Source organism: Sorghum bicolor, chromosome 2, assembly GCF_000003195.3.
Source record: "Sorghum bicolor cultivar BTx623 chromosome 2, Sorghum_bicolor_NCBIv3, whole genome shotgun sequence".
Classification (NCBI taxonomy): domain Eukaryota; kingdom Viridiplantae; phylum Streptophyta; class Magnoliopsida; order Poales; family Poaceae; genus Sorghum; species Sorghum bicolor.
In genome coordinates this window covers 67007832-67074875 of record NC_012871.2, presented here as the reverse complement: position 1 = coordinate 67074875, position 67044 = coordinate 67007832, and the positions used below count along the sequence as shown (strand labels likewise).

Below are 67044 nucleotides of genomic sequence, written 5' to 3'. Positions count from 1 at the left end.
TAAAAAAAATATGATTTGTTGCTTTGCCTACTGCTTGACTTTGTTGTCCCTAACTAGCTCAGCCCTCTCTCTCACTGTCTCACACACACATGAACATATCCCATTTGGTAGAGCTCACTACCGGAGAGCCAGCCTTTGCCGTGTGTCCGCCCGTTTGCCGTGAGCAACACACGGCAAAGGTCGAGTTTGCCGTGTGTCTAATCCAAGCACACGGCAAACGCTAGGCACACGGTATATTTGTCCTTTACCGTGTGTTGCACACGGCAAACACCAGGCACACGGCGAACTCAAACTTTTGCCGTGAGCAACACATGGCAAAAACAGGGCACACCACAAAAGCTAACCCACGCTAACGCCCACCTCCAGCCGTCAACGTTTGCCGTGTGCGGCCGTTAGGCACACGGCAAAGCCTGGGTTTGCCGTGTGCTTGAGGCTGGCACACGGCAAACACAAACTTTGCCGTGTGCCACGGGTGCGACACACGACAAACAATTTATCTTTTTTTCAGTTTTTGTCCTCCAAATTTTTTCTTCTCTACACATTCACCATTTGTAACTCCATACTCAAATTTCATAAAATTTGAAACATGTTTGCTATATTTTTACAATTAATATTATTTATTTTTATTTTTCCGGTTACGTTCAAATTTGAACTACGAGTCAGTGAAATAGTTGGAAAAAATATCAAAAAAATAATATTCATGTTACCCAACCCTGTTTGAGAACACACATTCGAAACGGAAATGACTTTTGAATGCCGTGGTTAGGAGACACGACGCGGAACGTGTGTCGGTACATTTCAAAAATTCTAATAAATGCTATTTTATTCCGTAAATCCTGAAACTTATACATATGTCATGTTATCATACATAGAGGCCATAAAAAAAGTTTGGAAAGATTTTGAACAAGTTGTCATGTATGATGTATAGAAACCAGACAATCTTCGAATAAGTTCCATAGAGATATGAGTGAAGAAGCATGAGTTGGAGTAGATTTGACTTTTATATTTGAATTTGATTTTAAAACTTTTTCTATAGGCACTGCACCATATAGGTTGTGTCGTGTCCAAGTTTAGAAATTTTTCGGAATTGTTTACTATTTCTTAATTATTTTCAGCATTTTAATTGAAAATTTTAAATTTTAAATTTTTAAAATAACCTCGGATGGAAAAACTCTCTAAATAAACTTTGTAAATCTCAAAAAGTTATGAAACTTTGTAGTTGACAACTTTTTATTTTGGAATCATCTTGTCATGCAAAAACTACGTTTGAATTTCTCAAATTTGAAATTCAAATTTTGTAAACGACCTCGGATGAAGAAACTCCCTAAATGAAAATTGTAGATCCCAAAAAGTTATGAAACTTTGTAGTTGACAACTTTTTGATTTGAAATCATTTAGGACCTCAAATTATCAATTTACACATAATTTGATATAATATTTGAGCAACCGAAATGCAATATAAACAGAAGTCATAGTATGGTGCAGTGGCTAAGAGTGAAGAAACGCGAGAGGGAGGTCATGGGTTCGAATCCCATGGGCCGCAAAAAAGTTCAAGACTTTAAATTTTTTCGTTGGGGTTTGCCGTGTGCCCAACCCTGGCACACGGCAAACATTGAGACTTTGCCGTGTGTCCACATGGTGACACACGGCAAACCCTGCCGTTAGGCCGTCTCCCACCGTTCGTTATCTTTTCTTTGCCGTTTTTCGTTGGGGTTTGCCGTGTGCCCAACCCTGGCACACGGCAAACATTGAGACTTTGCCGTGTGTCCACATGGTGACACACGGCAAACCCTGCCGTTAGGCCGTCTCCCACCGTTCGTTATCTTTTCTTTGCCGTGTGTCAAGATTGACTCACGGCAAAGTTTCGCCGTGTGCCCATAATTTGGCCGTGAGTAAAAATAGGGTTCACCGTGAAAGAGTTCGCCGTGTGTTCTTTGCCGTGAGCAACACACGGCAAAGCCTTCGCCGTGTGTAATTTGGGCTTTGCCGTGTGCGTCAAACACACGGCAAACCCCTGCTGTCCGGTAGTGGCTCCGTCTTCATCCAAAACTGCTTCAACTATTTTGATCAAGCAGTTCTTTTTGGCTCCGGCTACTTTGGTTATAAAAAGGTTTCGCAAAACAACATCTCACAGTTTTGCAAATGGTGATGTCTGTAATAACCCTCTATTTTTTCTTACTTTCTTTTTGTCTCTTTGCAATGGCCTCGACCCACCTTCGCCCCTCCCACCAAGTGCCTCTGCAGTCCTGCACCTCACTTTGATGCATCTCCAAGGCCTGAGTGAAAACGGAATAGAAATATTTTAAACCGACCGGTTTCGTTTTCTATAATATAATATCATTTTCTATATTACAATATCATTTTCGAATTTTGTTAAACATAAAAATTTGTCAGTTTCAGTTAGTTTCACAACTATTTTCAACCATTTTTGTACTGTGTAATTGCAAAAATATAAAAATATCACGAATTGATTGTATTCGTTTTCTATATTGTAATTCAGTTTTTGAACATTTTTTACTCTTTTTATCATTACTCCAAGGCAAATCGAACTGATGCGCTAATCCGCCCCCACTCCGCAATGTTGATGTGCCCGCACTAATGCACACGCTAGGCCCATGGGAGCAAGAGGGAGCCGAGCATACCGAAGTCATGGAGCTACTCGTAGAGCTATACCAAACGTGGCATAACTATATAAGGGAAGGATTACGTGTACATGTGAGGCACAATCGATAGTTTTGCTAGGGAACATTCGGATAAATGCTACAGAACAAAGGGTGAAGGCTTGAAGGATATACTCCATATGAAATTAAGATGAGAATATTAATTGTCACATAACACCTTTCGCTACGGGTCATTTTTCACAATTTATGTTGCACACACACAAAATTGTAACACCATAGAAGGTTATATTTGTTTTTTTTAGTGTTTCGTGGACCAATCAGTAAATCTAGCGCGACGTCACTCAAGGAAATATATGGTGGCACTTGAGAATACTGGTTGGGGACAGAGCCCTACGTCCAGCTCATAGGGGTCCAACTTCGTGTTCCTTGGTTCAAGTGCTCTGAAGGCTTACAGCAGGGGCGCTCATAAGCATGGATGAGAGAGTGAGAGGAACCAGGATAGTTCAGATCCTATCTAGAGTAAGGGAAGAGTGCTCTTTCGACCCGAGTGGTCAAAAGCCTGAGGGGTGAGAGAGGTTGGCGAGCTTGGTCGGTGGGCCCTCTACGTCTTGTCCCTGCTTCTATTGCATGTCCGGGTATCATCATCGATTATTGTTCCCTACGTCAAGGTATGGCGTGCCATGGTGGCACAGTGCGGGTTGTGCTTCTTGTTCACCTACTGTCCTGTGCAACGTGGGCGCATAGTGCACGTCATGGCTTTTGCCCTTGCGCCCGTTATCCCAGGGGAGCATCGTGGCGCTAGTATGCGAATGGGGTGGGCATCCTCTACAAGCCACCCACCCTCTTGGCCGCGGTAGCGTTGTCTCAGACCATATGTGGTTGAGTTGAGGAATCTTCATTTTGGTTGGTTCTAGGGAAGTCGGCTCGCAGCCGTGAGGCCCATGCCCATCGTAAGCACGGCCCTACGCCTCCCCGTTGAGTCAAGCAGAGGTTAGGCGATCTAAAGCCATGATGTGATGTCACCCTATCATGGTGTAGTCCTTGACTCTGCGAGGGATTGGTTTGAGAGATGATGCTCCACCCTAGGACCTTGTGGTCCAAAGGGTGGTTGGTGCATGCCAAGGTCCTACGGTCTGTTGGATGATCGTCCTTCTTTGTCCTAGAGAAGTGTGCGTGGTGCATGCGCATCCTATCAGGGTAGGTGCATTTAATGCACCGACCACCCCTCGATCCTTTCTGTGCTCCTTTGGCCGAGGCCAGAGGTGGTCGAGGTGGCTGTGTGCTACGTGGTTGGGGGATGAAGTGTGGTCGAGGTGCGCTGTAAATGCTGGGCCACCTAAATTGTTTCGTAGGCCGTGTCGTGGGGTACCTTGGGTATCTACCCTCGAAACCTGTGATGCACTGATGCGCCCCACTCCATGCTTAGCTTATGTGAATGCTGAGCCCACAGGAGCGACCAAGTGACATGGAGCTAAGCAAACCTTCCTTTTTTGGCCCTGCTCCTTGTTCGTGCTCTTCTTAGTGCATTTATTTTCTAGAGCTTGAATTGTGCAACGGTTCAACAGGAGAACATTTCGTTACTGGAGTCGAGGAGCTTCTCATGGAGCGTTACCAAACCTAGCGTAACTATATAAGGAAAGGATTTGTCATGTACCTATGAGGCACATCGAAAGTTTTGCTAGGAAATATTTTGAGGTAGCTAAATGCTACAGAACAAAGGGTGAAGACTGAAGGATGATATAGTCCACGTGAAATTAATATGAGAATATTAATTTTATCGTCGAACACCTTAAAGTGTGCATCGTAAATTCTTAAATGTAACATAATTTTTAGTTTCTACAACTTAAATGTAACACCATAGAAGGCTATATTTGTTGTCTTGTGATGTGCTGATGTGCGCCCACTCTGTGCTTAGCTGATGCGCATGCTAAGTCCACGGGAGCGACCGAGCAACAAGGAGATAATCAAACCTTCCTTTTTTTGGCTTCAGCTCCCTGTTTGTGGTCCTCTTAGTGCTTTTATTTTTTGGACCTTTACTTGCATAATGGTTCAAAGGGAGAGCGTTTCGTTACCAGAGTCGTGGAGCTTCTTGTGGAGTGTTACGAAACATAGCATAACTATATAAGGGAAGGATTTGTCGTATACATAAGAGGCACATCAAAAGTTTTGCTAGGGATTAGGGAACATTTGGAGGAAGCTAAATTCTACAGAACAAAGGGGTGAAAACCTAAAGGATATAGTCCATGTGAAATTAAGATGAGAATATTAATTTTGTCTTAGAACACCTTAAACCCTACAGGGAACAATAGGAGATGATGAATGGGATCTTTGTCGTGTGTGCATCGTAAATTGTGAAACATGGCATAATTTTCAGTTTCCACGACTTAAATGTAATGCCATAAAAGGTTGTCTCTTGTCTGTGATGCCATGATGCGCCCCACTCCGTGATTAGCTGACGCGCACACTGAGCCCACGGGTGCGACCGAGCGACTGGGAGCTAAGCAAAGCTTTCTTTTTTGGCACCAGCTCCCTTTCCGTGCTCCTCGTAGTGCATTTATTTTCTAAAACTTTAGTTGCGCAACGGTTCAACAGGAGAGTGTTTCCTTACTGGAGTCGTGGAGAGCGTTACCAAACGTGGTGTAACTACATAAGGGGAGGATTTATCATATACATACGAGGCACTTCAAAAGTTTTGCTAGGAAACATTTGGGGTAGCTAGATGCTACGGAACAAATGGTGAATGCCTGATGGATATATTCCACGCGAAATTAAGACGAGAATATCAATTTTGTCGTAGAACACCTTTAGCTACGAGGAATAGGCAACAAATGGGATCTTTGTCATGTGTGTCGTAAATTGTGAAACATGGCATAATTTTCGGTTTCTATGACTTAAATGTAACACCATACAAAGCTATGTCCTATGATGTGCTGACGCGCCTCACTCCGTGCTTAGCTGATGCGCACGCTGACTCCACGGGAGCAACCGAGCAACGGTGAGCTAAGCAAACCTTCTTTTTTTTTTTGGCTCCTCCTCCCTGTTCGTGCTCCTCTTAGCGTGTTTATTTTCTAGAGCGCAACGGTTTAACGGGAGAGTGTTTCGTTACATGAGTCATGGAGCACTACCAAACACGGCGTAACTATATAAGGGAAAGAGGATCTATCATGTATACATGTGAGGCACGTCGAAAGTTTTGCTAGGGAACATTGGGAAGTAGCTAAATGCTACAGAACAAAGGGTGACGGTCTGAAGGGTAGTCCACGTGAAGAGAGAGAGAGAGAGGACCAGACCAGCCAGGCGGCCGGCGGCCTGGTGTTTGCTGCGTGCTCTGCTACTGTTACCCACGGGAAGTCAGGGGAAATGTTCGTAGGCGGTGCGTGCTGGTATGCATTGTACGCACGCCGTCGTCTCGTGGTCTCGGCCGGGGAGAATGAGAAACAGAACGGGCGCCCCCTGATCGGTCTACGCTTGCATCACCATCGGTGCGAGAGACCTGTGTGGGCTCCAGTGGCCCCCACGCGCCGCGTGGGCCGTGCGACCACTCCACCTGCCGGTCGCTCTCTCTCTCTCTCTCTCTCTCTCTCTCTCTCTCGTCTCGACCCGCCAGGCCCCCGGCCGTGCATATATTAGGGAGAGAAGCAGGCAGCGCTGCCGCTGCGCAACCACTCCCACACCACCACTACTATTGCTGCTGCGGTCGGGGGCCGCGGGAGATATCCTAGACTGGGAGGGCCGCGCGGAGGAGGAAAGCAACAAGCGGTAGGGCTCGCCTGTTCCTCCTGTTTGCTAGCTTGGTTTCGTTCGATTCTCGCGCAAATTCCTCGGCGTTTTCTCGGTGTTCATCATCTTGGTTGCGCTATTTTAATCGAATCCTGTCGGGTGCCCGATTATTCTCTCGTTGTTTTGGAGCGTTTGTTGCGGACGACGACGGAGAGCCCATCTGCTCCGATCCGATTCAACAAAGCGCTACTAGACTATTGCCTTTCCCCAATCTCTCTCTTTCTAGGTCTAGCTATTATCTGTATCGATAGTCTGTTGCTTTGCTCGTTTGAGCCATTTTCCTCTCCAGCCGCTTCTGATCTGAGCTTGTTGGCACGGCCGGGTTTGATTTCGTTCTTTGGTTTCTTGCGGGCGTGTGCGTGTGTGAGTGCAACCTGTTTGTCATCTCCCTTGCTTTGTTTGCTTGCACGGGGAAGGGATGGATATACGATGGGTGGTCTATTTGGTTCGGTGTGGCATGTTGTGGCGCACATACGCACAGATTTATCCACCCATCCGATCCATCCATCCTCTTGGCTTCCTTGCTTTGCTACACTGCTAAATCTTGGTCATCATATTTATTATCTCTTTGTTCTCACACGCTGTGTTCTCTTCTATGGTTTTCTTTTCTTGCTCTCCTCTTTGTCTCTTTAGATCACCAGGCCACCAGATCTCTCGCTCGCAAGACGCCGGAATCCAGGCAGATAGATACACGGCGCCGCCTGCCTGCCATGTCGTCGCCTCTCTCTGACTCGGACTGGTCGTCGGTCACCTGAGAGCTAGTAGAGTCCAACGACGGACGGAGGAAGCTGCCAGTCACGCAGCCGCCTCCGCCTGCTGTGATCGACCGAGTGCGCCAAAGGAGGAGCTAGCTGCGGCGGCCGGTCCGCGCGTGTTTTCTTTCCTTCCGAGAGATGGCGGCCGCCTCGTCCGCGCCCTTCTTTGGGCTCGCCGACACGCAGATGCAGCCACAGGCCGGTTCCTCCTCTCTGCAGCAAAACTCCACTGCCGCTCCCGATGTCGCGGCGCCGCCGCCCAAGAAGAAGAGGAACCAGCCAGGCAACCCAAGCAAGTCCTCCTGGCCCTAGCTAACTATATATATACCACTTGTGATTATTTGTGTGTTGAACGATCGATCTGATCGATCGACGAGATGATTAACTCTATTTCTTTTGTTTGTCTGATCGATCGATCGATCGATGATCGATCGTCGTGCGCATATATACATACATGTACAGATCCTGACGCGGAGGTGATCGCGCTGTCGCCGCGGACGCTGCTGGCGACGAACCGGTTCGTGTGCGAGGTGTGCAACAAGGGGTTCCAGCGGGAGCAGAACCTGCAGCTGCACCGGCGGGGCCACAACCTGCCGTGGAAGCTGAAGCAGAAGAACCCCAAGGACGTGCGGCGGCGGGTGTACCTGTGCCCGGAGCCGACGTGCGTGCACCACGACCCGTCCCGGGCGCTGGGCGACCTCACGGGGATCAAGAAGCACTACTGCCGCAAGCACGGCGAGAAGAAGTGGAAGTGCGACAAGTGCAACAAGCGCTACGCCGTGCAGTCCGACTGGAAGGCGCACTCCAAGACCTGCGGCACCCGCGAGTACCGCTGCGACTGCGGCACCCTCTTCTCCAGGTCCGTCCGATCCGGTTCCTCTTTATTCGTACGTTCTTTCCACCGGCCGGCCGCTCCGTTCCCGACCGCCGGCGTGCGGGGCCGGCCCGGCGCGCATGAGCTGCGTGCTTGCATTGGAATTGTGGATCGATTCTCTATAGCTTTTTGGTTGCCGTGTTTTTCTGTCCTCCATTTCTTTACGAATTCTTTTTTGCGTCCATGATTGTGTGATGATGAGTTGCGAGGCGGTCGATGATGTGATGCGTTAGGGTTTGGGCTGTCAGTAACAAAGATGCTGTGCTGGTGTGGTGTGTCCGTGTGTGTAGCTTGCGGGTTTAGGATTCCTTCGCTGGGGCTAGCTGCTGGGGAGAGAGAGAGAGAGAGAGAGACTGAGAGAGAGAGAGAGGGACTGAGAGAAAGCGAGGCTCAGGAGGACTGGAGGAGGAGGAGCTGCTCCCACGTGAGTTTCTCTTGTCGGGAGGGGACTGGAGATATGCGCGCAGCACTCTTCCTGACATGGTGGTCATTTGACGGCAGTTCCTCTTTTCACCTCGTAATCCACGCCCCGCGCGCGACTGCAAACTCACTGACTGTCTCTCTCTCTCTCTCTCTCTCTCTGTCTCTCTCTCTCTCTCCGCGCAAGTTTGCATTGCTTGCATCCCCACCTGTTCACGAGCTTGATGCATGCATGGCGAGACTTGCCAGAACTGGGCGCGCACGCGCTCTGCCGCGGTGCCGGCTGGCTGGCTTCGACCCGTCGTCTGGCGGCTCCGGTTAATTGTTTTTGTTTCGTTCCCTTGCCGCTCGTTTTACTAGTCACGTACAGGCCTGTATTTTCTGTACTACAGCTGGTGTGCATCTGTTGTACGTACGTACAGTACATGGACGTTTCTCTTGGTATGTGCTGTAGTGTAGTGCATATATATAGCTGCATTAAACTCACTTGTGGGCTGATTTCTCTGTCGTTTATCGGAGAAATATTGTGCTGATTTCTTGATTCTCGTTTCTGTGAAATTCAAGAATGATGTTGGTTTGCACGGCCAGTCAAATGTTGTGCTGGCAACGGTTTACGCTCATTCTAGTATTCTACCTGTACAACATTGCTCCAGTAATTATCACTCCATTCAGTACATTCAAGAATTGATAACATTTGACTCATCACTAATTAAATGAGCTAGCACACATCATTGTTAAAAAATTTCTGCTCCTTAAATAAGCTTCCTGTCACTTGAAGAATTGTCACTCCATAAATAAGTAGACTTCCTGCTAGAAAAAGGGGTAGTGATCGGCTACATATTACTGATTTAATATTAAATATCTTATTATTTTTGTATGAATCTTTAATTAGAAAAAAGGTTGTGCTGGTAAATTGCTGGTTACTATACTAACTCTGGTCAAAAATATCTGGCACACTTGACTTTACACTATCTTTAATGCTTATCTTTGACAGCTAATTTTTTCTAGAAAATATTTTTTAAAATCCTTCAAATTTAAGAGACTTTGCAAGTTTTTAAATATGAATATACATAATAGTTTACATGTTTCCAAACTAAATAATGTCATGTATAGATACTAGTGTTTGTATTTTTTTTCATTGTTCACTAAACCTTGTCCTAAAAGATATAAGTTTTTGTGAGGCCAGAGAGAGTATATACCACATACTATTCCTAATACTCTTTAGTCTAAAACTACCTCTGTCTTGAAATATAATGTACCTTAAGAATTCTAGGACATATTATGCGGAAAGCAAAGCAAATGATGCACGTAACGCCCCCTTAATCGGGAAGATCTTATGGTTGTCATATTTAGATTGGTGATAGATGATGCTAATGGTAGGTATGCATATGAATGTTGTTCTTTTGAATTGAGTTTTGGGTTGCTTGTACTTGTTATTTTAGCATCATGCATATGGAATTAAGAAAACGTTAATATCTTGTTCTTATTTTTGCATAATCTTCCCATATACTCGAATCTGTCTAAAATAAAGACATCCTAGAAAATTTAGGACATATTATGAGGTAAAGCAAATGGCCGGAATTAACCCTACCTTAACTGTGGAGAGATATTTGTGTTGGCGATAGCCATCAATGGTAGGTATGCATGTGAGTGATACCTTTTGAAACTGAGCTTGAGGGTTATTCATCCAGAACCCGTATAGTTCGACACAAATTTTCAATATATTAGCTTATATTTCAGAATGGAGGGAGTAAGTCATACCTACATATATATTGCCAATTACTTAAGCGAATGATATTAACATGGTCAAGTTTTTTTTTGGAACCACGTCCACGAAATGTTGGCAGGCACAATATATATATTGCCTACAGAAAAACAACATGTATATTTGCAAACCCAAATAAACAGCCTAAAACATCTAATTTTGATTTGGACGAGTGTCTATCTTGGCATTTAATTTTAAATCGGTTTTTATGTTCTATTATTTATTCATAAACGACTTGAATATTTTTATGAAATATAGCTAAGATATCATTGCAAAGTTTGGCAATTAAGCTAATGTTGTATGCCTGTATGTATGTACTCTACACTTCATTATATGTGTATATTCTTTAGATTTTAACTCTTCCGTCTTAGCTTTTTTTTAAAAAAAAATAACTCTTCCATGTGTGTGCAACTGTGCATGCGTGCAGGAGGGACAGCTTCATCACCCACCGCGCCTTCTGCGACGCGCTGGCTCGTGAGAGCGCGCAGATGCCGCCCCTGGGCGCCGGCCTCTACGCCGGCCCCGGCAGCATGAGCCTCGGGCTCTCCGGCACCGTCGCCCAGATGCATGGCTTTGCAGACCAAGCCGGCCAGTCCTCTTCAGCTGCAGCCGCGCAGTTTGACCACATCATGCCATCGTCCTCGGGCTCCAGCTCCATGTTCCGCTCTCAGGCGTCGGCCTCCTCGCCATCCTACTTCCTCGGCGGCGGCGCTCCTCCTGCCGCCCAGGATTTCTCCGAGGACGGCTCCCAAGGCAGCCAGGGCCCTCTGCTGCACGGCAAGGCGCCCTTCCATGGCCTAATGCAACTTCCCGAGCAGCACCACCAGCCGGGGCCGGGCAGCAGCAACGCCGCCGTCGCCAACGGTAACAACAGCCTCCTGAACCTTGGGTTCTTCTCAGCTGGCAACAATGGTGGCACGTCCGGCAGCCAGGACGCGCGCCTTGTCATCCAAGACCAGTTCAACGTCACCGGCGGCGGCGGTGGAAGCGCAGAGCATGGCAACAACTTGATGGCGTCCCTCGGAAGCCACCTCGGCGGAGGCTTCCCTTCCCTGTACAACAACTCATCGCCATCGGCCGGGCTGGCCCAGAACTCGGCCACGGCGCTCCTGATGAAGGCGGCTCAGATGGGCTCGACGTCGAGCACCGCCCACAACAACGGCACTACTAGCACGCTGTTCCGTGCTGTAAGCTTCAGCGCCGCCGCCGCCGCCGCCGCAAGTGGACAGGGGACAAGCAGGGCCGCAGGAGAAGGGACGACGACGTCTCACGAGGCACACTTCCATGAGCTCATCATGAACTCTCTGGCTGGCGGCGGCGGCGCCGCCGGCACCGGCGGCTTCTCCGGCGCTACTGCAGGGTTCGGGGGCGTGGACGACGGCAAGCTGAGCACAAGAGACTTCCTCGGCGTCGGCAGGGGCGCCATGGCGCCGCCCGGGCTCCACATCGGCGCCCTGGACCCGGCTCAGATGAAGTGATGGATCATGCATGGAATAATGAAGAGCAACAATGCAAGACAACAACAAGAAAATGCAAGAAGGTCAATAAACAGACGATGATCATCATGCACGTGAAGGCTAGCTTTCCCGCGCATGCATGGAACGGTAAGCTAGTGTGGGCCGATCTCAGGGAGATCGAGTAAAACTGTTAAACTAGTTTCGTTTTCGTTAATTTCCGTGTTCATATGCTGCTGGTGGCTGCATGCAACTTGTTGGTTTTCGTCATTTCCGTACATTTTTGTGGTGTTTTTCAAAGTGTTTAGACACTATTTTAAATTTGGCTGGCGATGGTGGTCTCTCCCCTGATGGCACAAGCTCATCATGTGGAGGCCGGGCCAGAGACCAGAATCTAAGCAGGATGCTTTGGACGTTTACTGCTTGTTGTCTCGTGCTCTTCTGGATATGCCTTTCTCGTTGCATGATGATAGATGTGGTGCAGTGGTTATATTTCATGTTGGTTTCTTCTCTGGGTCGCGCTGCTTTCAAAGTTGAAAGGGGCCAGCAGGGGGCCGACGCGGCCGAGCAGAATGCAGAAGCATAGGTCGATCAGGACAGCCAGCGCGGATGCAGGAAGAGCTAGGCCCTAGCAGATCCACCAAAGCACGCATCCCGATGCCAAGTATGCATGGTTATTGCTTGCCTAATACAGCTGCTTGATGACTTTCTTGTCCCTGCCGCCTGCGTACTACTACTGTAGTACGTATGAATAAGAGACTGTGTAGCAGGCACATACATCGAAAGTTTTGCTAGGGAACAATTGGAAGTAGCTAAATGCTACAGAACAAATGGTGAAGGCTGAAGGATTTGTCCACGTGAAGAGAGAGAGGGAGGGAGGCAGAGAAGAGCGAGGGAGATGCATGCAAAGTCCCTGCAGGTTCAGGACCGCGGCCAGTGTCCTGGGGTCTGCTCTTAGCAGCCAGGGTACGGGAACATGGGCACGTTCCCTGTTCCGGGAACTTCGTCCCGAAACGTGGAACGGGAACATCATGGAACATCGTTCCCAAATGCGGTAGAACACGAATCATATATAGGAGCAATCATAGGAACGTCAGTCCCAAACGACTATGGAACTTCGTGGTGTGTGTGCATACTGCGCCGTGCCCGTCCATGAGCGGTCGGCGAAAAATCTAGATGGTGATTGACTCATTGACCTAGACCTGCAATGAGCCTTAAGGTTGGAGTTGGACAGCCTAAATGAAACAAAAATACAATAGTAAATTATATCACACTAGGAATCAAACTCATTTGATTCAAAACAACACGTAAAACTACCTGAGCCAACCACTACGTCCCAAACACGTTCCTTTAGAAAGTGGAACGCGTTCCGCAACTTAAAGAAACGAGACGAAGCTATATACCCCTACGTTCCATAGTTTATGAGAATATCGTACCGCGTATCACGTTCCCGTACCACGTACCCTACGTTCCGGGAACTTGGCTGCTAAGGGTCTGCTGCGTGCTACTGTTACCGAATACCGAACAGGGAGTCAGGGAAATGTTTGTGCCGATCAATTGGGTATGAATGTACTGTATTCGTTCCTACAAAGAGCGTCTGCGCTTAGTACTCCGTACATTGTTCTGTGTAGTACAGGAAGCCACTATACGTACAGGTAATTTTCGGAAATTGAAGTGAGTTGTATGTAGTACCCTCCTACACCTGTACGTAAAGTTCGTAGCAAAGAATTAATTATATTCGTCCTGTTCTTTTCAGCAAGGGAATAGTATTTTCCTCTCGTAACATTTCAGTATTAGCATCAGCATAAGCTAAATTTCAGCAAAACAAATAAGTTTGTGAACATGGAACAAACAAAGAAAGCTACAGATACATGGTCTTTAAGCTTGTTAGTATTATGGGTTTAGCTAAGAATAACATTTGTTTAGTGCGGTCTTTTCTCCTTGATTCGTTTTCATCTTCTTCTTTTTTGCTGGCTGATTTTGTTTACTCCTTTTCAACAGAAAAACAACAATCAGTCCAGTTCAGTATTTACGTCACAACCAAAATGGTAGTATTCTCCTAGTGTTTTAAGTAGAAATAAAATAATACCACTAGTCATGGCACATGGGAATCTTACTAGGAGGCATTTAGTAGGGAAAATTATATTAAATTTTAAATGCCAAAACACTAGAAGAACCTTACCTCACTAGAAGAACTTTAATATTCTGATTGTGCGTATTCGATCGGGAAATATAATCAGCTAGATTCAAAGATAGACATTTGACATTGGTTTCTAAATATATAGTGCGATAATATAGAATTTTGAAATATGAATCGCATATATATATATATATATATATATATGCTAATGGTCCCATACAGAGTTTGAGTTTCTAAAAACATACCATGAGTAATTTAAGTATTATCTAGCTAGTGTTTCAACTCTGGCGAAGTTCTTCCCCAACTCCAGCACTGCCCACTAAATTTTATCCTAGTCCTTTCACAGAAAAAAATATTTGTGTGATTTATGATTTGTGATTTGTGCCAAGAAGGAAGATGAACAATAAGCGAAAGAGAGGAGGAAGATGAATAGTAGACGGGGAACAACACTCGGTTGTTGGATAGGCGTTCCCTATTAAGAAACAACTTGTGACTAAATATAGCTCATATAAAAGCACTAAGATAGAAAATTAGTAAAGCAACGCAACTATATATATAGGGGGTGTTTGGAACTGCTCTGCTCCAAGTTTTTCAGCTCCGCTCTATGTTTTTTAGCCAAACGGTTTCAGCTCCGCGCACTCAGTTCGAGAAAAAAGGGTGGAGTTGTGAGAGCACCGGTACTCCACAAAGTCCAGTTTTTTGTGGAGCTGCTCCATGATAAAGTTTGTGGAACAGTTCCAAACACCCCCATAGTACTGTAACTAACAGCGACACTCTCCTAAGGAGCAAAGATCGCCATGTAGCCCACAATCGCGAATTCAAGTTGGGTTGAGGAACGCAGTATAGTCACCTCCTCACGACCATGGCGCTTCGCAATCACTCGATGACACCCGACCTTGTCCAGGACCAGCAGCACGAGTTCTTGTACGTCTTGTAATCCTTCTTCTCTAACAAAATTAAAACCACGTCTGGGTGGTGGTGTGGGTGGCAGGAGAGGACATGCAAAATGGTTTTTAGGCCATTATCGATCTCTAGGCACTAATAAGGATGCTTTCAGATCCCATTTTGATCATAGTAATAATAACCACTTTGCATTTTTTTTTTGTCGTTCTAATAAATAGCAGGTTCAGCAAAGAATAGTACTCTGTAAACAAGCTTAATTTGGTCGAAGTTTTGCAAGTGATCATGAAAAGTAAAAATGACCCGTGTTTCCAAATAAATTTAGTGATGGCCTGAATTCGAGTCAGGTGATGAACTCAAATTCACAAGATCGAAGCGATTATCCTAATATATAACACACGTCAAAGGCCGTATCTCCTCTTCTCTGTCCGTTTCCGGAAACAGAATCCGGCGTGTCGTGTCTGCTGACAAACCGCAATGGCGTCGAGGACAAGTCGCTGAGCGGGTGAGCTGCGCTGGTGGCGCTTTCGGCGTACGTGACGTGCGTTCCCTAGCTTCTTCCCGAGCGCGATCGAGTGCGATACCGAGAAGCGACCTACCGCTTCGTCCTCTTGCCCAAGTTTCGACACGGCCCGCGCGCGTCCTTTTTCCCTGTGATGTGATGAGTAGTTTTCCCAAACTGTTGTTGTGTGTTCCGCGCCCGCCGCCCCGATCGGCCTCGTGGAAAGCCGAGCCAGAAGAGAAAGGCGTCGCCGTCGCCTGCCGCAAGCCTGGTGGATTGCCCGGTCGCCCGCAGGCTCGCATCGCAGCGACGATTCACACGGCGCTGCGGCCGCGGCAGTGGCGCTAGCCGACGCGTCGCGCTAGCTATAGCTTCTGCTTCTCCCCCCTTGTTTGGTAAAAAAAAGCAAAGCGTCCAGCGTCCAGCGATTCAGTGGCGCGCGGCAGCTTTACTTCGCCAGCACTGTTCCTGGATTCTCACAGTTTCACGACACACTGACCCGACACCGCTTGCATTGCTTGCTGCTCCATCTGCCGGCGTGTAGTAGGAATTCGCATTCGCTGCACGGTGTATGTGCTGGCTGGCTACCCATGCATGCATGGGGGCTCACTACACGAAATTAGGCCTGGCTTAGTTTGAGAAAAATTTTAGATTTCGCTACTGTAGTATTTTCGTTTGTTTGTGACAAATATTATCCAATCATAGACTAATTAGGATCAAAAGATTCGTCTCGCGATTTACAGGTAAACTGTGTAATTAGTTTTTGTTTTCGTCTACTCCCTCCATCCCAAAAAGAGTGTCGTTTTAGGTTTTTGTGCCACAAGTTTTACTCGATTTGTAGAAAATATATGCAATATTTATATTTCTAAATAAATTTGTTAAAAAACTAGACTTAAAGATCTTTCCAATGATACTAATTATGTACTATAAATACTAATATTTTTTACTATATATTTAGTTAAAGTTATTTCTCGGAAAGCGAAAACGACACTTATTTTGGGACGGAGGGAGTATATTTAATGCTTCATGTATGTGCCGCAAGATTCGATGTGACGGGGAATCTTGAAAAATTTTGGTAACTAAACAAGGCCTTATTGACTCTGTGCAGGTCACGAGTCACGTCCCTGCAAGGATATATATCCCGGCGATCGACGGGCCGGCGACGACGACGACGAGGCCAGCAGTCGACGACAGCGATCTGTACGTGATGAAGCATCCATGGCTTTCCGCTGCCAACTTTCTATCATCGCTATTAGCTACTAGCTTGCCCCTGCTGCGTCGATCTGTAGCCTTTGCATGCATAAGCAAAAGGCTCGGGAAAGAGATCTGCGCCCGCCGCTGCCACACATGCGCGTCCGTCCTCTGCCCCTGCAGGGTGCATGCAGCCGATGCTTTGTTCAAAGCCCTGGGACAAACGAGTACTATAACGTACTGCGCCTGGCGCCTGCCCGCGACGACACTACTTTCGATCCACATTATTGGCCGGCGACGACGATGCGTCGTGGCTCTTTGCCTTGGCGGCTTGCCGTCCGACCCGAATCTCCGGCCGGCCGGATCGTCCCACCACCACGCGCGTCCGTCCAGCGTCACCATCCATCGATTGACCGGAAATCAGTACCACACATGCGCGTCGTCCGCGCCGTCACGCGCGTGCTCCAGCTGCAAAAAGGAGTTTATTTCCATATATGTACTGCCCCGTGCACGTACGGTTACGGACTTACGGTACGGCTGGCCTGACCCCCTGATGGCCTGATGCATCGGTAGCAACTCGGAACTCGCGTACAACACTGCGGCATCCCTGTCTTCATTATTCTTTGAGGAAGGACAGTGACACTGTGGCCTTGTTTAGTTCAATTTTTTTTAAGTTTTTGTTAATGTAACACTTTTGTTTTTATTCGATAATTATTATCCAGTCATGGACTAAGAGTCTAAATAAGACTTGGAGTCTTATTTTTTCTACTTTTTTCTTCAATAAATATACTATTATATCAACAAAGTACTAAAAATAATATATATTAATTATCTTGGACTCTGTGATAGAGTATTGGAGTGCTCTAACTAGGCTTAAAAGATTCATCTCATGATTTACAGGCAAACTGTAAAATTACTTTTTGTTTTCATCTATATTTAGTACTCTATGCATGTGGCATAAGGTTCGATGTGATGAGAAATCTTGAAAAGTTTTTATTTTTTGGGTGAACTGTTTTTATATGTCTTTGTAATACGCGCGCGCGCTCTCTCTCCTTCTTGGATGACAGTGCAGTGCTTCTGCAAATCTTTCAAAAAAAACATCGCGAGGTATAACTTTATCCTTCTTCACAGGACTAGGCGATATGACTAAGTGTGCATTGATTGAATTGTACATTTCCTACACTATAAGCTGCTTAATTGAGATTTGAGCTCTTCTCTCTGGCGGTGTATGTGGATTCAGGTTTACAAACTCTTGCAGGCTTAATTTTTCATAAAAAAAACTCTTGTAGGCTTGGAAAATATCTTGAGGGAGGCAGTGGATAGCGATTGTGCAGAGGAGAGGCGCGCGACGGGTTAGCGCGGCGGGGAGCCACTAGGGCGGGACGTGGCCGAGAGCCAGTTGTTGCCAAACGATTAAGATCCAATGGCTGTGATTATTGAGAGAAACCGAAAAAATCAGGCACCTAATGTATAGCATTTATATTTGAATCATTCCACGTCAGTTTTTGTTGCACATTGTAGTCGTTTGTTAAAAAAATATCTCCACAAAAAAATCAAAAGTGTTTACCCGCATATGGCACGGCCGGAAACGAAATAACGAATCCACTGTATGGGCTTCGATTATGAGCAGTTTGTCGCCAAAGTTGTTTCATTTCCCAATCTGTTGGGCTGTCTTGTGGATCCACCGACGCACAGATATGGGCCAGAAAACTAAGCAGGCTCCATCTGATTCTCAGGACAGCCCAGTACTACTATCTTCTTTTTTAATCTTTCTTTTTCTTTTTCTTTTTCTTCTGTAGGAGCACAAGTACTATCTCTTGTTATTTTCTCGCATCCTATGACGGTAGTACTAACTTGGTTACCGTTTATTTCTAAGCAGATTAATTTGCTGTTGGACATACCAAGTGATGACTTTTTGTTGACGGATACCTATTTTTCAGCGATTTTTGAAAGACACTCTGGTTCTTGATAAATTGATTAGTGGACACCATGTCTAACAAAATACTTTATAAAATAGATATAAAATCATATAAGTGCCCTAGAATTATACCATAAAATCTTCTAGACTCTATAGATGAGAATCACACAGTAAAATATTATTTTGCACTAAAAATGATTATTTTGCATTTCTTCATAAATAAACAAAGTTAATCATGGTTATTTTGTTCATGTATTTGTAGGACACTAAAAATCTTGGAAAATCAAATAATACGTACATCACCAAATCATGACTATGCTAGGTGTATATAATTTGTGGTGAATAGCCACTTAACACCTCGACTTCCTCTAACAACAACCACAAAAGATATTGCCACCATTGCCAAATTTCAACATTTTAAATCCAAATTTAGTGCATTTGAATGTATACCCATTATATTAAGATTGAGGGGTTGTTTGGTTTATTTATTGGGCCTTGCCTCACTTTGTTGAGCAAGAAGTCAAAACGTAGTAGGTGCTTGAATCCTATGAAAGCTTGCCTAGAGGCATATATGGGCAAGATTTTTTACTTGCTTTCATGAGAGAGCCAGGTTGGCGCACCCCTACTCGGCAAGGATGTCCTAGCTTTCCAAGCAAGTCAATTGTACCAAATAGACCCAATTTATTTTAATTTGATCATAAACTTTAATAATTCAACTTTGATCTAATGTTTGTTTAAGTGAGTCAAAATTTTAATCATTTATGCAAGTGGGTCCCTTCAAGGCCTCCAAGTTTTTAGAGAAACCAAATTCTGGATTCACAAAGATCATGAGAAGCTATCATACCCAAAAAAACGAATACACACAAAAGAGGAGGCAAGAGGTAGTGTGGGCCTGTTTGCTTCAAGGCCTCCAAGGCAAGGAGAGCACCAGACAGAGATCTCCACCCAGACACTCAGAATCCAACACCTTAGCCAAGGCAAGGAGAGCACCAGACAGAGATCTCGACCCAGACACTCAGAATCCGACACCTTAGGGAGCATGGAGCGCCAGGCAAGTTTGCCTATATTAAAAGAAACAAGCCATGTGTGTGAGATAGATGGAGGGAATACGTGTAAAGTTCCTTTTTGCTCGTGTAAAGTTTTGTTTCCTTTAGATCCACTTAGTCATGCTCACGCACGATATTATTGTTGTGGTGCGACATTTATAGTTGTTGGGCCAAATAGAAACGTCTAAAAATTTTATGTCCTGCCTTTTCTTCTCTATCCCCCTTCACTTGTCCTTCTTGTGAGCCTTCTCACCTAGCGAATTTCTAGAACAGCCAGATTTATTATAGGGTGAGCAAAGATTTGGAGATTGTTGCAACTAGGCACAATGGGACCTTAAGATGGCAGCGATGGACTCTGTAAATCCTATGCTAAGGCCAAAGGGAGAGGGGGAATATGGTGTCTATGATTTGAAGGCGATGAGTTAGGATCTCAATAATGTAGCAGGACGAGATCTCAGTGAGGTAGCAAGCCAAGAGCTCGAAGTGACAACAATAACCTTGGATCTCGACAAGGTAGTTCGATTGGATCTCGGAGAGGAAGCAAGTCAAGATCCTAAAGCGGTGGTGGTGGCGACAAGCTTGGATCCTGACAAGGCATCAATATGGAATCTCAAAGAGGATACGAGCTGTGAGCCTAGAGTGGTAGCAACAACCTTGGATCTCAAAGAGGTGTTAGAGGAGGATTTGAAAGAGGTAACAAGCCTAGAGACCAAAGCGGCAGCGGTGAGCTTGGATCTCGACAAGGCAGTAGGATGGGACCTACCAAGCTTAAAGCTTAAAGCAATGGTGGTGAGGTGGGATCTCAATGGGGAAACATGTATAGTTCCCAAAGAGGCGGCGATGAGTTGGGATCTCGGTGAGGCGACATGCGATTCTCTCAAAGAATCGAGGATGAGTTGGGATCTAGATAAGGATGCCGAGTGGAATCTCGATGAGGTACCAGGCCTAGAGCCGAGTTCAGATTTGGAAGAGGATGCCGAGTGGAATCTCAACGAGGTACCAGACTTAGAGCCGAGTTCTGATTTGGATGAGGATGTCGAGTGGAATCTCAATAAGGAACCATGCTTAGAGCCAAGTTCGGATTTGGAGGAGGATGTCGAGTGGAATCTCGATGAGGTACCAAGCTTAGAGCCGAGTTCAGATTTGGAGGAGGATGCTGAGTGGAATGTCATCGGGGTACCAAGCTTAGAGCCAGGTTCGGATTTGGATGAGGATGCTAAGTGGAATCTTGATGAGGTACCAGGCTTAGAGCCAAGTTCGGATTTGGACGATGACGTCGAGTGGAATCTCAACAAGGTACCGAGCTTAGAGTCCGAAGAAATGGCGAACAACCAAGAACCAACACGACAGGTCTCTGTGAGTTTTTCCTCTCTTTTTTTATTTCATTTGCAATATATAACGAAAATTAGAAGTTTTATTGAAACCATTTTCGTTGCAATTTTGGGTAAAGGTTTTGATAAATTAAACACCATACACTAAATATTTTTTCAAACAAAGCTTTAGGAAAATATTTGTCAAAGTTTTCAACAAATGTACTATGGTAAAATCCTTTTGGATTCAAGAAGGTTTTATATTTGTTTTACAAAGGTCATGTTTCTTAGCAAGTTTTTTTCTAAATGTTGCCTCTTGAAGTGTGAGATACTTTCCTAATTAGTGATATCATGCTCGCAATCTCAAGCTACCATATTACACTGAGAATATTAAAGTCTTATAGATTGTATAAAACTACATACAATGCTACCAAAATATTTATTGTTTCATAAATTGTGTCTAAAGTGGTTGCAAACTATTAAATTTAATGCCAAAACTACTAGATTTCGTGCAAGGCCTGTATTTCTATGGAGATATAGCTTTTTACAAGCAAACCATTCTACATCGTCTAACAAATGCCTATTTGGACTGTAGATTTGGGTGGCTAACTTTGGTGGGTAAAAGGTTTTATAAGGATATGATACAACATAACTGTTGTAACACCGGAGATAGTAATTTATAGATTTGTCTACGCAACACTCGAGCACTTTACGCTCTCCTGACACACCAATTTTTTTCTTTATATCTTCTTCCTCCTCCCAACGCTTCATTGCCGCTCGTTGCCTACCGTCTCACTGTGGCACGCTAGTGTATTGCAGAGTTCTACAATCATGGTCATGGCCATGGAGCTCCGGCAAGATTCTACCATGCTTGCAACGACCTCCTCTTTCCCCTGTCCCTGACACCGTCATGGCCATAGCTGCATCCGCCGCCATCATGGCCATAGCCGCCGCCGTCCTAACTTGGCCTAGCCACCACCTCTACCGCTCACTTTGCACGTCAATGCTGTCTTCTGCCTAGCCGTTGGCTCGCTTGTCTCTCTTAACTTTTTTCTTAAGTCTGCCGGAGATGGAGAAGAGAAGGAGCGGAATAGTATTTCTCTAATTCCATCCTAATTCACCCTACGGGGGCCCTGTATGTTTACGGTGCTGAACTTGGGAATAAGACTGGGGCCCGAAATGAACATAGATTTTGCCGAACCCAGCCCAGTTTCTTCCAGGTCTGGTCTGGTCTGGTGGTGGCGAGTGACCGGTGTGACTCGGCGAGGCCTACAGGGCCGTGTCACGCTCACGCCTTGTCCTCCCCCCTCTCATCAGTCATCTCCTCCCCCTCTCATCCGAGCCTTTCTTCCTCCGCCTCCCCTTCACCCCCCATCTCGCCATACACTTCTCCACTCCTCCTCTGATCACCAGCCGCCCCCGCCTCCGCCTGGATCCCCTCCGATCCAATCCGGTACGTGCGTCGATCCATCACCTGATTCCCCCGTCGGCCTGTACCAGATCGGATCAAGGCCTCATGACCATCTGATCTTATGACTCGGCCCATAGGATTTTATTTTTTTTTCGTTGGTTGTTGATTCGTCCAAAGCTTCATGATTCTCACAATACCTTTTTTCTGAATTTTCCAGGTTTTTTCCTTGATTCGGTGGGTAGCAACCTGGTCAGCCCAATCCATCTGTGAAGAATTTTTTCGTATTTTCGTTTGTGTCGCATCGTTTCTGCGAAGGATTTCCTTTTCGTTTGGGGGTAATAAGGCAGCGTCCTTGATGTCTACTGTCGCGACCCCGCCGCCGCCATCGGCGGCGCAAGAGAAGGCCGCCAGCCGGAATAAGCGCAAGTACCGTGCCGAGCCACCATCCGCCGAGTTGGGCCCATTCGGGCTGGAGTACCCACTGACGGCGGACTGCGTGGGATTCGAGTTTATGTCGCCCGAGAAGGCTGCAGCTGCTGCTGAGGGTGTCAGCCTTGACCTCCTGCAGAACTCATGCGAAAACTGCAAGGATGTCCACCCTACTGCGGAGGAGTTATTGGAGTGCCAGCGATATGTAAATTGGAGTGACCCAAATGAGACGCAGCTGGAAGAGATCCTTCTCAAGAGTCTGGACACCACCTTTGACAATGCTGTGAGTCTGATCACCACAATGGGCTACTCTGAGGCGGCCGCACGGGCCGCTGTTGTGCGGACAGCTGCACAATACAATTGGAGGGAGAGCCTTGCTGGGTTTGGAGAGGCGGCGGTTGAGGTTCTAAAGACGGAAGGGGACATGTTGCCAAGGGAGGGTGCCTCTGTTGAAGACATGAGGAAGATTGAGCAGGCTGTGCTTGGTAGTATGGTCGCGTTGGTAAATGAGGCTCAGCCATTCTACACCACAGGGGATGTAATGTTTTGCTTGCTTATGTCGGACATGAACGTGGCAAATGCCTGTGCCATGGACTACAGTACTTCTTCCCTCCCAGCTGTGGCTGCTCAAGTTATTGCCCAACCCGTTGCGGGAAACTATGAACCTGGTTCAGGTTCAAATTTGTCAGTTTCTATTACCAACCCGCAGACTGGCGTTACTTTCCGTGGAAAACTTACACCAGTGCCACCTGGCTCTTATGGTGCTGTAAAAGCTGATTCATCAATGGCACCAGCAAGCCTGAATGTATCAAGTAGCAAACCCTCGGTATCGGGCAAGACTCAGTGTGTGATCCCAAATATTGAGACAAAAGAACACCCTGTTTCTACACGTGATCATTCAGAGGACCAACCATTTGTTGCTGCTGCGACACAATCTTTGAAAAATGACAAGCCATCCCCAAGCAAGAGGGGGGGCTCCAAGAGGGACTCCTTGCATCGGCAGAAGTTGACAAGCTTTGATAAAAGTTCCCGAGCATTAGGTTCCAAAGGCTCTCTTAGGTCTGGCAAGCATAGCTCTTCGGCCAGTGCAGTATTGGAGAGGAAGTGCAGGTCATTTTCAGATTCTACTAGTAGCAACTTGAAGGGCTCATCAAGAGTTGCTAAAGGGTTTGCTGCAAGCATATCTGGATCAGAAGTATCAGTTGACCTTTCCTTTACTGGTACCCTTTCCCCTTCTCCATCATTTGATGCCAAGGTAGTTAGTAACTCAAACCCAGCACCTGCTGCTAGCACAGATCTTTCATTGTCATTGCCCTCCTCAAGTGATAGTTTGAATCATGATTCCAATACTGAGGGAGTGGACTCTAGTAGCAAAATTAATTTTTCATATGATGAAGAACAGAAGGTCTGGATCCCACAAGATAAAAAGGATGCAATTGTCTTGATTCTTGTCCAGAGGCAGAAAGATCTGCAAGCACATATGCATGACTGGACAGACTGGGCTCAGCAGAAAGTGATGCAGGTCGCACACCGACTTGCAAAGGAGAAGGATGAACTTCAGTCACTCAGGAAAGAGAAGGAAGAGGCAGACCGCCTGCAAGAAGAGAGACACCATTTGGAAGAGAGTACTCGGAAAAAGCTTCTAGAGATGGAGTCTGCAATTTCTAGAGCAAATGCTCAGCTGGAGAAGGCAGAAGCTTCTGCTCGCAGACGTGAGGTTGAGAATGCACAACTCACGTTACAGATGGAAGCTGCAAAGCGACATGCAGCAGAGTCAGCAACAAATATTTCAGAGCTTTTAAAGAAGGATGAAAACAGTCGTAAAAGGTCTCAGCGTTGGGAATCTGACAGAGCCCTGTTACAAGAGGACCTTGCAGCACAAAAGAGCAAGTTATCTCGGGTTCAAGAACAACTTCAGCATGCTAAAGAGCTAAAGGATCAAGTGCAGGTACTAACTGTTCAATTTTTACCTCGTTGTAAGTTGTAACCTTATTTTAATTGGAAGCTAAAATAGTATAATCATATGACCTATGCTCTTTTTTTTAAAATTATATTCATATGGTTCATCAAATTTCTTTACTGCTATTGTACTTGACTCTATTAGGCTGTGTGCATGAATAGAATAGCTGGGCCAGTTCTTTCCCTTAGAAATACTAAATTCAGTAAATATGATGTAAGGTATCACTGAGAAACTTGTAAGGTATACTAAAAATATCTCACTATTTGTTGTGTGATGTGATTATACTGTTTACCAACACTCAACTATATTCCGTAGTAGATAATGATGTTTTGTGGCTTGTTTATAGCATGTACACGTTGTGATTGTGTTAGTAAGGTTTCATTTCACTCCTTTTTTTTTTCCTGTGTTCTCACAACTGAAGGGACTGGGGGTGTTGAGAAAGTTACGGAATAAATGGTAGATAACTGGCTGTCTTAGCTATGACTGCTCTAAGCATACTTAGTATTTCATGAGTAAGCTGCAAACTTTTGTATGCAGAAGTTTCTGGAAAAAGTTTGGAGCTTTATATGGTATCTGCACTTAATTACTGGCTACTTATCAACTGTTTACAGCATTAGATAAAGTTGAGACAATATTTGCTTATTTGACTATTTGATATGATATCTGGTAAATTTCATAGTTTAAACAAGTGAAACTACATCATTGTCTCCATTCCATAGCACCTCTATGGTTTCTCTGACCATTTGTCGAGTTTGGCATGTAATGGAAACCTTATATCTCAATCTTTCAGAAGTTGGGATGGAAATTACGAAGATACAGAAAATAACTCGGTACTTTTTTAGACTAGCATGTCAAGGCAGTGAATACTAGTAGAGAAGCTCGCTTAGCGACTGCTTCTAAACCTGGCTTGAGGTGTTCTATACTTCTATACCATCCTTTTACAAGGTTCGTTAATGGCCAATATTGTTATTCCTTCTAGAGACTTAAAAAAAACAGTACATGTGTGCTGATTGTGCCTCATGGATTTCTCTTTTTAAATTCAATTCGATTTGATTGTGCTTCATGGATTTCTCTTTCTAAATTCAATTTGAATTGATTGTGCTTGCCATGTTGAGTTGAGCGATGATTAATCCTGTGTATACCACTTGTATAAAGTCTTGTTAGTGTTATAAGCTTGCTACTTGCTATATCTACTTGGTTCGGTTTAATTCGATTCCCTCAACCTCACCTATTTAGTATTTACTTATAACCTGCCTTCACTACATATCATCACATCTTTGGTCTTTATGATTTCGAATACTTGCAGGCAAGGTGGAAACAAGAGGAGGCTGGAAAGGTTGAGGCAATTGCGCTTGTAACCTCAGAGAGGAAAGAGAGGGAGCAAATTGAGACCTCCATGAGGTCAGAAGAGAATTTGCTGCATCTTAAAGCAGCGAATGACGCACAAAGATACAAGAGTGAGATCCGTGCTCTTGAGCAGCATATTGCACAACTGAAGGTGTCCTTGGACTCTTTGAAGGTTGCTGCCCCCAAGTGGGGAACTGACAATAAAACCTATGCATTGCATCTTTCTGAAGGGAGAAAGAACAGCAATGCCCAAATTTTGTCCAACATAGCAGTACCCCAAGATCTCGATTTTGATGATATACAGCGCGATCGGGAGTGCGTCATGTGCTTGAGTGAGGAGATGTCCGTGGTGTTCCTCCCTTGCGCCCACCAGGTCGTCTGTGTCAAATGCAGTGACCTCCATGAGAAGCAAGGGATGAAGGAATGCCCTTCATGCCGGACCCCCATCCAGCGCAGGGTGTGCGCCCGCCCCGCCGGTTTCTAGATTTCACATATACCATTTGGATTTTACTTTTTTTTGTTTCACCTTGATTGCTCAGCTTGAGTTGATGGAAGATTGGAGAGAATAATAATGAGGGGTGAGTGGTGAAACTTTGACAATAATACTTCGTTAAACATCAAACAAGCCCCAGTGGACAGTGGGTACTGGTTGGGTTTGTTATATGGATATACCGGCCGCTTCTGAATGCTTTGGTTTTGCTGCACTCTGGTTCTAAGTCCTGTACTGTTTGGTAAAAATGTCGGTTCGTGTGATGCTTGGCAGGCAACCTGTTAATCGATGTTGTTATGCCCGGTTGCATTCATCTCTAGCTATTGAAGTCCTAAACGAAGTGAGCTTCACCGTCTCTGGATGTCAGTTCTCACGGTGCCCGGGAGTTCCAGTTCTATGATGCGACAGTGGTCTGATTGCAAGCAGTGTAGGCGAAATTTAGACAGAACCTTGTGACTTGTTTAACATTAGAGTTTGTACTATGTGTAAATAGGTCACGAAAATACAAAATGGGACTGATCTAACATTGGGGGAAAAAGTCAGTGGAGAACAGTTCTCATGAAGCAATCGTGGGGGACTGTTGCTTAAATTTAGGATGAATAGTTAAAAATAAAAACTATAAATCTCTTGTGCGTTGCATGTGTATGCGTGGACACGTCTCGCAAGTTCATGGTAGGTGTCTACAGTTGCTCCACAAGGACCACTCAAGATCACCTATGTGACAACTTGTGAAATTAACGTCGATGCCATGTTTAGAGTTGGGCATGTTTATTAGGGCAGTTCTAAAGAGAACCGTTTATATAGAGTTAAATGATAAGATGGCTAAACAAAAAAAAAAAAAAACTGGTGTGGCAATCCAATTAATAAAGAAAGAGAGAAAAACTAGTGGAAACAGGTTTTCAACTGAAAACATTTTTCATGTTGGAAGGAAACAAGCCGTTTCTTTCAAGGCCAGTCTTAGTGGCCCGTTTCAATACACTGTTTCCAAAACAAATTCGCTGACAGAGCATCAATGAAACGAATAATGAAACAACCTCCATAATGCATGAGTTTCACCTTGACGTTTCCTAGGATGGGCAAAGCATTTAATTACTGTAAAATGATTGGATCACATGCAAGATGGTGAAATGATTTAGCCCTCAGTGGAGATTTCATCCCGTTTCACCGTGTGGGAAACAACGCCCGCGGGGTTTCACCATGGTGAAACTACTTCCTTCTCTCTCATCTTCGTTTCATGCAAAAAGTGTAGTTTTGCTGACATGACGCTTTAATAAATGTGCATGACATCCTGGTGAAACCTCCACTGAGACTGGCCTTGCTTTAGGTGGTTCCGGCAATGGGAGTTATGTGCCTATATATATGGCGTTGCTTGCCAATGTCGCTCGACTGCATGCGCTATACCGTCGTTGTCTATTGCAGTTTGATAATTCGGGGACCAGGATGAAACCTCAACAATAGTTTAGGGACTGGCCATGTAATTTATTTAAAATTTACCTGTATAAGTTAGTAATTTTATTATATGAAGTTACGCTAGAAAATTTATGTTGAAAAATTTTTATGCTAAATTTGTCCACTTGTAGTTATAAACAAATGTTGGTTACAAAGGTTATATAGAAAAGTGAAATTATTATCATAAGTTTCGTTTGCTGATAGTTATCAACAAAGCCTTGGTGAATAATAGAGTTGTACTCTGGTCTCTGTATAAGAGAATATCTATGTGTTATATATTGTGCCCTGTGTATATATAACACTGTTCGATGAAAAAAAAATCAACTTGTATGCGAGTGTCTGCATTTGTAACTGGGTCTCACAAAAAAGAGAGAGGTGTCTACGAGGCCTAAATTGAAATACTCTGTTCATCCCAAATCCTAAATTATAAGACGTTTGACCTTTTTATACTAAGTTTGATCACTCGTCTTATCAAAAAAATTGCGTAAAATATCACTTCTTTTGTCGTAGCTTGGTTTATTAATAAAAGTTCTTCATAAATAACTTAATTTTGACTATGTTTGCATAAATTTTTGAATAAGACAAGTGGTTAAATTTAGAGTAAAAAAGATCGAACGTCTTATTATAATTTAGGGTGGAAGGAGTATTTGGGAAATGTCAAATAATTTACGTCTTGTTTAGTTCACCCTGAAAACCAAAAAGAAGTTTTCAAGGTTTCCTGTCACATCGAATCTTGCGGCACATATATGAAGCATTAAATATAGACGAAAACAAAAACTAATTACACAGTTTACCTGTAAATCACGAGACAAATCTTTTGATCCTAGTTAGTTTATGATTAGATAATATTTATCACAAACAAACGAAAGTGGTACAGTAGCGAAATCCAAAATATTTTCACATCTAGGCTTAGGATGGAAGGAGTATTTGGGAAATATATGGGCTCCTCATTGGACTCTCATGTAGGCCCAACCCAGCTCCAAGGCGCCCTTCGCCTGCAGGGTGCAGGCTGCACCTCCCTGGACCCTGGCTCCCTGCCACCGGCGGCAGTAGATGACGGCAAGATGCCGTTAAACCGCGGCTTCCTCCCTCTCACAGTCACAGTCTCGTTCACTGCCCGTGCCGCCTACACACCCGCGTCGCCAATGGCGGCTCCCGTCAGGGCCCTCCCGCTCCCGTCGCCCGTCGCGCCCCGCATGACCTTGCGGGACCGCAGCAGCTGCAGCCGGTGCCGCGCCCCCGGAGTTCGCGCGGCGGCGGCGGCGGCGGCGGCGGCGGCGGGTGCTTCGCGGGCGACGGAGCCCGTGGAGGTGGTCGGCGTAGGCAGCCGGAAGGACGCCGTCATTGACTTCTGCCTGGGCTCACGCACGCTGTCCTCCACCCCCATCCGCTTCTGGTACGGAACCGAAACCGAACTCCTAACTTCAACACTGCACTGTCTGGTGTTGTTCAGGTGACTCCGTGATTTGTAGAATTGGAACCCCATCTGGCGAATTGATCAATTACCGAAGTTAGTGTCTGACTTTGATTTCCACCAGTGAAATTAATGTGGAATCGTCAATGTGTGTTTCTCCATGATGCTATATATACATATGTTTTTTTTTTTGGAAATATGTAGTTTGCAGCCTTCCCGTAGTGCTTTGGCCATACAGAGTGGCATAATATTACTCGGCTGTGATTTTGGTGATTTTTTTGCTCACCATCAGTTTTTTGTTACTATAATCATTACTTCTCCAAGTATATCGTGTGCATAACCAAGTATTAACCTAACATGTAAGCTATTCAACATTGTGAATTTGAAGATTTTCTGCTTACCAGATTAATATAGGGGAGAGCAGGGAGTTGTTTATGAGATTTAAAGTCATAGTACAAAGAACCTTCCTGCAGCATATGGCAACCTTTTTTCTTTGATGGAGTCACTGAAATTACAAGCAAATGCCATAGTGAACTAACCCTATGGTCATTTCCTAGTACATTCTTACACACTATCTAGTGTGGTGGAACATTGGTCCCTTTACAATTCTGCAGAGTGCAGACTGCAGTAGGAGTTAGAGTTATCTCCAGTGCACTAAATAGAAATACTTCAAAAGTTTGAAACAGAAGCATGATTTGGATACTAATATGTTAATTCGTGAGCTAATTAAGGACTGCATCTTGTACCTTGTCGCTTGATGTACTTGCATTTCCTAAGTCAATGTAATGAATTCTTGAAAGAGTACGTTGATTCATCTATTTTCACAACGCATTCAGTGTGCTGTGCAATTTCTCTGTATTAATATCTCTTTGATTAAATAGTTATGATTACCCCATTGACACATAAGAAGATTGAAGATTAATCTGCTAGGACAGATCCCTTATTTTGTTGCGTCTAAGCTTTGCATAAAAGATTTTTTTCTTCAAATGAAGTGCTTATTTGTATTCTTTTAGTTGTTTTTCCATTCATTTTTTTGTTTTCTTCTTTAAAAAATCTGTGCCATCTCTGAATTTTGTTTCAGGACAGTACATGTTATGGATAATTCTAAAGTTCAGTTAATACAAAAAGGTCATGGAACTGGTACTGCATCTTTCATGGACTCAACATCTTGAGTTGATTCAACATTTTGTATGCATACATGGTTTTGTACTTTTCATTCTCTATCTACTATCTTTAGCATGAAAATGACATCTCTCTGTTTTTCAGATGCAGTGTTCAGAGACTTGGAATCTCCCTTATTTCTTCATCCCTGCCCGCCTGCGGTTATTCTTGTTTGTGCACTTCTCTTCTTTCTTTTTGACACCATATGTTGCTCTCATACTGTTTGGCCTTAGGATATTGAGTGTGCTTAGATATTGTGCTATATCCCTTACCACTCTGTTGCATAATGTTAATGAAACACATGCCACAATTGATTTTTGTCATCTGGGACTGAGATCTGACCGCATATCTTGCTATGATTTTTTAATTTAGGTTTCTAGTGCAGGACAAGATGCTGATCATATTACTGCAATGGAGCTTCTTAGTGCTGTCAAATCTGCTGGTAATCTGGCAGCATCAATATTTTTGAAGCCCTTCTGCTTCGAGGGACAAAGAAGGCAAGTAGAGGTAAAAAAAACTTCTGTAGTAATTTTTCTTCTTTTCCATGAACAGTGAACTTTGTGGGTGCAGGATTCTTAAAAGATGTGTAAGTTCTTATAATTTACTATTAATTTGCGTCTTCTGCAGGCAGCTGATTTGATTGGCAAACTTCAAACGTGCTCAAACTTTCATATTGGTAACCCATTGCTAGCCTACCTTTTACAGCCATGCATTAACCTTTTGCACTATGGCATGAGAGAGTAAAATAATAAAAGCTTTTCTCACTCTGTCCTATTTGGGCTTTACACTGCTTCCTTCATAATTGACCTGTACTAAGGACTGATATTTCACTAGTTGTGCCTTATGCTCCCGAGTCCTGATTCCTGGATCGTAAGTTTGTAGGCCCTGGTGCGCATATATCCCACCAAAGGTTGAGATGATGATAAGAAGAAAACTAATCAGGTCCCTTTTATAGAGACAACTTAATTGACCCCTAAGTAATATCCTAACTGAATCAATCAATCTTATTCCTTTCCTAACAAACCAAATCAATCTAATATAATCTAATCAAATCCGATACTGTTCACGTGGTACCATTCACGTGTGCTACAGTACCGCATGGGCCCCTGGGACGGTTCCACCTGCCATAACAGGATGCTGACATGCTAAACTTAAATTTACAATGAGATGGTGAAACTATTCCTCATGACAAGCTAAGTGATTTTTGTCCTTCAGTAATATAATAACTCCTCTTTGGTGGTGTGGATATTGATGAATGATAATTGGTATATACTCGATGTATCGATCGATTCTGGAATCTTGTGGTGTAGTTCTGTTTGTTCTCCATGCAATATTAACATCACAGTATTATTGAAATTAGCCACATCCAAGAACAACGGCTTGTAGTCTGAAAAATTACAGTTTCATCTATACTGTCACAGTTATTGAAGCTGATTCATTGCTTGAGACGGAAGTGGAAACTCTTGCTGAAGCTTTAGAAAGTGCCAATAATGCTGTCCTGTCAACTATTAGCATGATATCTATCATGATGTCTGTGAGTTTTAAATCCTTCTATGCTGTTCTTTGATATGAAATATTGCACTCTACTTTTTAATCCCATTCTTCTCTAAATATCAGGGTTATAATAAGATGTTCTGGAGTTCCCTTAATGCACAAATTAAAGAAATTGGTCCTGAGGAAGTAGCCAAGGTAGTTAAGATATTTCCTTACTACTAAGTTCCATCATCTTGACTTTAGCTTTTCTTAAATGGTTCTTACAGTCTACAGCTTAACAGCTACTCAGAAGCTATGGGGAAGCTAGAGTTGGCTTTGGTGCTGGTTATAACATCCAGTCAGCAATTAAGCAGGCTGTCTTCCACTGTCCATTTCTTCTTGGTGGCATAAAGGTGGAATTGATTGTCTTTTTTTTTGTAACTTTTAATATATTTATTCTACATTCTATACGAAATGTTAAAAGGAAAAAGGAAATTTGTTTATGTTTTGGCATCCTGACTTAAAGGATGCCCATGCAAAAAGGCCAAAATCTACTCTACATATGCATCAATGCAACTTGTATATCTGCGGAAATTTGTAGCCATGAAATCTTTGTGCTGCTCTGTTATATTTTGACTGCACTAATTTGTTTATATATTATTTTTGTGTAGGACTTGAACAATGTGGTTTTCCTCTCCCTTACAACTGCTCGGGTGTTGTCTGAAAGTGACATGATCTCCATTCTGCACATCTTTCGTCGAGTTACTGGGTTCATGAAAGATATTATATTTTCTAGAAATTCTGAACCTGATTTAGAGCCAAAACTGATAGTAGTATCTCTTCTAACTACCCGGTAAGTCATCACATAACAGCTGATGCAGAAAATTTAAATAACCAGCCTGATTTTTAATGAACCTTTTTCATTTATCATTCCTTAATCATAGTCCATGACTTGAATGTATGCTTTATATCATCTCGTATTTTGTTAAGTAAATCTTCCAAGCCAAGGATAATCAAGCAGGGCTAAATCTTTGAGTTGTATTGCATATGTTGACTATCTGATTGATATATGGATAACAAACTGAACCTGTAATCTTGAGATAAATGTAGAGCAGAGAGGTTTTTAGTAAAAGACTTTTAGCAGACATGAGCATGAGTTTCTTACCCCTTGTGGCCTTGTATAGTTGTATGACATGGTAGTATAGTCAGCTATTCCCTTCCCATTTCTTATCACATTCTTACTCTGAGACTCTCATCTATTTTGCTGGGTAGTGTTATATACTTTCTCAAAGTTCTTTGTAACTACTATGGTGCAATCTTTATGTTAGTGAAGTTTTTATAGTTGTGGTATCTGATGCTTTTTCCTCTTTTCATGGTTAAAAGATTGTCCTGCCATTTTATTGGAGATGGACCTTCAGCTTTTCATTGTTTTCTTGAATAAGGGTTTATTTGAAAGCATAGTTCTTAAGACGTAAAGGCGAGGCATGACAATGCGCCCCCGCCCGGACGCCTAGGCGCCCGCCTTAGACGCCTAGGCGTGTGCCGTGCCCGCCTAGGTGAGCATTTTGCAAGGCCCTGGGGGGTCACCTGGACGCCTAGGCGACGCCTTAAGAACTATGTTTGAAAGAACCATTGATTGGTTACTTTATTCATCAGTTGGTACTTTCTATATTTAGACAGATATGTGCAAAAATAGAGTGTGGCCCTCATTTCTTTCTGATGTGGTCTCATGATGTTACAGATTTCAGCATTTTATGTGATTGTGGTGTTAATAAATATCAGTATAGACTATAGTCTAGCAGCACATGTAGTCTAAAAAATAGGTATGCAAAAGATGACTGCATTTTACTCAATGATTAGATTTGAATTTGTGCAGGTCAGATACCTGTTATGTCTTATGCATAGAAAATTAACTTATGTAGTTCATTGGTGACGGTTGTTGATATTAGTGGTTGATTATGTGCTGCAACATTTTTTTAACAGAAACCACTATGATGAAAGTGTTTCCACAGTACAAGAGGGCTTTCTTTCAAGTTTGGCCTTTCATTTTCCTTTTATATCCTCTTTTATGGGAGGAGATATCCCTGAACAGAAACAAATTAGGTCGAAGCATTCCTTTAATCGACTGCCTGAGAACAGAACTAATTCTGTAGAACAAGACGAATTCTCACAACTTTCTAATTGGTCATCTGATGCTGCTACTGTTCCTAAATTATTTCCTGAAGAATTTGAGGATTTGGAATCTGTGAGGTAACTTACGGACTTGGCTTCTTTCCTTTTGTCCCAGGAAAGCTAGTTCCCCCTTTTTTTAAAAAAAAATAACTATTGTTATGACTAAACATGTCCACTGCAATTCTGTCTTAGAGACAGTAATGACAGGAATGAGAGAATAAAGCCAGAATCTCTGGAAGATAATTTGGCAGTTACTGGAGAAATGAGCAAAGATGATGACAGAGGTAAAATTGTTTGTGTGCACCACATCCTTTGTTTTGTTTGCGTGTGCTTTTCTAACTTAAGTTTTTCATTGACAGAGCATTTAGCTTCACAGCAGGAACATCGTTTCTTGAGCAATTCCCCTGGTTTTGATATTGCACAATTGTGGGCTAAGCAGCGTGCGATGGCAAATGGAAGCAGTGAAAATGATGAGCTTGATATTGTCACTTTTCCTGTTGGTGTAAAACTTAGCAAAGTTCAGTCTGATCATTCTCCAAATACGCAACCTGAAACTCTTGGTGCTGACACAACTGTTGCTACTGGGCATGCTGCCTTTGGAGTATCATTTTCTGATGTTCCTTTGGAGAAAGTAATGGACATGTGTAGTTCTGCAGTCGCATTTCTGAGGAATAGAATGAACAGGTCTCGAAAGCATGGCTCAAACTCAATATCCAGCCGGGCTGCCCTGATGCTCGTTAGTTTCTCTCTCTCCTGCATACTCTTATCTTGAATGTTATGCTGACACAGTTTGTTATAAGCTCCATTCCTTGTTTGTACACAAAGGGGAAACAGTTAGCTTGCCCAGATTAAATCAATTTAGAAAAGTGCAACATATTGGGTTTTTTCCCTTGAACGCATGCATAATGATTTTTGTTTATTACATTCGAAGATAAGGAATCTTTTTGTTGTTTATTTGGATTTCAGATTCCATATAGATTGACGAAGCAGGCACAGTTTACTAATCCAAAAATGGACAACTGTGCACCAAAATCATCCTCGTAGTTTCCTCTGGGGCTACTCATAATGTTCTGCAGCCTCCCTCATCCGTTCCATGTGCATAGCTAGCTCAGTAGCTCCCTTTTCTTGTGGTATTAAGATGGGTTTTCATTCGGTTACATTTGTGCATCTAGGGTGTTTATGTACTACTTGGATGTTTTATCAAGGTGTCTTCTGTTAACTTTTATGGTGTGATAAAAAACCCTCACATTATGTCAATGCAAACACAATTAGCTCAATATTTATCTTTGTCATTAGTGCTGCTTTTCTGTTTCTACTTTTCTAGAAGAATAAATGTTTCATTTCAGCCAGAGTCTGGAAAACACTTGTCTTTGTTATGAATCTGAATGTTCTATAGGCCTTAGCATCTGTAATCCGTCATTTTCCTTGTAGGATGCAGAAAGAGAACCAGAAAAGACATGGAGCCCCATAGTTGAAATACGTTATGGAGGGGGAACTTATAGAGGTAGATGCCAAGAAGGTGTTCCTGAAGGAAAGGTGAAATCGGATCACATGTTCTATCCAACTTATCTGACAAATCCAACAATCTTACCTTGTTAAACATTGTAGGGACGTCTAACCTTCAGTGACGGAAGCTTTTATGATGGACTCTGGAGGTATGGTAAGAGATCTGGTTTGGGGACTCTATTTCACAGTAACGGTGATGTATATCATGGGACATGGAGGGATGACCTTATTCATGGAAAGGTATGGCAGTATGTTACAGTTGCTTTCATCTCGCACGTCACAGCTGTAAATGGAAACACTAACAGACTGCTTTTCAGATTCAGTCCCTAATTTATATACCTATATTAAGCATGATTGCCATGTGCTTAGAGCTATTTCTTTTTTTTTTATTTGGCATCTTTTATATAAAGACCGTTTTGTCTTGAGTTCTTGATTATAACCTATCCAGCCATGAAATATCCAAGCACCTTAACTTATTCAAGCTGCAAGTTCTGAACATTTACTTATATCAAGTTGGACAATGTAACAACACTCTTTACACTCCATATGATTTACTTTCTGTTTGATGACAAAAAGTCCGATTTACTGACTTACCCCCACCCACCAAATCTAGGGCTGGTACTATTTTCACAGCGGTGACCGCTGGTTCGCAAATTTTTGGAAGGGGAAGGCTAATGGCGAGGGTAGATTTTATGCCAAGGATGGGAGTATCTTCTTTGGTCATTTCCAAAATGGATGGCGCCATGGGGAGAGCCTGTTGGTAGATGCAAACGGATCAAGGTTTCTCTCGTCTATTTGTGTTCAGTGTGTTACAGAAAAAGCACATTACATGTGTGTATTCTTTTGACCAAAAAGGGGGACTTGACTTCATCGTTGATCATGATTACAGGTGGATTGAAGTTTGGGCTGATGGTGTACTTATTGACAGAACTAAAATGGAGAAATGAGGTTCAGATCTAAATATATTTTCCAGACATTTCTAAAACTTTGCTTCTCAGATGGTAGGGGGCTATGCTTCAAAATCTCAGATGTCGCAAGGCACTCTGGTTTGGAGCCTCTCCACTGTACACGAAGTTGTCATTCTATTTCCAGTCTTGAAAGTCGTAAATAGGTGCCTGTTGGAAGCGCTGTTGAAGTTTTGATGCCTAATTTCAAAGGAGCAGACTGTAGCCATTTCTGTATATACCACTAGAAGTATGGGAGGAGGCTTTTGTTCATACGGCTGATGTACCAAGCTGGGAACAGCTACCCAACTGTACCTGAACGTGAAGTGTGTTTGATTAATTCCATTGATAACCCCTACCCCTAGATATTTTCTTCTCGGATTAGGGTGGTCTGTACATGGATGAACAAGCTCTCGTGGCCGTGCTCCTTATTTCCAACTGAGCGCTTGAGTTTCCACAAATGTGGGCCCAAATTGTATCCTTTCCCCTTTTTTAAAAGTTTCCATCAATATCATCTACCCATTATATTTTAATAATATCTTGGTCAAGTTTACTCATTTGTTGTTGCTCAATCGATGTCGGCATCCAATAATTTGAACCTCCATGTAGGAATTATCATGAAAAGGTGGTGTAATAGAAGGTCAAAGATATGCTATCCACTGCGTAGATTGAGCGCTGCTGTTTCTCTTTCAGTTCGGCATGCAGTTGGTTCACGGCTTGGATGACTGGAATCAGATGAATGTTAATGGAACCCTGAAGGTATGTTATTCTGTTTAATTGGAGAGAAGTTTAGGTGTTTCAGTGAGTGAGAGGCAAATCGTCTGACACGCCTTCTTTTTTGGTAAGTAGGAGTGAAAGGAACTCTTGAAGTATACTAGAGTTTATACAATTATTCTGGGTGGACAGCTTAGGAGCTCAAGTGCTACCCGCCTTCTTGATCTGGACGGTATGAGCATCTACCATATTCATTCCATCCATTGCCTTGCTGTTCCAAAATCTGAGTAAGCAACGGAGGGCCGGGGATCTTGCCCAGTAGCGGAGATACGCCTGCATGGGAAAATAAAATCTATCTCTATAGTCACGTCTCAAGTGGTTCCAGGACTCCCCTGCGTGCTATCGCTTTCTGGAGCTGCTATAGCTGATTGCTACTAGTATATTGCGGTATTTCTCATATCGGATGCACAAGGGGGTTGCGGATTGGACTCGCGCCGCAACTTGGCACTTGGCTAGCCGCGCCGCGACTCTATGAGCATGCAGTTTTTTTTCATCTCCCCTGACAATCCGGTCATGTGTCTTGCGCAGCTGCGCCAACCTTCGTCTAATCATCTGTGTGTTGCGTGTGGCCCCAAAAGAAAATTGAATTTTACGTACTATCCGGCAGTGCCACGCTGCTCTGTCGCTGGCTCGCTGCTTCACCTGGACCGGACTGGAACTTCCCTTCGTTTGCAGCAGTTATACTGACAGCGGTTTGCTTAGAATGTTCTCCTGTCCTGTAAAATGAAGCTCATGAGCCTCCTGTGCGCCTCGTCTTCACATCGGATTTCCAGATTCAGCAGTCGTTGCCTAAGTGGCTAGAAAGCCAGTTCAGTCTTTGTTGTGTCCTTGGGGCATTGGGCCCGCATAGCAATATACAGTATGGTCTCACTTGCTAGTAATGACATACAGTACTCGTAGTGAACACAAATGTCACGTGAGTGAATTTCCCGACTGGCGCACTACGGCGTCCATCACCTATATCAGCTCGACGCGTGGGATGGATGGATAGAAAGTTAGGAGTACGTACGTAGGTCCGGTTGCGCCAAAAAAGAAAGAAAGAAAGCAATCTAGCTACGGCAAATGTCAGCTCGCCACTGGAGTGGCGCCTTGAAAAAAAAATTAGAAAAGAAATCGGTGCTCCAATTAGTGGAAATGCCCCCCTTTTTTTGCATGGTCTCGTGGTCCATCGATGATCCCGCGGACGACCGACCTGTGACCGAACACCAGCACTGCAGGCAGTAGTAGTAGTAGTAGGCACGTATCCTGCCGGCCGTGCAAAGTTGCGGTCGCACTCGCGTTATCCTGTGATCCTGTCGCTCGCTTGCACCGCCGAGCGAGAGCGCTGACCGAGGCGCGAGGACGAGCCGACGGCGACCACCGCCAGCCGCCCAGCCCCCCGACACCGGGTCCGGTCGCCGTCCGATACGTATACGTGGGCAAACGCGCGTCCTACCAACTGGGTTGCGCGGCGCCTCTCTCGCTCACGCACGCACGCACGCACTGGCACAGCTTCCGCATTGAGCATTGCCATTGCCGTGCGCGCGGTGCAAGGCAAGGTGCCAGCGCCAGCGCCACCGGCTGGGTGGGGTTGGGTGCCCCGACGCCAGCACGCACACCACCAGCAACTGGAGTGGACTGGGCGGAAGGCCGCCGACGGCGGAACGCAACAACGACGGCCACCATGACCAGGCAGGTGGGAAGAAAGGGAGGGAGGGAGAATGAGCGGAGCGAGCAGGCTAGTACGTTCCAGGCGGTGACATTGACACGGCGGAGCCACACCGGGCGCGGGGACGCGGGGTGCAGGAGGCCCCCACCAGGTGATCCGCTTGTCGCTCGCGCCGTTCCCACATGCCGACAGGCCGGGGGGAATGCGGGCGAGGCCTGCCACGATCGATCGCGCGCCCCACCACGTGTCCCTTCCGGCGCGCTGCCTGCCTGTGCCTGGGTACCGGTACCGGTCTCGTCGTCTCTGTGGCCATGTGCGTGCGGCGGATGCGCGACCGGCCATGGCCCCCTTGCGGCCTTGCCCCATGGGTGTGGCCTGTGGGGTGGGCGCTCCGCGTACGGTGCCTCGGTGCGCGACGTGCCTGGGCGTGGCCCGTGAGTCGTGACAGGTGGGGTACCGGAGCGAGAGACCATGGTCGGTGGGATACTCATACTCGAATGCATCGTTGACTTAGACAAGAGAGATTACACGCGTGATGTTCATTTTTACTAGGGCCTTGTTTAGTTCCGAAAAATTTTGCAAAATCGACACTGTATCACTTTCGTTTGTATTTGACAAATATTGTCCAATCATGGACTAACTAGGCTCAAAAGATTCGTTTCGTCGATTTCGACCAAACTGTGCAATTAGTTTTTATTTTCGTCTATATTTAATACTTCATGCATGCGTTTAAAAATTCGATGTGACGGGGAATGTGAAAAATTTTGCAAAATTTTCTAGGAACTAAACAAGGCCTAGGAGACTAAGTAAGTACTAGTACTGTATTACGCACTGCTTTAGCAGAATGCTTTTGTGATGCTTGCTCTCTAGTACAGGAGAGAGGCTGGAGTAGCATGGTTTCGCCAGATAAGCGTGTGACTGACCACAGCACATGACACAATGACACAAGTCATGTGCCAACATACGAAAACGGAGTTGCCATCTCCACCAGGACAACATCTGAACCTTTCCACGCGCGTCTGGCTGCGAAACGCCCTGCTCCTGCTAGTGCCGGGCGAAATGCCTCACCTGCCCCTTTCACGAACCACGGACAGTGAGAGCGAATAGCGTCCTCCTCCTGGTCAGGAACACCCCCCTGCCAACGCCCGCCACCTGGCCTCGCGCGGCTCCGCAATTCCGCGTTACAAAAGGGCCACCATGCCGTGGGCGTGGAGTAGCAAGAGCAAGAGCTTCAGACCTTCAGTGCATGCAGCTGTCAGCTGTGGCCGGCCGTCGCGTGTGCATCCCACTGCTCCTCGCTCTCGCCTAGCTAGAGAGTAGAGGCTCGTGGGTTCGGGGTGTCCTCCACTCCTCCCCGCGCACGGCCAACACAGGAGCCGCCACGAGCAAGTCCGGCTCTAGCTGCCATCTCGCCGCGTTGGAACTCGCGGTTTGGAATCCGAAAACCAGTGGCCGGTCACCTGCCACAGGAGAGAGGGCTAGGTTTTGTTTTTCTAGTCCTCGGCCAGTGTCCTGCAGGGGCAACGGACAAAACTAACGCGAGACTTGTCGCCTGCTGGCCTCACTCTGGTCTGTCACCTCTCACCTCCAGCCCCCGCCCACCCTCTGCTCTCCCGATCCCTCTCTATATAGCTCGGTCTGGCCACCAGCTTCCGATCCATATATCCCCCATCTGCGTCTCTCCACTGCGACTGCGACCGAGCACGTACGCCGTCGCCGCGTGTCAGCCAACCATGATGTCCACCAGCCATGCGGTGAAGCAGTCGCCGGCGTGCGCGGCTCGTTGGCGGCGGCGGCAGCACGGCCAGCGGTCCGCGGACGCGCCGGCCCGCACGGCGACGTTCTCGGCTAGGCACGGGAGGCAGCGGCGAGGAGGCCGCGGCGTGGCGCCGTGCTCCGTGCGCGCCGCGGGCTCCAACACCATTGGCTGCCTCGAGGCCGAGGCGTGGGGCGGCGCCGCGCACGCCCCCGGCTCCGCCCCTTCGCTGCTGCTGCCGAGCTTCCATGTGGAGGCGCCGGCGCCCGGGGGCGACGCGCTCGCCGTGCCGTCCGAGCAGAGGGTGCAGGAGGTCGTGCTCAAGCAGGCGGCGCTCGCGGCCGCGGCGCCGAGGACGGCGCGGATCGAGCCCGTGCCCATGGACGGCGGGCTCAAGGCGGCCTTCCACCGCTGCGGGGAGGTCTGCCAGGAGTACGCCAAGACATTCTACTTGGGTAAACGAGATCGAAATTCCCGCTGTGTTCTTGTTCATCTGAATACAGTCTAGTTTAATGACTAAGGCCTTGTTTCGTTCCATCAAAAACCAAAAAATTTTCAAGATTACTTGTCACATCGAATCTTACGGCACATACATGAAATATTAAATATAGATAAAAATACAAACTAATTGCACAGTTTATCTGTAAATCGCGAGACGAATCTTTTAAGCCTACTTACTTTATGATTAGACAATATTTGTCAAATAAAAATTCCATGCACGAACTAAACAAGGCCTAAAGCATCGGCATTAGCCACAAAGGTTTTGCCGTGATCGAGGCACATGCATGTGTCACAAGTACTAGTGTGTTTTCCTTGCAAGCTGTTTAAACAAAGTAAAAAAAAACAAACCTTTTGTCCTAAAAGTACAATAGGCAAAGGATGAAAAATATCCTTGGTAGGAGCCTGAAATGACTGTCCAAGTCCAACACCTGTCTTTCCAATTTGCTTACTGAATCGGCTAGTATACTTAATTTGATTAACTATGACAATGATTGTAAGAAAAAATGACAGCATGCTCATGAAAAGTAGGGGTGACTTTCCACATGAGTATGAACACGATCTTGGACACATGCATTGAGATGATAATCATACTACATCAGGATCAATACTATTCTGCCAGTAGTTGTAGTTGTGGCCACCACATGCACATACCGAATAACGACCAGTCAGCTTCGACAATCAGTGCGCACATGCATGTGCCTGATCACTGATCTGATGAGATGCCGCTGTTCTTCTGTTGCAGCGACGCAGCTGATGACACCGGAGAGGAGGAGGGCAATCTGGGCAATATACGGTAAGCAAAGCAGACCAAGCCCCACATGTCCCTGTTTCTTGTACCGGCTGCAGTTGGCACCTTGACAGTCGGCGCAAAGTTTCTTTTCGTTTTCTCTGAATGGTAAAAACTGTAACCGCCGTCATTAGACGACTTATTGACTTGTTGCAGCATAGGACATGCAGAAACGATACTTGCTGATGCTGTCACCCAAAATCCAGTTCATACCATTGCCGTGGAAACGTGTAAACTGTAAACCATGGCTAAGCATGCCGTGTAATAAAATCTTTACACTCTGATGAGCTAGATTAGTTTATGCACCAGCACGGTGATTTTTCCTTGATGATTGACTAGTAGGGAAGGTATGAGAGTGATCGATGGCTGACGTGGCTGTGCGCGCGTGTTCAGTGTGGTGCAGGAGAACGGACGAGCTGGTCGACGGGCCCAACGCGTCCCACATCTCGGCGGTGGCGCTGGACCGGTGGGAGTCGCGGCTGGAGGACATCTTCGCCGGCCGGCCGTACGACATGCTCGACGCCGCCCTGTCCGACACCGTCGCCAACTTCCCCGTCGACATACAGCCGTTCAGGGACATGATCGAGGGGATGCGCATGGACCTGAAGAAGTCCCGGTACCGGAGCTTCGACGAGCTGTACCTCTACTGCTACTACGTGGCCGGCACCGTGGGGCTGATGAGCGTCCCGGTGATGGGCATCTCGCCGGACTCCAGGGCGGCCACCGAGACGGTCTACAAGGGGGCGCTGGCGCTGGGCCTGGCCAACCAGCTCACCAACATCCTCAGGGACGTCGGCGAGGAGTACGTCATCTTTCTCCAATGTCGATCAGCGTCCGTCCTCGCCCATATTGCTTGCCTACAATATATATATACTTACATGCGTGCGCTTCACGTGTGCCAACAAATAACAGCGCCAGAAGGGGAAGGATCTATCTCCCACAGGACGAGCTGGAGATGGCGGGGCTCTCCGACGCCGACATCTTGGACGGCCGGGTCACCGACGAGTGGAGGAGCTTCATGAGGGGCCAGATCACGAGGGCCAGAGCCTTCTTCAGGCAGGCCGAGGAAGGCGCCACCGAGCTCAATCAGGAGAGCCGATGGCCGGTGAGACATGCACACAAATCACCATCTTTATTTGCCTGGCCATTTCTTCGGCATCACACACAAACAGATGATTTAACAGCCTGCATGCTGCAACTGCTGTTAATTATCTTCAGGTGTGGGCTTCTCTGCTCCTGTACCGGCAGATCCTGGACGAGATCGAGGCCAACGACTACAACAACTTCACCAGGAGGGCCTACGTTCCAAAGACGAAGAAGCTGATGGCGCTGCCCAAGGCGTACCTGAGATCACTGGTTCCCCCCTCTTCTTCTCAGGCTGAGAGACAGAGACACCACTCCAGCCTAACATAGAACGGTCTCTGTCGCGTTCGGTACATAGCAGTGAATGATGTACAAATTTCTGGTCAGGCTACATACATCAATAGTAGTACATGGTTGGCATGTAGTGGTGGTGGTGGTGGTGGTGGCGCAGATTTCTTGTACTCGGAGTTTTGCCATGTATTACAAAAAGCACTGGATATATCACATAGATATGTATACTAAAAACATCTGTGAAGTAAAAATGAAATAAGATGAGTAGTGGGTGACCTTCTTAGTTCTTGCATACAGAGCTGCCTTGATTGGCCTAATTAATAATGTTGGACCACTCACTCGCTGCTTCCTCACTATAGACCTTATTTAGATTCATGAGTATCAACTTCAATCTATAATTCTATATGTATTGGAGTGGATTGGAATGAATCTTAGTTTAGTTTCACTTCAACGCATGTGGATTGAGATGAATACATGTGCATCCAAACAAGGCATGAGTGTGCTACCTGCTGAATACAGAAAATGGATCTAAATAACTCTGGACAAAGAAAATAGTAACACCGTCTTTAGTAGTAGAGGTGTAAGGTTTGGTACCCAAAGAAAAATTCAAATTCCTGATGGCCTTACCACAGATGGCACCATTTGCCACTCTCAACTCCGAAGGATCGTAGCATGAGCTCATCAAATCATGCATAGTATTACTAAATCCAGGTGTTGCAACTTCCAAGTAACTGCAATTCACAAGGAGAGTTTTCTGCTCATCAGTCCGTGTCTACAAGATCCTGTTGAAATATAAGTGTACTTATTTAGCCCAAAATTCCAGTGAAATGCCACGTCGCAGGTTTGAATCATCAGCTCAGACGGATCTTGAGATAACCTTTGCGTGCTTCTTTCTCCCAGTCCCAGCAGGCTCGTAGTTTATTCAGCACAGGACAGACAGACAGACAAGAGAGTTTGCTAGTAAGTGCCCGGATGCGTACTCTTTTGTCCCAGAGGAAACCGGAGATTGTTTATGCTTGTGTGGTTGAAAGTAACCGGATCCTTTTCATGCTTTATTTTACGTTATCTAACAATATGCCAATCTGTTGACTGTGAGTGTATGGTCAGAGTCTCGCAAATCGACGTCGGGCGAGCATTGTGTTTCGTAGGTAGGAATGTAGGAAGGTCAAGGAATATATGGCCCGGGCACCGGGCAGGAGGAAGCCTGTTTGTGTACAGCAGCAGCATTGGCTGTAGGAATTGCAGGAATGCTGCTGGCCTTCCATTCCTCGTTGCCGAAAATATTTTAGAGAGGGGAACCTGTGGAAGGGACGGCTGATACGCTATATGCCTTCTGCAGCCCCTGCTACTCTAGTTGACCTACGTGTTTTCATGTCCACACATCACGCAATTTTTTTGGGGGATCGATGGCAACACATCACGCAATGTTGGTGGTAACTGGGAACAACGGACCATGTGATACCAGAGTACCAGACCAGCTGCTTCTAAATAAGATTTTATTAGAAGCAGCATATAGTAATCTCCTCGTGTGTACCAGTAGGCAGACGCAGAGCAACGCACATCTGAACCCTGAGGCAGAGTGGGTTTCCATGTCCAGATTTGATTCATTATTATTACTAGTAAATATGCCCGTGCGTTGCAACGGGAGAAAAATATTAAATGATCATAGAAAGTGATGATATAATGTTACATATCTATTTATATTTATCTTTTTTATAACATTAAAGTCTGTAATTTATTTTATTGATAACCATGACATCTATGGTATTAGATAGTTAATATTTACAACAATATACAGCTTGGAGATATATTTATTTAGTAATAATAATAATAGAGATTAGACAAACCTTATCTTACTCTAATATTACCTCTTAATATACCTTAGTATTATATTAAAATATGAGAAGTTTGTTGGTAGCTTTTTTTATTTAGGTTAGGATTCCTATGAAATATGATATATCAGTTAAATGTATGTAATTATGAATATATGGGCTTATCAAGTGTTCATATAACATAACAACATATCGTGCAAAGGTAGTGTAAGCATCCTCAAGCATACATTTAGATAAATTAGTAAAATAGTGAGATACGTAGAAATGGTGCTAAAACTTTTATCACAAATCAAGCATCACATTAAATAGACTACCATAAAATTTTTATAATAATTGGAGCAAGATAACTACAATTTCAATTTTACACTAAGCATAGACAAGCATCTTCAACAAAAAATAAATATACTAAAATTTATGATATTTTTTGTTTAGTGCATGGATCTATATATATGGAGCTGAAAAAAATTTGTTTTGTAATTTTTAGATTTTTCTATGATTTATTATCAATTTCCAGCTGATCAATTTTATACTAAAAAGTATATACAAGCATCTCCAGCAAACAAAATATAATAAAATTTGTGATATTTTTTGTTTACTGCATAGATCTACACATGTGGAGTTGAACAAAATTTGTTTTGTAATTTTAGATTTTTCTATGAATTACTATATATATATACATACATATATATTGCTATTCTACACCCTAGGTGAAGAATACTATTCTACATCGAACTGTTATACTGAGCAAAATTCAGTATCGTTCAGTATCCGCGTTTCAGTATTGTTCAGTATTTCATGGTCCTGAGTGCAGTATTAGATGATATTTTGGCTTACCAAGGCCACATGCGGGACAGGCGCAGCAGCCCTGCCACCAGGCAGGCGCGCATCCGCGCGGACGAGCTGGGGATGCCGTGCTGTACGAGATTGTCCCGGTTCGTTTAAGACATCGTGCGGGCGTTAAACGGACAGCCGGCCTTTTTTCACCGAGGAGATGTACGCGGAAATAGACTGATGCAGAAGAAAAAAAAACAGACTGAAATTTTGCCTCTATATAGATTATTTTTTTGCGTTGAGAAAAAGAATTGTTTCTCTGTCTAGCTGAGAAGAAAACTTCTGGGCCGGGGACGTTACGTTAGTGCCGGCCCAAGAAAATGAAACACAAAGGACATGTGACCCAATTAGTTGGCCCAAACAGTTGTTGGATGGGGCCTAAACGTGCGGCCCATAATACAGATGCTGCGAGGGCAAAAATATACTATGTCCATTTCAAAAATACATGGACCAAAAAGAGAAGACATGCAAATGCAATACAATGCCATGACAAGATCTACATTCCAATTTGCCTAAAATGTTAAGGTTCTCAATGGATTAAGTGTTAAGATAGGTTGTAAATAAAAGGGAGATTAGTGTTCTTGCCTCTATTCTGAACGACGAGACTAAATAGCGAACGTTCATTGAAATGGATCCTGGCGATCAAATTTCCGACATACTTTTATTTCCGTTTTTAGAAAAAAAAACTAATTCCACCTTTACCTATTTTGAACGGCGTGGGTGTGCTTCATTATCTTTTGGGTTCTCCGCTCCACACACCATCATCCCTCGTAGGCTGATATCGGCGCTGACGCATACAGAGAAAAAAAATATTTATTTTAAATTACTATAACTTTTGAATGGTACATTTATTTTTAATTCCGTCTGCACCGGTGTGTCCTACGTGATAAGATGAATAAAACTAGATCCCACTTGTATATATTTCGAAGATTTTTTTCTAGTAATAATTTATGCGTACTAACTTATAATATATAACTTATAACATATAAGTTATGTGAAAAACTTAAACTCAAGAGTTATCAAAACACAACTTATTTACAAAGAGTTATTAAACATAAAGGAACAATACCGTTGTGTTCTATGCGACGAGACGAATAAAAATAGACCCTAATTGCATTTATTTAAAAAAAAAGTATTTTAGTAGCAATTTATGTGTACTAACTTATAACACATTAGTTGAGTACAAAAGTTATATGAAATAACTTATCATAGTAACTTATGTAGACAAGTTATATAGAACTACCTATGTACACAAGTTATTAAACACAAAAGAATAAATTAAACATATAGCTTGTGCCAGTGCAAACATAAAAAGTTATTAACGCACAAGGGAAAGAGTTAACTTATAACTTATACTACAATTTAGAAACACAAAAGTTATAAAACACAATTTATGTACATAACTTTTTCGTATAACTTGTGCAACTAAGTTATAGTTATAACTTATATGTTATAAGTACTTAGTACAGATAAATTATATTAAAACAAAGTTTTTCAAAACATATATAAGTGGGATCTAGTTTTGTTTGTCTCGTCGCGCAGAAAACACCGGTGCAAATAGAATTGAAAATGGATAAACCGTTTAAAAGCTATAGCAAATTTAAATAAATATTTCGCTTTTTAAAAGTGACGTCAGCATGAAATCAGCGGATCGCTCCTATACTTTGTCGGAGTTAAATCGTTCGCTGAGTTCATTTTAAATGAACGACCGCTGTAGTGGAATTGTGTATTCCGAAGGGCAATCGTTTTTGAACTTTGTGATTTTTTTATCCTCGATTTTTGAATCCGAAGTCACTATCCCCCTGTTCTTGATCCTATTAGATTAATGCCAAATAAAAAACTAAAGAAAAAATGAAAAAAAAATCAAAAGATGATAATAACCCTTGTCCTTAACCAACCCTCTTAGTTTTAGCTAATGAGTAATTAAGCATGTTCAACTTTCTAAACATTGCTTAAAATTAAAAATTTTGCAATTTTTATATAAATTTCATTTAAATGTTATCTAAATATTTAATGTCAAAATACATGTTAAAGTTACATAGTATACTAAAAAACATAGGGGCAAATTCACATGAGAAAAGAAGTATTTTTTTAGTTGAACTTACAATGTTAACTCGTCTAAGGCCTTGTTTAGATTCATTTTTTTGGATTTTGAAACTGTAGCAATTTTATTTGTATTTGGCAATTATTATTCAACTATAGATTAATTAGACTCAAAAAAATCATCTCGTAAATTTCAAGCAAACTATATAATTAGTTATTTTTATCTATATTTAATGTTCTATGCATGTGTCGCAAGATTCGATGTGATGAGAAATCTTAAAAAGTTGTTTGGATTTTAGGGTGAACTAAACAAGGCCTAAATGGTACATAGAGGTAAACTCTGCTTTCGTTTTGAAATAGAAGAGGAAAATCACAAAGTTAAATAAAATTTGGAAGAACATAAGAGCCCCAAATGTAATTGTGTCAACAAAAAAGAGCTTCTTCCGTGTATCCAGCTATGAAAACGGTACAGATATTTTTCGACCGTATTTGAGACCGAATTCGTTTAGAGAGGTTTAGATCTGTTTGTATCCGAGTCTGAATATTGTATCTGTATCCAAATACTTAAATCATATATTTATGATATCAACATCTAATCGTATCTTATCCGATATAATTAATATTATCCGTATTCAAATCCGAATCCAACCAAAACTATAAAAATAAATATGATATCGATAATATCCGTCCGTATCTGATTCGTTTTTGTCTATAGGATCCGCCCAAACTAGATCTTGGGCCTCTGATTCTCGAGGCTTGACATATTGGGACGACTAGCTAGTACGCGGGTAGTACTCATTAGTATTAATAATTTTGAAAAGCACAAACAAAAAAAAATCTCCATCAGTTTCGTAGGAGTCACGTACACTCCTGTCCGCGGAATCCCCTTCTGGCAGGTTTCGCAGCCGGCAAGTCACCTCCTCCTCCTCCCTATATAAAGCGGGGAGAGAGCACGTACTCCTTCCGTCCATAGCTGGGGGATTGCATAACCTCGTACCACCACGTACGAAACCGATAGGAGCGGAGGGTGAGACGACGCGATCGACGTGGGCAGCAAATTAAAGATGCAGATCTTCGTGAAGACGCTGACGGGGAAGACGATCACGCTGGAGGTGGAGAGCAGCGACACCATCGACAACGTGAAGGCGAAGATCCAGGACAAGGAAGGCATCCCGCCGGACCAGCAGCGGCTCATCTTCGCCGGGAAGCAGCTGGACGACGGCCGCACCCTGGCCGACTACAACATCCAGAAGGAGTCGACGCTGCACCTGGTGCTGCGCCTCCGCGGCGGCAGCAGGGGCGGCTACCCCACGACCATCTCGCCCAGCCTCCGCGAGCTCGCGCAGAAGTACAACGAGAACAAGATGGTCTGCCGCAAGTACGTATATATATATATCTACGCCAGCCGATCGAGCTAGCTATTTCCTTTATTAGTTTTTCGTTCGATGCAAGAACTGATGATCCAAGCTCTGCGCATACGATCCCTAACTTTGATCCGTCCGTCTTGTCCTGCAGGTGCTATGCACGGCTTCCGCCCAGGGCAACCAACTGCCGCAAGAAGAAGTGTGGCCACACCAACGCGGTGAGAATCAGATCATCTGTTTTACTTGTTCATACACATCCAATAATTTTATTTGTTATATACCACTCCGATCGTTATAGACTATCATCTTTCATGCTCATTGTTGGTTGATGTTAATGTTGTCCATGTTTTGTTCAGTCTCATATACAATATTTTGTTTCAAAATAATTACTGTCAAGGTTGTTGCATTTGCATCGCTGCTGCGAGAAATCATGCTTTCAGATTTACTCGTGGGAATAATTGGTCACATTTCCGGGTCATTCAAGTGTACTTTTGCTCTTTCGTCCGTATAATTAGGCAACATTGTTGTTGCATGTGTTTAGGTGATCGCATTTTTTATTTGGCTTTTCCAGTCATCGTATATTATGTATAGAAAGATAAACTTTTAATTGAGATCCGCACGCTAGATCTGCAGTTATATACTTCAATTGCTGTCAGCACGTTTGGTCATTCTTTGATCTAATTTGTGCCCTCCTGATTTTTTCAGCTGAGGTCAAAGAAGAGGTTCATGTCTAAGATTGGTGGAACAAATAAATGAGCGTTGGAGAGCCTTGTCATGCATCAGTTAGGAATTTTGGGATGCTATTTTACTTTCCTTTGCTTTTTATGAATAAAGTTGTGGTAGGAGAAAGTGTGCTACTCTTGGTTAATAAGATGTTTTTATATAAATTATTATTACTATTATTGTTATATTCATTGGTTATAAGTGAGATATATCTACATGTATATATGGCACAATATCATGGTGTAGTGCTTCACTGCGGTAGTGTAGTGCTTCGCTGCGGTACCACGCAGCTTTCTCAGAAGAGAGCCAAACACGCCCGGTGATCGCATCAAGCTATAACAAGGGGAAGGAGGATCCTAGAAACATGCCTAATTACATAGCCATTTACTGATTTATATTTACTGATTTACAATTATACAATTACACAGCCATTTACTGATTTATTATTATTATTATACACGATCCAGAAGTCCTCATGGAAATATCGTCGAACACAGAGCACGCACCCACTTGTTTTGAGCCCCTTTCTAAGCATACACACCCATAGGAAGGAAGTCCTCGTAGAAATATCGTCGAACACATAGCACGCACCCACTTGTTTTCAGCCCCTTTCTAAGCATACACACCTATAGCAATATATATGAGCTCCGCATCAACCATCAAGCACGGATCTTTTTCTTTACCGGCCTCACTGCTTCTTGGAGTTGATGTAGTCCTGGAGCGCCTCCATCTGCTCCCTGGTCGGCGGCTGCTCGTTGTTCTTGATGGACCGGTGCACGTCGTACGTCGTCGCCCCGAAGAACACCAGCCTGCACTTCAACCGAGCATGCAATCCTCAGCGATGACACCGCCGCCGCCGTCCTGCTGCAATTGAGGAGAAAATCGAACGAGAACGACGGGGGAGGCACCTACCCTGCGGCGAACAGGACGATCTGCCTCGGGAACACGTGCTTCCCGAACAGCCTCATGCTGCTCCAGCTCCACCACTGCTGTGCTGCTTGGCGTTTGCCACAGAGAGACACTTGCCGCCTTGCCGGCTATGTAAGGCAGTTGGTCCACGGTCCAGTAAGAATCATTCGCGGCCCATGGGCTGGGCGTTTCCCCAACACCTCACAAACGCAAACTGCTCGGCGCTTCTCCTCGCCTTTCGATGCTTACGCCCGCGCGCGCCGGCCACCATCTCCCGTCCCTGCAGAAGCTGCTGCGCCAGTGCCGCTCCATCCAGCGCCTCAACCAGCTCCACGCCCACCTCCTCGTCCACGGATCCTTGTCCGCCGCATCCGATCTCCTCCTCGCCTCCTACTGCGCTCTTGCAAAGGCCGGACATGGCGTCCTCTGCCACGCGCGCCGTCTGTTCGACGGAATTCCTGGCCCGGACAGGGTCATGTACAATACCATCATCAGAGCCTACTGCAACAGCAGCTGCCCGCGGGAGGCACTACGCCTCCACCGCGGCATGCTCAGGCGAGGGATCCTGCCCAACGAGTTCACGCTGCCGTTCGTCGTCAAGGCGTGCACGATAGCGCAGGCACGGGAGCATGCTCTGGCCGTCCACGGCGTCGCTCTGAGGCTTGGCCTTGTGGGGCAGGTGTTTGTGGGAAACGCGCTTCTGCATTCCTACGCGTCGGCTGGATCTCTGGGGGACTCTAGGCGGTTCTTTGATGAGATGGTGGACAGGAATGTTGTGTCGTGGAACTCGATGATTGGTGGGTACGCGCAGGCGGGTGATACTAGAGAGGTGTGCTCCTTGTTCGGAGAGATGAGGCGCCAAGGGTTCTTGGAAGATGAGTTCACGTTGGTCAGCCTGCTCATCGCCTGCTCACAAGAGGGGAACCTTGAAATTGGTCGCCTTGTGCATTGTCGTATGCTGGTTAGTGGGTCTCGGGTTGATCTGATTCTTGAAAGCGCTTTGGTGGACATGTATGGTAAGTGCGGGGATCTGTGGATGGCTCGTAGATGCTTTGAAATGATGCCCATCAAGAGTGTCGTTTCATGGACGTCCATGCTTTGCGCTCAGACAAAGCATGGCTCAGTTAATGCTGCAAGATGCTGGTTTGACCACATGCCAGAGAGGAACATAGTCTCATGGAATGCCATGATCTCTTGCTATGTTCAACGTGGCCAATGCCATGAAGCTTTGGATCTTTATAACCAAATGCAATCCCAGGGTCTTGCTCCCGATGAGATTACCTTAGTGGCTGTCCTCTCTGCTTCTGGGCGAATTGGCGACTTGACTGTAGGGAAGATGGTACACCTCTATATTAGAGACAATATCTATAATCCTGATGTCTCTCTAGTTAATTCACTTCTGGACATGTATGCAAAATGTGGTCAGGTAGACACAGCAATCAGCCTGTTCAGTGAAATGTGCAATAGAAATGTAGTTTCTTGGAATGTTATTATTGGAGGGCTGGCAATGCATGGTCGTGCATTGGACACAATCACGTTCTTCAGATCAATGGTAACAGACTCCTTTGCACCAGATGGGATTACCTTTGTGGCCCTTCTTTCTGCATGCAGTCATGGGGGTCTACTAGAAACTGGACAGCATTACTTTGAATCTATGAGACATGTTTACAATGTTAAGCATGAAGTTGAGCACTATGCTTGCATGGTTGACCTTCTTGGCCGACGTGGCCATCTTGAAAAGGCTGTTTGCTTAATAAAAGAGATGCCAATGAAGCCTGATGTTGTGGTCTGGGGTGCATTGCTGGGGGCCTGCAGAATCCATGGGAATGTCAAGATTGGCAGGCAAGTGATCAAGCAATTGCTTGAACTGGAGGGCATCAGTGGAGGTCTGTTTGTTCTAATTTCAAACTTGTTATACGAAACTCACCAGTGGGAAGACATGAAAAGGCTCAGGAAGTTAATGAAAGAGTGGGGAACGAGAAAGGATATGGGTGTTAGTTCAATTGAAATAAACAACAGCATCCATGAATTTGGAGTGGAAGACATTAGACATGAAAGGTCAAGCGAGATTTATGCAGTAGTTGATCAGCTGTCATATCACTTGATTTCTTTGCATCTCTTGGCTGTGCATCCAGAAGAGCTATGTGTGGTTGAGTGAAGGAATGTATTTGGGATTCTTTTCAGGATCAGTTAGTACAAGTTCATAACATTTTTGAGTCAGGTAATCGTACTATACAAAATGAAGATGGATGTGGCTGGCACATTGTTTTACAAGGTACTCCCTCTTATTCAAAATGCATTCTGTTTCAGCTTCCACAATTTCTTTCAAAATACAGGTCATCTAGAACTTATAGCCACCCCCCCCCCCCCCCCCCCCCCCCCGCCCTTCCTCCTTTCTCACTTGCCAAATAAATGACACATCTCTTTCCAGTGTTGTATAATAAATGAGGGCAGTGACGTGTATTTTGAGTTTGGAGGGAGTAATGTTCATTGCCAAGCACACCTCCTGTTGAAGCCTGAGGGTAGGTAGTGCTGACTGACTAAGCACATTTGTTAAAGAGCGTCCAGGTTCATCAGATCCATGAAGAAAATCAGTGTGGATGTATAATTTAAGTTACAAAGTCCATCTACATAGAAAATACTGAAAAGACGACCTTTTTTAAAAGTTTCAGAAATAAGGTGTCCTCTTCAGTTTTCCGTATTGACCATGTAATGTGACCCTTGATTTGTCTTGCTAACTGGTTGTGTTTCTGGTTTTCTGTAGATGTCATGGTTCGCTGGGCAAGCCACTCACCCAAGCCCACAAATTCAGCTGTCACTATCTCCTGTGACTCTGATGTTTCAACAATATATGTGGAGAGAGAGACTAAAGCTCGGCAACAAGATCTCAGCACACGTTCACAGGTCACCCTTTCGAGTTGTCAACAAGGCAACTATCTTAACTACTAGCTTTTTTTTTCTGAAAGAAGATTACCTATTAGCTTTTTAGAAACAGAGCTACATGCTGACATACATTTTTCTTGTTCCTCTATCTCTGGGCCAGATTGAGTATACCATGGTAAGAGGCGCTGACTCCAGAATCCAGATGTAAAAGCAGAGCAAAGATTGGTTGGTTTAACTGAACCGCAAGATGAGGTGGGATGGATCCGTGCCCGCATTAACCAGTTCGTGATGCCTGCCACGTGCTTCTCTTAATTGTGCACCGTGAGTACATTACAGTGCATTAGTCAAGTACTCAAGTAAGTGGGGGCCTGCAGTTTGCCGCTTGCCAGTTGAAGGCAGTTGTGCCCATGGGGCCACTATGCGTTGTGGTTTGGCAGTTATTATTAAGCGCCGAAAAGTAGTGATTTGCCATCGGCACAACGCAAGCACTATTGGCTAACCGAGGGTTCTCGAGTCACTCCAGGATGCCAACAGCACGTGGCAGCATCACTTCGCCGATCTGGATCAGTGGCCTACTGGTTGGTACACATTTCTTGTGATGCTGTCTGCAAGTCCATGGCTAGATGATTTGGTTCCGGCTAATGGGAATATATTGATGCTTGGTGAGGTTGCTTTGCTCTTCTTCTTTTCTTGTTTTAACTTTAGAAATCATGGAACTGCTTTGTTTTTTTAAAGTTGTGATGGTGGATAAAGCATGTTCCTAGAGCTTGCTTAGGGCACTCACAATGCAAGACTCTATCACAGAGTCCAAGACAATTAATTATATATTATTTATAATATTTTGCTGATATGACAACATATTTATTGAAGAAAGTGGTAACAAAAATAAGACTCCAAGTCTTATTTAGACTTTAAGTCCACATTGTTCGAGGTAATAAATAACTTTAGACTCTATGACAGAGTCTGCATTGTAAGTGTCCTTATGATGACTTCAGTTGTGTGTGTTTTGGGGGGTAGGGGGGATTCCACACCTAAGGCCTTGTTTGTATGTTGTCGGATTCATCTTGATCCACAGTTTAAGTTCCACTCAATCCATCCAACACATGTGGATTGATGCAAATCCGACTACATCCAAACAAGGTCTAAAATTCATTTCAAACTGCCCCGGAAGAGGGGATAACAGTAATGTTACAAGAGAGAAAGTAGCATCGCCAAGCATTTAGGCTGGATACATGTTGAACCTTAATCCCGTGAAGAAACGGGCATGAAGAAAGCTGTACACATGCCGGGATGCCCCCACGAATACCTAGCGGATAATTCGACAACATTTGATATCCCATGTCGTACTCGAACAATTCAAAAGCCCAACCACTATTAAATCTATGGTCAGGATGATTAAGCCACAATGTATGTGTCACATGCCTTAATTAAATCATGACCTCGCTGGATCTGTACCAACCGAATGAATTAATGATATATAATCATGGAGATGAGACTGACAATCATCACAAACTAAGGAGCGTAGAAGTGCACTCAAGGTGGTTAGTTTAGGCCTTGTTTACTTCCTAAAAATTTTGCAAATTTTTTTAAGATTTTCTGTCACATCGACTCTTGCAGTATATACATGAAACATTAAATATAAATTAAAAAATAATTAATTGTACAGTTTGACTAGGGATGAAAACGGATCGGATCGGAGCGGATAATGTCTTTCCCATATCCTAATCCGCTTTTCTTTGTCGGATTCGGTACGGAGCGGATAATGCACGGATGTGGATGTGGATACGGTTTTTTTCGGTAGTCGGAACTGGTACGGATATGGAGCGGAAACGGATCGGAGACGGATTTTAATAGTCGAATAACATATGCATACATAGAGAATTATATGCTTGTGAATAATTTATTTAGTACAGAACAAGAATAGGCAATAGATAATAATCTTGCATTACATTTCATGTTGCTGCTCTCACACTAATAATTAACACTTAACATGATATCTTCACCAAAAAATAATAAGTTATTAGCCAATAAATAATAGTATCAAGCAAATTTCTTAATTTAAAAATTAGAACATTAAACAACAACATCATAAAATAAAAGTCCTCAACTAACAAACTTTTTAAAATTCTAAATTCTTTAGTCTTGGAAGAGAAACCTTCGGATATCCTATTTTAAACATCGGATAATCCGTATCCGCCGGATTTTACCTATTCCATATCCTACTCCGTATCCGCAGATAATCGGATTCGGAGTATCCGTATCCGCATGGATGTTAAAAGTTCTTCTCTATATTCTCAAAATTCGGATTCGGATCGGATCGGTTCGGAGAATTATCCACACCACTTTCACCCCTAAGTTTGACTATAATTTACGAGACAAATCTTTTAAGCTTAGTTAGTCCATAATTAAACAATATTTTTCAAATGCAAATGAAAATACTACCGTATTCATTTTTTTTTAAAAAAAAATGCAAGGCCTTAGCTCTTGACAAAAAGCAAGCAACAAGAACTAGGGCTCATCAATTAAATATGAGTTGGTACTGCATACATATGTTGAGAATATATGAGTCTGTACTGTCACTGAATACCAAAAAAAAACAAAAGGAACCATGAGCATGAATCGTCACTGTAATTATGTCAACAAATAAATGAAGAATGCAATGGCTGTGATGTGTAAACATCATGTCTGTTCATGGAAACAACAAATCTGTGCAAGCAGACTAGGGAGAAGAATCAAAAGTAAGCAGCAGTTACAAGTGCAGGACAGCCATGGATTTCAGCCTGCAGGACATGGCGTCGGCCTCCGTCGCCGCGTTTTCCCGGCCAACCCGGCTCCATTTCTGTTCGGTGTCCGAAACCCGGCAGGCCGTAACGAAATCGAGCACCTTGCCGAAGATCCTGAACATCTCGACGGCGTAGACCCTGTCCTTCCCGACGGCGAACGCCGCGTGGGGATCCATCGGCGCGTCCGGGTGCGCCGACGCCTCGGTCCACTGGAGCGAGCTGAGGTCGAGCTCGAACAGCTTCCGCACCACCTTCTCCCTCCGGTTCACCGGCCCGTGGCGGTCGCACCACGACACGCAGAGCATGAACAGCCGCGACGCGCAGCACACCAGCGTCGGGGCGTAGTCGCGGAGCCGCGGAGGCGGGGGCAGCGTCTGGAAGACGACCCAGGAGCCCTTGTCCAGATGGTAGGCGACGAGCGTGTCGGACTCGCAGTACACGTAGAACATCCGGCCACCGACCACGCCGGAGGAGGCCAGCCCGACGTCGGTGGGAAACCCGGCAATCTCAACCCACTTGTCGACCAAGGGATCGTATATCTCCCCTGACACCAGTGGCTCATCCCAGCGGCCGCGCCCACCGACGGCGACGATGGCGAGCCTCGGTTGGCCGTCCTCGCCCTCCTGTCCGGCGGATTTGCCATGATGAGACGAAGCGAGGCCAGTGGAATCAGTGTCCTCGTTCAGCATGTCCTTGAGCCGGAGGCGCCTGAGGGAGAGCCGGTGCGGGTCCTCGTACACAGCGGAGGCGCCACCGAACCGAGACTTGCCGCGCCGGACATTCTTCTCTGCGCGAGTGTGGAGAATGCTGCAGCTAGCGGACATCTCAAACACGCCCAGCACCGGGCGAGACCGCGGGGTCCGCATGGGCGCCGCCTTCCGCCACGAGCCGACAAGAGGGCTGAACACCAGCACTCCCTTGTGCGTCTTCACCTTGCTGTGGATGGCATCCGAGCCACCGGACCGGCCACCGACGACGTAGAGGTCGTCCCCGACGCCGGCGACGGAGAACAAGAACCTCCCCTTGAGCCCGTCCGCCCCGACACGGCACCACCGGTGCGCGGCCACGTCGAGCGCGTGCACGGCGGGAGCAGGGGCGGCGCCCCACCCGACGTCGCCGTCCACCCCGAACAGGAACAGCCAGGGCGTCCGTCGCGGCCCGGGCTCCTCCTCGCGGCGCATCCGCAGGAACTGCGGCGCGACGGTGAGGTCCCTCCACCGCCTGCACACGCACCGCGCCGCCAGGAGCGAGGCCAGCGGCAGCCGGCACAGCACCATCTCCATCACGTCGTCCGGGAGCACCGCCACGGACGCCGCGGCCGCGACCGCCTCCGTCACCACCACCTCACCCGCACCAGCTCCCGACGGCCGGTGCGCCGCGGCGTCGGCGGCGGCACCCTTCTTCCAGGCGAAGCACTGCACTGCCGCCGCGCCATCCTCGTCTTCGTCGTCGTTCCCCGGCGTGCGCCGGCGCGGGGCCGCGGCGGAGGAGTCCATCTCGTCGCATGCGCAGACGCGGCACCCACCGGCGGCGCCGAGGGGCAGCCGGAGGCAGCTCCTCCTCCTCCTCATGCGGCGGCGGCCATCCCGCTTCGAGTCGGGGAGCACATCGTCCGGTGGCTCGGCGCGGAGCAGGGAGGCCAGGCTGTTGCTGCCAGATCTCTGCAGAGCTCTCGGCATGGGAGCAGCAGAGGTGAGTTCGACCGTCAGGTGGAGAAGAAGTGGTGCGCGAAGGACGGGATGGTGGGGGCGTGGAGGTGGAGGAGGATGCCCTGGAGGAGGATAGCGAGGAGCTTGGCGAGGAAGGAGATAGAGAGCATGGCGTCGCGCCGGGACAGGTAGGCGAGGCGACGCGGGATTATTTTGGGCGGTGGTGGTTGGAGTGGGAGTTGGGGAAAGCGGACGAGGCGCAGGCGCCGATGAGAGGGCAGCGGGGTGGCGGTGGGTGACGCCACGCGCGGATGGAATGGATGGACGGGGCACGGGCAACCGGTCGATGTCGATGGAATGGGCTGCCGTCCGCGCGATTCACGGGACTTATGTGGCGACGCGCTGTCGCGGGGAGCCGATGGGCCGGCACGCGTGTGCGCGGGCGCTGAATGGGGTCCAGTGCGAAGGGTGAGCGACAAGGCTGAGGCCTGAGGCCCTGGGTTACGCAGGACGAGCCGAGCCTCAGTTGCTCATGGGCAAGAATGTAGCCCAAGTTGTGCTTCTCGAAAAGTCTAATTTTTCTCCTTGAACTTTAGACGGGAGTCTATTTTTTTCCTCCAGCAACTTTAAAACTAGCAAACCAACTCTTTTAATTTTTATAACCATACATTTTATCTCTTTGAAGTGGTTTTGAAGACGACTTTCTGCAGTGAATAGTGGTTTTGCTATAGTGCCGGTGGTTTTGTCTTTTTTTCTTTTTTATTTATTTTGGCTAAATCTTTAAAACAATCATAGTAAATTTAAAAAATCATAAAAGAGAAAACTCAATTTTGTTGGACTCCACATGAATAATTAAAAAAATAAAAAGCAAAACCACCACTGTAGCAAAACCGCCTTTAAAAACGCTATAGGAAGGTAACTTTCGTAAAAGTTAAGAGAGAAAAAAGTAGACTGTTTCCACCCCAAGTGTGGACAGACCAGCTTTCTTTCCTAGACTCAGTACGAACCTTTAACCCTTCTCACCATTTCGTAAAAAAAAAAACCTTCTCACCAACTCTTTTTTTCTCCTTTTTTTGTTTAAAAAACAAGTCTTTTTTAAAAGCACACATTTTAAAAAAAAACTTATTTATTTTGATACAAGTAATTAATCCGAGTGTGGATAGACAAGTTTTTTAACCCTTCTCACCAAGTTTTTTTTTAAAAAAAATAAGTCTTTTTTAAAAGCACACATTTTGTAAAAAAAATATTTATTTTGGTACAAGTAAATAATCTGAGTGTGGATAGACAAGTTTTTTGTTTCTAAAAAAACTAACTTTTATTTAAGCCCACATTTTTTAAAAAAATATTTATTTAGGTACAATTAATTAATCGTAGTTCTCTTCGATAACTAAAAGGATACCTCGTGCGTTACTATGGCAATTGCAAAATTGAATTTTATGGATAGTGTCGTATGCTCACATTGATAACTTGCATTGTATGTGTTATTGGGCTGCTAAGGTGGATGTCTTGAATGTGGAGATAAAATTTTAATGTGTGATTTAGAATTATAAGGTAGATAATATACATGGAACAAAAATGGAACCCTTCACTACTTTTTCCAAGATTGTGTTTGAGCTATGCCAATCGCCAACTAATAGGTCAGCCCATCAGCCCAACACAAATAAAATAATAAATAATTACCTAAATGATCATTTGATCATACTCTACTGCCTATGTATATATACTTGCTAAAGAAGATAGGTAGTTCTAGCTTTTGCTCCGAGCCTCCGACAGACTCTTGTGATCCATCATCATCATCCCCCTCCTCCTTTCCTCTTGCTAAGCTGAAAGTTTTGAGCAGCAGCAGGCTCCCAAATGCGACCGTCCATTGATTCCAGCGATCGACTTCAATCAAGACAGAATGGACATGAAGATCGTCGACCACGTCGTCAGCGCAACCGCGGCAACGAGGTACGTCCAGAGGAAGATCACGGAGCACTCCTCTTGGCCAACGTCGAACAGCTGAGCCATGGTTCCTGAATCACACAATTCACACGAGTTTCAGGAAACAAAGTCGCCACACAGACATAGCAGAAACAGAGCGCCATGCATTGACTGGTTTCAGAGTTTCAGCGCGTACCGATGTTCATCGCCGGAGGCACGGCGAACTGCACCATGAGCACGTAGCGGTACAGAGGGTCACGGGACAGGAACCCGAGCCCGTAGGCGGCGTGGACGACGGCGATGCCGATCAGCGGGAGGAGCACGAAGCGGATGCACAGGATTGTGACGATCACCCTACGCTTCAGCCCCGACTTCCGAAGCCCTGCACGCATGTTCAGAGCAGTTTCAGAACGACAGAAACAGAACACGGGTGGCCAGGTGGACATGCTGGATCGCCGCTGTGTCTTGTCAAAATAGCACCCACCTTGAGTCAGGTTTCCACCTAGGATGAGGGTGATGCAAGGAATCGCGCCATTACTGCAAGAGAAACAAACAAACCGTGAGTAACCTGTAGATGTATTGACAGACAGCACTGGACAAAATGAAATACTCGTAGTATGTGCTTACCCCATCAGCTGGAGGGAATCCTGTATAACTTTAAAAGGAGCTCCGTCGCCGATGATTAGGGATTTTAGCCATGGGACCAGGCCAACAACAAACCCAATTATCTGAACCAGGATGCAGCATCACATCATCAGATTTGGTCCTTCCAACTACGTGTGTGAATTGAGAAGCGAAATGCTGAAACTGAAACATACTGCGGATATGGTGGGTGGCGCCATCAGCTCCTCGATGAACTGGTGGACAGCGTCCTTCAGATTCGTCCAGAACCCCTTGTCAGCGACCTCGCTCTCACAGGACAAGAGAGGGGCCTCCTGCATTTCCATTTCTTGCAAGTCAGTTTGTCTGAACTCTGAAGACGCCACCTGAAGAAACGAACATGGCCGACCATGGCCGACGATGCATGCAGTCAAGAGTTGTAAACTTGATTACCATTTGGTTTTCTTCCCCGTGCTCGTGATCGCCAGGCTTAACTGACGTCGGAAGAGGTGCCTCCTCGTCAGGGTAGTCAGATGAATGCTCCTCGTCGCTGTCGGCTGGGCATTGGATGCTTTTGGAATGCATCTTGTGATACAGCTTGCCTGACTTCTGCATGAGGCTGTACGTGTGTGTCCATATGTAAATGCCACCCAGCTGCCGAATGCAACATCACTCAAACTGAATAACTACACTCGTGTATGTATATAAGTAGCTGTGAAACAAAGAAGATAGGTGGCCTTTTTATGGATCCAAAAGAAGGGAAAACTTACAGCCATGGACAAGGACGAGTAGGAGAGACCACGTGAGCGGCAAATGCTTGGATCTTTCCCAAAGGGGCTCCCGTCTTCGTCGCATACAGCCGGGACAATTATCAGTAGCAGGTTTCCAAGGTTCCCTGCATTTGTCAGTAGAGGCCATTTGTTGATTTCTGCTGTGCATATATGAAGGCTAGCCGAAGAGGAATGGAACATGAATTTCCACTGACGAAACTGAACCTGCTGAGCAGAAGGCCATGATCAATCCCCTAAAGTGCTGTGGTGGCTTCAAGATGTTGCATGCTATCCAACCCAGAGTGCCACCAATAATGAACGTGATCCCTATGTTAACCGGCATAAACCACCTGAAGAACAGAAAGCGTGTGTGTTCATTAGGGCACTTAGAACAGTAGAAACAAGTATAGAAGTGCAGACTTTCAGTGACTGCGTTCAGTACTACTTCCTTCGTCGAGGCTCTGAAAAACATGATGATTTAGTATTGCGAATCTGAATTTCGCCCCCCCACCCCCCCCCCCCCCCCCACCCCACCCCCAAACGAATTTCATCGTGCTACTCACCAAGAAATGACGTCTGCGAGCGTGACCGTCTTCGCGAGGCTGGCGAACATCAAACATGGGGTGAATACAGTAAAAACAACCTGTCAGCAATTTAACTGAGATTAGGTTTTGACAACGTTCACTAAGCTAGCTGTGAAAAGGTTGTGTGGAGGAAAACTGACAGAGCTCACCTTGTTCATATCCCTTCGAGCACTGGTCGTCAGAACGTTGCTGAAACCAGAGGCCAGGAAAGCTCCAATGGCACCTATGAGCAGGACCTGGACGACTGGCATCGAAGCCACAAGAAACAATGAGAAGAATCCCATCCTCGTCTGAATTAGTAGGATTATTAAGCCCTTGTTGATCTGCCTGATTGACAAACGCTTGCTGAAGGATGATTTCAGACGTCTCCTGAATACGTGGAAAAGAGGTTATCCGAATTCTGTGCAGGATGATCTACCCTGGTAAAATAATTCATCAGGAAAAAAAGGGGGAATAAGCATCTGGATCGGAAGAATCTGAAGAGAAAAAGCAGGAGGTTTTGGTAATTTAAACTTGTGCCACGTTACAATGATGATTCCCTCCCTACTCTCTACCACATTCTAGTTGAGAATTTGAAAAGGACAACTCCACATTGCTTGGCCCGCATGCATGTTTCGTTTTCAAAAAATAAATAAACGCAATTAAGAGGCAGAATTTATCCCTGGAAATGGGGAGAAACAGCAGAAAATCCAGGTCCATTCAAAGCTTTTGCCGGCTCAAATTTGCGTGCCCCTTCCAACAGCTATTCTTGTACTCAGTTTCAGGAATGTCTGCTTGGACGCATTGCGCATGCGAATTGTGCTGGCAAACAAGTCGAGATTCATAAATAAAGCTTAAAATGCGAGGAGGAAAATGGCAGTTGCTCAGCTAGTCAGCTGGATCATGCATGCATTTCGGCAGTAACTGCTGACATATTATACAACATACATCAGCGTGACCTGAACCAATATACAGATACAGTATTGCGAATCTGAATCCCCCCCCCCCCCCCCCCCCCCAATGATTGGGACAGTGTCTTCATCGAGAACCAGCCACGGTACCGTACCCGAGATCCCGATCCCGATACGACGCGAATCAAAGCCCGGACACCAAAAGGAAGAAAGCAAGCAAGAAACAGAAGTAAAAGCAAGCTGTGATGATTCGGGCGGCAACAAGAACGCGCAAGACGGCGAGGGGAGGCTCACCTGACCGACCGCCTGGTGTATGAACGCGCGATCGTCGCCGTCGGTGAGGAATTGAAGCAGGAGACGACAAGAGAAACCTGTAGCTGAAGCTGACTGACTGACTCAATGAGACGACGGAAACGGAACCCTCTGTCTGTCTATCTGCTCCGATCCTGCGAACCAGCCGGGGTCCGGGAGGGGAGAACGGGAGATGCGGCCATTATATACCAGGCCGGCCGGGGTTCAACTCACAGTAACGGCAGGCGCACCACCAAGAAGTCACAGCCGCACAGGCAAGGCTTGGCTAGCGCAGCCGCCGGGGGGAGAAGAGCGCAGAGATGGCGCCTACACCGCATCCACCCGGGCGCCAACGCAGCGGTCAGCTGTCGGCTGCGGCACCTGTCGCCGTCGTGTTGTTACCTGTCCAAGTCCTTCTGCTCTCTCTCTCTCTCCCTCTGTTGCCGTGGCCAGTTCAATCTCGTCTGCTTGGCTTGCTGCTGATTAGTAGGAGCAATTATTTATATCATATCATTATTACTCGCCTACTACTTGTGAGCGTTTCGCTGATTGTTTGCTTCCTGTTACGTGCGCTTGTCGCCATCCTAATCTCCCGTCTCATTCCGCGATTGGGCTGCCATGCTGGCTGCAGCTCAAAATAACGCACATGTGTATGTGTATGTGTATGGCGTCGTACTTCTTCTCCGTGTCTTAGCGATATGTCTAGGCTGACAGTGTGATGCGTGCGTGCATGTGACAAGAACCCAAATCGTACTTGGTTTACACAGACCAGTACCGAATTAGTATCATTCGCGAACGCAAACCTAACATTTACATCTGAATCATGACCCATCGATGACTAGGACTAGGATGATCATACTGTCAATGGATCTGTCATCCTTCCCAAACGCAGCGATTGAAGCTTGCTCCGGTCTTCCGGGAGGAGTAATGATGCGTGCGTATCACGTTCGTGTTTTGAATGATAGTTGTGCTAAAAGGTTGGCATACACATGGCTACAGTAGTCCTGACTTGGTCACGGATGGATGGTCAAGCGAAAAATTATAGCTTCTGTAGTTCTGTTCAACTTCCTCAGATCATCAACCTGGTGTTCAGTCAAAGCCCGTAAGCTATTTATTAGTTTCTCAGCTATCTGATCCTTGAGGTGCAGCAGGGGCCAGCAGCCAGCTTGGATTACTATTGGGGGGATGCATCAGCCATCATGCATGCATGAGTGCATACGTACGTCCTTTGAATAAATAAATGTTTAAAATTATCTTAGGTCATTTTTTTTTAAAAAAAATTTGATCATATTTTTAGAAAAAAAAAACCCATCAAAATTTATGATATTAAATTAGTATTATTAGATCAGTTATACCATAAAATATACTTTTATATTATATTTCTTTTATATTATATATTTTGTTACTCGTCAAAATTAACATTGATTTTCGAGGGAGTAGTACGACAAATTAAAGCTTCTTCAGAGTCAAACTGCCAGTTTACACAGAACTTTTGTTTCTCATATTCCTTTGTTTTTTTCCTCGATCATGCAAAAAGCTTGCGCGTTTTTGTATTAAGAGTGACAAAACATTTTTACATGAAGATCGGGTTCTGAGAGATATAGCACTAAAACACAGGACCGACCCCAAGCTTGCTTGCTACACTAGTGTAATGATGAGCTGGCATACTGCATGTGTATAATGAGTAAAATTCTGCAACGGTCATTAAACTTGACGACCGGTGTCATTCTGGTTATCAAGCTTTCAAAGTGATATTATCTTTAGTCTGTAATTAGCCAGACTGGGTGGCCTATCGTTTTCCCAAGTGGACAGTACTATCAATTCCAGCATCTTCCAGTATTTTTCCTTTTGTTGGTTCCCATATATATATATATATATATACCGAATTCTCCGGCCTTAGCTAGTGGATTTTCACGCGTGTGACATGTGTCACGATGACGATGATACGAACCGGATAAAACGGAAAGGTAAACATGATTTGAGAGGAACATATGTGGAGCCGGCCGGTGAACGACTCTTGGTCTTGGAGGCCCTCGCAAACACAAAGCATCGTGTCACGACCCACGAGATGCATGCACGCATGTATATGTATGTACTCGACTCACCGGTCTTTGCTGCTGGGCTGGGCCCAGCTGGGCGGGACAATCTTTGATCGCATCTCGATCTCTGCCAGGAAGCAGCGATGCACACAACTAGCCCACGTTCAAGACGTACGGGAACATGCAACACCTACCACCGCTCCGGTACCGGAACAGTGCACGTACTAACGAAGTTGCACCACCGGGGGTCCTGACGCGTACAGTTGGGAATGACGACTGATGAATGAGCCAGGCATATGCAGCTGTGATGTGCACTGTGCACATACTCTGCCGGCCACAACCGAGGCAACAACGACGTCAAAAGGGGAAAAAAAAAACGGAGCAGGTAGTAGGTGCTTAATTATTGGCGCAGACGAGAAAGCCACACACAAACTTTACTGAAGAAAAGGCGTGGAATCTCACCACAAGATGCGGCGCCTTTAAAAGTTTCGGTGAACCTGCGGCGCGCCACACTTTGCCTGCCGCATCTTGGACGTGACAAGCGGGTGGCTGGCATCCCAAAACATTCGTGGTATGGCGCGCCGGTGCACACGCCGCGCCGCCGCGGGGACCCGGATCACCAACGGAGCACCACCAGGCACCCATCGATGCGACGGCGCACCGGCGGCAGGACAGGAACAGGAGGGCACGAGAAGGATACCTACAGCCATATACTAGGTTGTCGCCGGCGGTCCCGTTCAGGTTCAGGTTCAGGTTGAGGACACGACAGGCGCGCGCGCGTCGTCGTTGCATCACCGCGCGCGAGCGGCCGAGGCTCTCCCGTCTCTCCACACCGGTGGTAATAATCATCCCTTGAAAGCAATAGCAATTAGCAGGTATGCGGGATGCATGCATGGCAAGCCGATCCAGCTGCGGTCTGTGGACATCCTCGCCTTGGTTCGTGGCTCTCTTTTTTTCCGCGCGCTGAGTGGTGGAGCAAGGCTTGTTTCTAAAAATTTATAAAATCATATCGAATCTTTGGACGCATGCATAAACAATAAATATAGATTAAAAATAATTAATTATAAAGTTTGTCTGAAATTTACAAGATGAATCTTTTAAATTTAATTAGTCTATAATTAAATAATAATTATCAAATACAAACAAAAATGATATAATAGTCCAATTAAAAAAAAATCATGTACTAAACAAGCCATATTTGGTAAATCAAGTATGGAGCCGCGGCGGAGAGCCGGCGAGGGGGGCCACGCGATCATAACGTCTGGTTGCCCGTGGCTCCAATGCGGCGCTGCTGCTGCTAGTTGGTTGATTTCTCAATTCTCAACGACTCAACGTGATTTATCAGCACAGCAGCTGCGCTCCGTTCCGCTGATTGATCAAGGATTCAAGAATCCAGGATGATACGCATATCCGACTGTTTATTCCATCGCAGGCGCTAGTCATAAGATTATCTATTTTTTCCAAAAAAAAACACGATTTCACGGGGGATTGGTGTCACTAACGGGGGGGGGGGGGGGGGGGGGGTGTTTATCAGCATCGAAGTGGAGTGTGCATGAAGAACGTGTAGGTGTGTTTGGATGTGAGCCTGGGATGGAGCAGTATGCCCAGGTAGGAACTTGTTTGGGAGCTGCCTGTATGTGTACCGTTTGTAAGCTACC

At 45.3% G+C, this 67044-nt stretch overlaps 9 protein-coding genes and 1 long non-coding RNA gene across 18 annotated transcripts; 6 read left to right on the top strand and 4 right to left on the bottom strand.

Annotated features, from left to right (window-relative positions):
- On the top strand, positions 6237-12088 carry LOC8077242 (protein indeterminate-domain 5, chloroplastic). 2 transcript variants are annotated; one of them, XM_002462768.2, is made up of 4 exons: positions 6237-6380; positions 7035-7448; positions 7619-8015; positions 10643-12088. In XM_002462768.2, the coding sequence occupies exons 2-4, from the start codon at positions 7295-7297 to the stop codon at positions 11691-11693; spliced, it is 1602 nt and encodes a 533-aa protein (XP_002462813.1). In that variant the 5' UTR covers positions 6237-6380; positions 7035-7294; the 3' UTR covers positions 11694-12088. The 2 variants fall into 2 exon arrangements, with proteins under 2 accessions (XP_002462813.1, XP_021309955.1); XM_021454280.1 differs by lacking the exon at positions 6237-6380 and adding an exon at positions 6477-6764.
- LOC8077241 (putative E3 ubiquitin-protein ligase RF298) lies at positions 21934-26527 on the top strand. The gene is made up of 3 exons (XM_002462767.2): positions 21934-22129; positions 22305-24464; positions 25783-26527. The coding sequence occupies exons 2-3, from the start codon at positions 22443-22445 to the stop codon at positions 26305-26307; spliced, it is 2547 nt and encodes an 848-aa protein (XP_002462812.1). The 5' UTR covers positions 21934-22129; positions 22305-22442; the 3' UTR covers positions 26308-26527.
- LOC8077240 (protein ACCUMULATION AND REPLICATION OF CHLOROPLASTS 3) lies at positions 28741-37375 on the top strand. 2 transcript variants are annotated; one of them, XR_002450622.1, is made up of 18 exons: positions 28741-29158; positions 30258-30316; positions 30443-30507; positions 30710-30844; positions 30965-31013; positions 31759-31871; positions 31955-32026; positions 32113-32223; positions 32482-32663; positions 33794-34060; positions 34175-34266; positions 34342-34718; positions 35414-35518; positions 35591-35728; positions 36102-36268; positions 36378-36436; positions 37042-37191; positions 37282-37375. XR_002450622.1 is itself a non-coding variant. In XM_021454991.1 (16 exons), exons 1-16 carry the CDS (start codon positions 28827-28829, stop codon positions 36433-36435), a joined length of 2322 nt encoding a protein of 773 aa, XP_021310666.1. In that variant the 5' UTR covers positions 28741-28826; the 3' UTR covers positions 36436-36968. The 2 variants fall into 2 exon arrangements, 1 of the variants encoding a protein (XP_021310666.1); XM_021454991.1 differs by lacking the exons at positions 37042-37191; positions 37282-37375 and having other exon boundaries at positions 36378-36968.
- Positions 40060-43606, top strand: LOC8077239 (phytoene synthase 2, chloroplastic). Of its 2 annotated transcripts, XM_002462765.2 has the most exons (5): positions 40588-41065; positions 41854-41904; positions 42292-42700; positions 42811-43003; positions 43117-43606. In XM_002462765.2, exons 1-5 carry the CDS (start codon positions 40588-40590, stop codon positions 43309-43311), a joined length of 1326 nt encoding a protein of 441 aa, XP_002462810.1. In that variant the 3' UTR covers positions 43312-43606. The 2 variants fall into 2 exon arrangements, with proteins under 2 accessions (XP_021310668.1, XP_002462810.1); XM_021454993.1 differs by lacking the exon at positions 41854-41904 and having other exon boundaries at positions 40060-41065; positions 43117-43564.
- LOC8077238 (ubiquitin) lies at positions 48950-50263 on the top strand. The gene is made up of 3 exons (XM_002462764.2): positions 48950-49356; positions 49494-49560; positions 50048-50263. Exons 1-3 carry the CDS (start codon positions 49043-49045, stop codon positions 50096-50098), a joined length of 432 nt encoding a protein of 143 aa, XP_002462809.1. The 5' UTR covers positions 48950-49042; the 3' UTR covers positions 50099-50263.
- On the bottom strand, positions 50420-51104 carry LOC110433197. The gene is made up of 2 exons (XR_002450623.1): positions 50978-51104; positions 50420-50874 (listed from the first exon to the last, which is right to left on the bottom strand). It is a non-coding gene; the product is annotated as an uncharacterized LOC110433197 (long non-coding RNA).
- LOC8074189 (pentatricopeptide repeat-containing protein At2g22410, mitochondrial) lies at positions 51191-55061 on the top strand. 2 transcript variants are annotated; one of them, XM_021454992.1, is made up of 4 exons: positions 51191-53249; positions 53406-53496; positions 53739-53878; positions 54018-55061. In XM_021454992.1, the coding sequence occupies exon 1, from the start codon at positions 51216-51218 to the stop codon at positions 53130-53132; it is 1917 nt and encodes a 638-aa protein (XP_021310667.1). In that variant the 5' UTR covers positions 51191-51215; the 3' UTR covers positions 53133-53249; positions 53406-53496; positions 53739-53878; positions 54018-55061. The 2 variants fall into 2 exon arrangements, with proteins under 2 accessions (XP_021310667.1, XP_002462808.1); XM_002462763.2 differs by lacking the exon at positions 53406-53496 and having other exon boundaries at positions 54018-55058.
- Positions 56467-59039, bottom strand: LOC8077237 (F-box/kelch-repeat protein At5g42350). Its single transcript, XM_002460599.2, has one exon. The coding sequence runs from the start codon at positions 58317-58319 to the stop codon at positions 56607-56609; it is 1713 nt and encodes a 570-aa protein (XP_002460644.1). The 5' UTR covers positions 58320-59039; the 3' UTR covers positions 56467-56606.
- On the bottom strand, positions 59803-63795 carry LOC110432867 (protein PIN-LIKES 7-like). 4 transcript variants are annotated; one of them, XM_021453874.1, is made up of 11 exons: positions 63351-63795; positions 62316-62585; positions 62146-62225; positions 61808-61932; positions 61583-61707; positions 61266-61466; positions 61031-61147; positions 60840-60940; positions 60697-60749; positions 60409-60594; positions 59803-60304 (listed from the first exon to the last, which is right to left on the bottom strand). In XM_021453874.1, the coding sequence occupies exons 2-11, from the start codon at positions 62448-62450 to the stop codon at positions 60180-60182; spliced, it is 1248 nt and encodes a 415-aa protein (XP_021309549.1). In that variant the 5' UTR covers positions 62451-62585; positions 63351-63795; the 3' UTR covers positions 59803-60179. The 4 variants fall into 4 exon arrangements, with proteins under 4 accessions (XP_021309549.1, XP_021309551.1, XP_021309550.1 ...); XM_021453876.1 differs by having other exon boundaries at positions 62316-62580; XM_021453875.1 differs by having other exon boundaries at positions 62316-62535.
- Positions 64106-66338, bottom strand: LOC110433114. 2 transcript variants are annotated; one of them, XR_002450513.1, is made up of 3 exons: positions 65849-66318; positions 65453-65713; positions 64886-65369 (listed from the first exon to the last, which is right to left on the bottom strand). XR_002450513.1 is itself a non-coding variant. In XM_021454775.1 (2 exons), the coding sequence occupies exons 1-2, from the start codon at positions 66278-66280 to the stop codon at positions 64361-64363; spliced, it is 501 nt and encodes a 166-aa protein (XP_021310450.1). In that variant the 5' UTR covers positions 66281-66338; the 3' UTR covers positions 64106-64360. The 2 variants fall into 2 exon arrangements, 1 of the variants encoding a protein (XP_021310450.1); XM_021454775.1 differs by lacking the exons at positions 64886-65369; positions 65453-65713 and adding an exon at positions 64106-64429 and having other exon boundaries at positions 65849-66338.

What these genes read in the sequence shown, in the direction of transcription:
- LOC8077237 (XM_002460599.2), bottom strand. Translation starts at nt 58,319, where the DNA reads ATGCCGAGAGCTCTGCAGAGATCTGGCAGCAACAGCCTGGCCTCCCTG.
- LOC8074189 (XM_021454992.1), top strand. Translation starts at nt 51,216, where the DNA reads ATGCTTACGCCCGCGCGCGCCGGCCACCATCTCCCGTCCCTGCAGAAG.
- LOC8077242 (XM_002462768.2), top strand. Translation starts at nt 7,295, where the DNA reads ATGGCGGCCGCCTCGTCCGCGCCCTTCTTTGGGCTCGCCGACACGCAG. An exon ending in GAACCAGCCAGGCAACCCAA is followed by an intron (nt 7,449 to 7,618) that starts GCAAGTCCTCCT and finishes ATACATGTACAG; the next exon opens with ATCCTGACGCGGAGGTGATC. An exon ending in TGCGGCACCCTCTTCTCCAG is followed by an intron (nt 8,016 to 10,642) that starts GTCCGTCCGATC and finishes GCATGCGTGCAG; the next exon opens with GAGGGACAGCTTCATCACCC.
- LOC8077239 (XM_002462765.2), top strand. Translation starts at nt 40,588, where the DNA reads ATGATGTCCACCAGCCATGCGGTGAAGCAGTCGCCGGCGTGCGCGGCT. An exon ending in CGCCAAGACATTCTACTTGG is followed by an intron (nt 41,066 to 41,853) that starts GTAAACGAGATC and finishes CTTCTGTTGCAG; the next exon opens with CGACGCAGCTGATGACACCG. An exon ending in CTCAGGGACGTCGGCGAGGA is followed by an intron (nt 42,701 to 42,810) that starts GTACGTCATCTT and finishes AACAAATAACAG; the next exon opens with CGCCAGAAGGGGAAGGATCT.
- LOC8077241 (XM_002462767.2), top strand. Translation starts at nt 22,443, where the DNA reads ATGTCTACTGTCGCGACCCCGCCGCCGCCATCGGCGGCGCAAGAGAAG. An exon ending in AGCTAAAGGATCAAGTGCAG is followed by an intron (nt 24,465 to 25,782) that starts GTACTAACTGTT and finishes GAATACTTGCAG; the next exon opens with GCAAGGTGGAAACAAGAGGA.
- LOC110432867 (XM_021453874.1), bottom strand. Translation starts at nt 62,450, where the DNA reads ATGGGATTCTTCTCATTGTTTCTTGTGGCTTCGATGCCAGTCGTCCAG. An exon ending in ACTCGTCCTTGTCCATGGCT is followed by an intron (nt 61,467 to 61,582) that starts GTAAGTTTTCCC and finishes TGCATTCGGCAG; the next exon opens with CTGGGTGGCATTTACATATG. An exon ending in CGCCACCCACCATATCCGCA is followed by an intron (nt 60,941 to 61,030) that starts GTATGTTTCAGT and finishes ATCCTGGTTCAG; the next exon opens with ATAATTGGGTTTGTTGTTGG.
- LOC110433114 (XM_021454775.1), bottom strand. Translation starts at nt 66,280, where the DNA reads ATGCATGCATCCCGCATACCTGCTAATTGCTATTGCTTTCAAGGGATG. An exon ending in TAAAGGCGCCGCATCTTGTG is followed by an intron (nt 64,430 to 65,848) that starts GTGAGATTCCAC and finishes ACTGAACACCAG; the next exon opens with GTTGATGATCTGAGGAAGTT.
- LOC8077240 (XM_021454991.1), top strand. Translation starts at nt 28,827, where the DNA reads ATGCCGTTAAACCGCGGCTTCCTCCCTCTCACAGTCACAGTCTCGTTC. An exon ending in GCCCGCCTGCGGTTATTCTT is followed by an intron (nt 30,508 to 30,709) that starts GTTTGTGCACTT and finishes TTTTTAATTTAG; the next exon opens with GTTTCTAGTGCAGGACAAGA. An exon ending in GTATCTCTTCTAACTACCCG is followed by an intron (nt 32,664 to 33,793) that starts GTAAGTCATCAC and finishes TTTTTTTAACAG; the next exon opens with AAACCACTATGATGAAAGTG.
- LOC8077238 (XM_002462764.2), top strand. Translation starts at nt 49,043, where the DNA reads ATGCAGATCTTCGTGAAGACGCTGACGGGGAAGACGATCACGCTGGAG. An exon ending in AACAAGATGGTCTGCCGCAA is followed by an intron (nt 49,357 to 49,493) that starts GTACGTATATAT and finishes CTTGTCCTGCAG; the next exon opens with GTGCTATGCACGGCTTCCGC. An exon ending in AGTGTGGCCACACCAACGCG is followed by an intron (nt 49,561 to 50,047) that starts GTGAGAATCAGA and finishes TGATTTTTTCAG; the next exon opens with CTGAGGTCAAAGAAGAGGTT.